The sequence below is a fragment of the Chionomys nivalis genome, chromosome 10, assembly GCF_950005125.1.
Source record: "Chionomys nivalis chromosome 10, mChiNiv1.1, whole genome shotgun sequence".
Taxonomy (NCBI): Eukaryota; Metazoa; Chordata; class Mammalia; order Rodentia; family Cricetidae; genus Chionomys; species Chionomys nivalis.
In genome coordinates, this window is record NC_080095.1 from 69977295 (window position 1) to 70049383 (window position 72089).

The 72089-nt window shown below is 40.4% G+C and overlaps 1 protein-coding gene and 1 long non-coding RNA gene across 5 annotated transcripts; both read right to left on the minus strand.

Annotated features, from left to right (window-relative positions):
• Positions 1–8448: 8448 nt before the first annotated feature.
• Positions 8449–26693, minus strand: LOC130883022 (uncharacterized). The gene is made up of 3 exons (XR_009057853.1): positions 25080–26693; positions 24548–24622; positions 8449–8703 (listed from the first exon to the last, which is right to left on the minus strand). It is a non-coding gene; the product is annotated as an uncharacterized LOC130883022 (long non-coding RNA).
• Positions 26694–28190: 1497 nt separating this feature from the next.
• On the minus strand, positions 28191–37320 carry Foxg1 (forkhead box G1). 4 transcript variants are annotated; one of them, XM_057783359.1, is made up of 5 exons: positions 37254–37320; positions 36322–36374; positions 33203–33299; positions 31708–31974; positions 28191–30741 (listed from the first exon to the last, which is right to left on the minus strand). In XM_057783359.1, exon 5 carries the CDS (start codon positions 30557–30559, stop codon positions 29120–29122), a length of 1440 nt encoding a protein of 479 aa, XP_057639342.1. In that variant the 5' UTR covers positions 30560–30741; positions 31708–31974; positions 33203–33299; positions 36322–36374; positions 37254–37320; the 3' UTR covers positions 28191–29119. The 4 variants fall into 4 exon arrangements, with proteins under 4 accessions (XP_057639342.1, XP_057639339.1, XP_057639341.1 ...); XM_057783356.1 differs by lacking the exon at positions 37254–37320 and adding an exon at positions 37103–37216; XM_057783358.1 differs by lacking the exon at positions 37254–37320 and adding an exon at positions 37024–37064.
• Positions 37321–72089: the final 34769 nt, after the last annotated feature.

The following is a 72089-nucleotide window of genomic DNA, read 5'->3' on the forward strand; positions in this document are numbered from 1 at the left end:
TAGTTATTATAGAATTTTGCCTTAATCTTCAAGGGTCATATTTTGTAAACTGTAAGGTATCATATCTCTTAACAATGAAAATATACCTTTTCTTCAGGATGACAGTTCTCTGTTTACCTCTTTATGGTGGAAGGAATCTCAGTCAACTTGAGATGTTTACTATGTAAGTCCTCCTATCTTTTGAACTGGTAATTCTGAAATACTGTGTGTTAAATAAATGGCGTGTTCAAGTAAACAACTCCTTCACTTTAACTAAGAAAAAATATGATTGTCAACTTAATAGCAAACCATATGACTATCGTGAATAAAGTACATTTTAGCTCATCAAGAAAATATGATTATACTAATTTTAAACAGAGACACAGAATTAGAAGGAAAACAAAATATTTAAATTATTGATTTTGAATTATCAATAATAGTTTTCTTTTAAGGTTTAAAAATAATATAATGCTATTTTTAATATATTAGCTTAAATTAAAACTTTTTTCTTTAAACAACTAATCTACAAATAAAGCTCAGTTTAAAAATCAATGAACACTGATTGGAGTGATGGCTCAGTGGGTAAATGTGTTTTTCTGCCATATAAGCCTGACCTGAGTTCAAATCGCCCAAGCCCACACAAAAGTCAGACAGGATATACACACACACCACAAGCATTCCTAATCTCAGGACACCTGTGGGGAAACGGTAAGCCAGAGGGAAATCACCAGAAGCTCCTTCTCCAGCCAGGGTAAACCACCATGAACCAGAAAAGGACCCTGTTTCAAAAAAGGTGGAATGTGAGAACCACTTACCAAGTGTTGTCCTGTGACCTCCACATAACTACGGTAGCATGACCATACCCACACTCACATTCTTCAGTGAGCACATGTGTGTACATAGTATGCACACACATGCATGCATAATCAGCACCTTACTGTGATAATAAAAGCTTATCTTAAATATAAACCATTGTAAGCTAACTAGGAGAATCACTTATACTTTTAAATTAACAATTCTAAAGGACGATTGCTCAGATCTAAGAAGAAACTGTGGTGATGGAGTTGAATAATTAAACATGCTATAATGTTACAAGCTTGTATGTCTAATATAGGTATATTCAACTAGGTAACATACATGACTGTTTGAAAGCCAAGAATTTATTTTATCTTTAAACTTTAAAACACAGAATAATAGGTTTGTTATGATCATTCAAAAGCATTATCCCGAAGGTCAACTCATTTGTAGCTATACAAAAAAAAAAAAAAAAAAAAAAAAATCCACAAAAGTTAGAGTGTGACCTAAGAAAAACCATATGCTGTTTGCGAAAATATGAATTGTTATCCTAATTATCACTATTTGTGTTTGTTTAGTTAGATAAACAGATGAAGCATTTCTCATCCAGATGTGACAATCTCAGTGCTGTCATTTACCTTTCAAGGATCATAGAGTTTTGCTTTTAACACATTCCCCGGAGTACCTACATGTTTTCATTATGAGCCAGTAGTTGAGAAAACATGTCAGATATTAAACTCAAAATCCACCATGCAGGAAACATGCGGAAATTTAACAACTGTTTTTGGAAGAAATGACTTCAAGTCAGTTTACATAAAATCTTAAATGACTTGCCAAAAAACTTTAATTAGCATTTACATTGCATCAAACTTCAAATACTAAATGGCTTCTGCTAAACAACTTATTGTCAAATATGCGTAAAACCTGAGGCTAAAACAGTTATGTCCTATAATATAAAGAAGTTTAGGCATGAAAATGTAGATTTTGTAATGGCAATTAGGATATAAAACCATTTGTCTTTAGCACTTCAATCCCATTGATACGCACTGCCTTACAGGAAACTGCAGGCAGAAGACGTGGTGCTTGATATAATAGCTTCTTACATGGTTGTGCAGTGATGTGCACAACCACGAAGACAGCAAACATTCATGCTATCAAAGTCACAGTGACTACTGCACGTGAATGATTAAAAACATAGGGGCTTAAAACACAAAGGTTAAAAGACTTCAAACTTTTATAAAATGATTCTACTTCGCGGATTATTATTTTTCATACCAAGAAAATCACTTATTTAATATTAAAAGATAAAAAGATATACATAGTGATTGATAATTTTTTTTATTTTTTTTATTGAAAAAAAATTTTCCGCCTCCTCCCCGCCTCCCATTTCCCTCCCCCTCCTCCCGGCCCTCTCCCCCTCCCCCCACTCCTCTCCTCCTCCCTCTCCAGTCCCAAGAGCAGTCAGGGTTCCCTGCCCTGTGGAAAGTCCAAGGTCCTCCCCCCTCCATTCAGGTCTAGGAAGGTGAGCATCCAAACTAGCTAGGCTCCCACAAAGCCAGAACATGAAGTAGGATCAAAACCCCCTGCCATTGTCCTTGGCCTCTCATCAGCTCTCATTGTCCGCCATGTTCAGAGTCCGGTTTTATCCCATGCTTTTTCAGTCACAGTCCAGCTGGCCTTGGTGAGCTCCCAATAGATCAGCCCCACTGTCTCAGTGGGTGGGTGCACCCCTCGTGGTCCTGACTTCCTTGCTCATGTTCTCCCTCCTTCTGCTCCTCATTGGGACCTTGGTGATTGATAATTTTAAAAAGGGATTTATAACATAAAATGCCAAAAATAGTTCACCTTACATCTTGTATGAGTTCCTACTTAATGTCCTTTGACATCATGAACATGACATAAAAATGTTTATTTCTACTTTTTGTTGCTTTGATTTTCTGACACAGTGTCTCACTGTGTAGACTTGGCTATCTTGCACCTCGCAATGCAGACCTCAAACTCAGAGATCCACCTGATTCTGTCACCAGAGTACACCACCCCTGGATCTATTTTGCATATTTACTTATTTGTTTACTCTGTGTCAATAAACAGGTTTTTACTATGTAATCTAGGCTAGTCTCAAAGTCATGATCCTCTGGCTTCAGTGACTAGAGTGCTAATCCTGTGTGTACCACTGTATTGGTTTTAATTTCTACCTTTTAAAATCTCCCTTTTTTGACACAATTGTTCAGTTTAGTATTATATGTCAACAATTATAGGGCTGATACATTCAAGATTATTTACTTTTTGATGTTTGTTTAATAAAGGTAGAGATTAAGCTGACACAAAAATCAAATTCACGGTGCTATTTGAACTCTAACTTTTAATTTGCAAACAGACAAATTCTAAAATATACAAATGTATTTAAAAGATGATACATATTTCATATACAAATAATTAATTAGTACAAAAATAAGTATGGACATAATGCATACTCATCTAAGAAAGTCAGTGTTAAACCAAGATAGTGGCACATACCTGTAATGCCAACTTTTGAGAGCTGTTTAAGGGTTCAAATCCACCCTAGACTACAAAAAGAGTAAGGCTAGACTAAGCTATATGAAACCTTGTCTTTAAAAAAATCAGCCTTTAACTTTACCTCGTAACTAAATAGAGACTTAAGAATGCATTGCAGTGACTATCAGAGATATTTTATTTGAGTAAGCATAGGAAGACAATCAATTCAGTCAGTTCTTCTGTGGGTTTCCTTGTCTCCTTTTCACCTCTGAAGCATGGCTTCATGTATGACTGTCTCTGATGATGTCATCAAGGTGTTCAATAACAGGAAAGTGAGCAAGTTGTCAGCTCCAAAGGAAGTGAAGAACTTGAGAAGGCAGTGCCTCTCTGCCTGAGTGAGGACAGAAACACCATCCTGAAGGAGGGCAATGAGATCCTGATAGGTGATGTTGAGCAAATTGATGACTGTTACCTATCATTGTCAAGATGCAGCCAGATAAGAACTATTGCTCTGATGTAACATGCTGACCCAGTAGAGGAAAAGGAGGACCCAGTGTTCACCTCTAGGCTTCTGGCAATAAATCCTTTGAGAACAAAATGATCTATACCAGCACCAATAATCCCATCCAAAAGAAGTAGATATGTATCAAACATGAAGTAAAAGCAACCTGCTATGAGGAGACTAAGGACCACTGCATTCTGACAGAAAAACTCAACAGTCCTGCTGTCATCTACCTGAGTGGCAAGACTTTAAGTAGATGCCTCTAATTCCTACCTGGAGCATCTAGCAGTTACCAGAGAGGCTCTTGAGTGTTGAAGATCATCACTTTCCTGACAAATTTACAATCGACTGGAGGGATCCCAGCAAGGAACAGGCAGCCCAGCTGGAACCGGAATTGTCAAATACCACCACCACCACCACCCCCACCACCCCCACCACCACCACCCCACCATCCCCACCACCACCACAATAACAACAACATGGATGGCCCTGCTCCCTCCATCCCAGGTAGTTCTGTTTTTCCCAAATTTTGATCTTCTGATTCCTTTTGGGTTTAGGCAGACAAAATCTTCTATCCCAGGCATCTAGTTGAGAAGGCGTCATATTTTTATGTCATCCCGATTCCCCATTTATCCCTCCCCACCTATCCCTTTCAATCCCATGTTGTAACGTTCCAGGCCAAATAGTGATTCTGCTTGCTTTTTAGCTTTGTGTATAAGTGGAATGTTGTGACCTCCTTGCACCAGCTGGTTATCTTCCCCTTTCCCTGATTTTGGCTACAAAACAATGAAAAAAAAAATCACCAAGGGAACTTTGGTTTTAAAAATTAAGGTAAACTAAAAAGGATAATTCATAAAATGAGATACAAAACATAAACGATAATTCATTTTCACATGTTCATATGAGAAGGCCATAAGTATAATAATTAGTTCTCACAAAATAATATCAGCATAATTGAAATACACTGAGCGGAGAGAAGCTGAGTAAATGCAGTCAGTCTCCGGAACACTGTTATTACTAAAATACGTAGTGTGAGCATCACAAGCAATTTGTTCTGTAAAAGAATACAATAAGCAAGGTATTTGACTCTGTGTGCTTGCCCATGATGAACAAAGCCTGTCATGGAAACTTTAAGAGAAGTTCTTAATTTGGATAGAACGTTCAAATATATTGCCCAGTGGATTTTAATGCTAGCAACTCTCTCACCAGGAAAGTGGAACCTGTTTTTTTAAAAAAAAAATCATATTTTGGAATATCATAGCAAAGCTAACACTGGTTGTAAAGTTTATCATCACAACAATTTTTCATAAAAAAATCTCAAATCTAAAGTTGTCAATCCACTTCTTTTTGAGTTTTTCAGTCACTTATAAATAGCAGCTAAGTATGAAGAAAAAAAATCTCTTAAAAGCATTGACTTTTACAGTTCATCCCAACAAGAAAATTGGCTATTTACTTGTTTTACATTTAATCTCCATGCTAAATCTGAAAGTGCATTCTCAATAACGACTAGAATAAAAGAACATTGGGATAATGACATGAGATGATAAAAGCAGGGGAAAAGCTCATTTGAGGATATAATCTCTTCTACATATATAAGTTTTAAGTTAAAATGACATAGGTTAAAGGCTTCAGAAAATGTTATCAAGAGGATTTGTATGAAACAAGAACTTACCAAAGAGAAAGGACGCCTTTCTAGACTACAATCACTATAGGCAAGTGCTTTCTAAGAAAGATTAATTTTTTAGCTTAGTATTTGGTATGATTTTAGCTGATTATAAAAAAGAAGACTATTCAAATGGATTGAGTTAGTGGCCACCTTCAATTTACTGGCACAACAGAAATACTAGGCATTTATTTTCCCTCTTAAATACATAACTAAAAAGCATACTGATGCCTTCCCAACAGTTAAATTTGACAAAGTGAACTTCACTGATGAAGACTTACGGAATTAAATAAGTATTTCAAAGAATTCTGAGCATGCATTCTATACATTATCCAGTGTTGATTATAAATATTTTCATGGTCCTCAAGATGGTAGAGTCATTTCTAGGTCCCTAAAGGACTGAATAGGGCTAATATGCAGTTGTTACCTGCCAATGTCTTGAGTCTGCAATCATATCCTGAATTTCTACTATCTCATTGTGACTCTGTCTTTACTTAAGCACTTAAACTATTTTTTCCACTCATTTATTTTGTGGTTTTTTTGACTTATAGTTGTTCAGCTCATAGTGCATTATACACTAGATGACGTTACTATACACGTATAACGAGTGGTAATCAGATCATAGCAATTGACATTCCATCACTTCTACCGTTATTTGTATGAATAGCATCCCAAACCCTTCTACTAGGTCTTTCAAAGCATTTGATTAATTAATTACTGTCAACCGCAGTTACACTTTGGTGTTACAGAATATTAGAGATTGTTCTCCAGTCCAACAGTCTCCATGAACATATTCCCTTCCCATTTCCTTTCCACACTCTTCCCAGCCTCTGCCAACCAATAATCTGATTATCTATCTTATCCACTCTTTGACCAATGAATTCTTAGTCTGGTACCATATCCTTGGTGTTATTGACAACCTTGCCATGAGCATGTGGGTGCAGACACTTCTTTAACTCACCACTGACCTCAGCTCCTTTAGCTATTTACCAGGAATAAGATTTGGGGATGATGTGAAAGCTCTATGACTATTTTGCCCTGCAAACCCCCTGCCATACTGGTTTTCATTCCCACCAACAGCCTGCAGTTCTCCTTTCTTTGACTCCTTATTAGAATTTTATGTTACTCTTTTTAATAAAAGACTGTTTAACTGAGGTGAAACAATATCTCATTGTTGGTTTAACTTGTATATCCTACATACACTAGGATAGGCATACTGCTACGCAGTTTGTGCAATTTGCATAATTTTATTTCCTATATGCTAATTTTAATATAATATCCTATTCTAGAGATGACGTCGGTGTGGATACTTGTTAAGGTAGTCTCATAGTAAGCTACTAAGCAGCAAATCCAGCATTTAAACGACCTTCCCCTTACAGCCATATTTTAAATGCACAATATTGCATTACAGGAAATATTTGGTCCCATCAAATTGTTATTTTCGCACTGCTAATTTACTTCAAGTACTCTCCTTCATACATAGAAGCATGTGGTTATGAATGTTTTCTATCAAAAGTGGACAGAAGTGGCTGGACCTGACAGACACAATTCTGCATCAGTCTGTAACACTGGAAACTTTACAATGACTTCTATTAATATACCAAAATGTTATCCTTTGCCCCCCTCAAATATCGATACATAGTGGAAAATATTTTACTATAGTCAAGAAATGTTTTGACTTGAAATGAAATTGTTCATTTATGACGAGCAACTTCAATGAAGAAACTTCGCTGGAAGCAGGGAACATTACTCACTTCATGGTAGCTATCACTGTATTAATTTCTGTGGTTAATGCATTTTCTGAGTGGAACTCTATTGAAATCAAGAATATTGCTTGGAAGACATGGGTTCTGAATATATTTATCATTTATGATTTTAGTGGATATTAGCAGCAAATTTAAGTCAATGAATATGAATACCCTCCTCCATCTTTGAGCCATTCTCGAATAGGTTTTTCTATGTGGCTTCTGATTTTCATTTATCTATTTCTGTGGATACTATTTCCTCAGTGTGTATGCTAATGCCTCCAATTAACTTAATTCAAATCTTGTAGCTGAAGGATTAATCTGTTATCCAAAGATTTCTTGGGATGTTTGTGCCAGTCTCTTTTGTGTTGACATTGAATTTCAGCACTCAAAAAAAAAAAAAGTCTCATCTTGGGTGTTTTTATTTAGATTTCTTGCTAATATCTCTCTGTATAAAGCTGTAAGAACTGAAAAAAATCAGCAAGTGTGGTGCTACATGCCTTTAATTCCGGCACCGGGGAGGCAGAGACTCATAGATCTCTGTGACTATTTAGTGAGTTCCAGGCCAGCCATAAATATATACACTGAGTCTCAAAAATTTAAAAACTAACTTCAGGGTAATGTAAAGCACACTGAAACATCTCACATGTTTGTGAGAAATAAAGATAAACAATGTCAACTATTTCCTCTCAGTTAAGATAGAAACAGTGTACCCTTGATTTAATCATAGGTACTGAGGCCTGAACCTTAAGGCCTTATCCACTCTAGGGACACAGTCTAGCGCTCCAGCCCTGGTCAATCATTTAATCACACACATCTTGATTGCTGGAATAAAGCTATATAAATCCCTCCTAAGAAAGGAGTTATTTCATAACTACACTAAGCCCTATCCCAAGCAAGAGCTGTTGGTTTGGAAAGAAAAGACACCCAGAAAAATATATATGCTTGCAAGCAGCATAAGGAAAAGATGGTGCTGAAGCCTGTGCTCCTGTGAGTGAAGAGCTATGTCTTCAGGTGTGTGAGCTGCGAGAGCAAAGCCCAGCTCTGCTCTATTCTCCAGCTCTATTCTCTTTTCCGCCTAGGCAAATGCCAAGAGGAGCATTGGCCCACACACGAAACAGGCACTGTCAGGAGGCACCAAGTGTAATCAGGTGAGTTCATCCACTGCAGTTCTCCAGGACTGGATTGACTTAGCCAAACCTCAATTGATTCACTGAGACCCAAGCAACTTTATTCACTTATTATTGTTATATCTTTATTTACGGAACTAGAAGACAGGAAGATGACCAAGAATTCAGGCATGGAAGCGATCTGAATGAACATAAAGTTCTATCTAGTCGTAATAAAACTGGAGGATACTGAAGGGAATCAATTTTTTTTTGTCTGAAGAATGATGAAGTAGCTCTCTCCAGGGACATGTCATGAGTCCAGGGAGTGTTGCTTTAAACTTGAAAATTTCTGCTTGGTGTCAGCACCCTGGCAGTTCGACACCCTCTGATGTGCCAGCCTTCCTGTTCCAAGCTCTGAAAATAATAGCATAAGAACAAGAGAATAGACAATCAGTACAGAAAAGGAAACGGTTATTAATAAAAACAAGGTTGCATAAGCAAAAATTATTTTTAAAGTATAGTAATGAGACATATTTATTTCTTATGAAACTTTGTTGTTATGTTTTAACAATCATCAGGAACATTAGATATAAGGGGTAAGATTTCTTATGTTTAATTACACACAAGGGGTTGGCCATATTTGTTCTGGGGTTTTATTTATTTTTGTATGTTTTAACGGATTATCCTTATTTCTTATTAATTAAATGATTTCTATGAATGGAACAGTATTTGTCAAACATAATTTAGCAAATTACCATAAAGAAAGAATGAGAGAATGATTCTTGGGGAGATGTGTTACAGGTCCTAAAAATTCAGCTGTTCTACTGTAAATGATTGAGTGATAGCAAACCAAACTCATTCGCTGGCATATGGTATCATATGACTCCCCACACACACCATTTGTGATCATTAGAAACAAACTGAACCATATTAATAGAGAGAAATCAGAAGAAATAAAAATGAAAAAATATATTCCAAAAGAAAAAAACTTAAGAAATATTCTAAGTGAGAAGTAATTACTATCTGGTAGAAAAATAAGGGAAAGTCAAGAAATAAAAACTTATTTGCACATCCACTACTACCTACAGATTGGAATGCCAGTCCAAATGATACACTTTAAGACAATTAGTGGGTTAAAAAAAAACACCAAAATTTAGTAGTGTCTGAATAAAAAGACAAACAATAAACCATTAATAGTTTTGTAGAACTTATAAAATAACAATAAACTTCCAGAAATAATTTCAAGCTTGACTATAATCATGCAAGAAGTGTTCATCTCAAAGATCATCTAATGAGCCTATGTAGTCAAATTCTGAGAGAAAGGATTTGACCTCTCAGTCCTAACAAAGTATTACAAGAAGATTCTATTTCAGTTATGTAACTAAAATTATGACTGTGGCTTTCTAAAACCAGAAAATCAAAGAGGAAACTGACATACCCACCAAACTTATAGTCTTTCTTGAAGTTACTGACAAATGCTGCATTTATAGATCATTATTTCAATGTAGCATTTGGCTTGTTTTTCTATAATAATTATATGAATTAATAAACAAAGATGAAGATGCATCCCAGTTCTTTTTCATTTTTCAATATGCAGGAAAATAGCTGAGACCCTCAACGTGACCTGTCTTGTCTTATAGGCCGTACCTGTCCTCCGGCTACACATCTGTGGAGCACAGTATCAGCCAACTGTTAATCAAGGATCACTTCCTTTCAAAGTGACTGATGAGCCACTGCTACAGCAATTTACAAAAATAACTTTTAGAAAAGGTGATGCAAGAGTTTCAGACACATCTCTCCAGTCCTGAACGTTCCATGCTTGAAAGTTCGGGTTTCATTAATCAGTAAATAGAATTTTTTTAATGGCCCGTTAAATTTTAGATATAAAATACCATTGGCGATATTTTCATTTTGATTACAAACAATGATAATGTCCGAGATTGGCTTTTGAAACTGCTAACGAGTCCTGGCAATGTGGAAAAGATATAGTTTAGGTAGAGGCAATGAGGTATGATTAAAGAGGGCCAGCACTGAAGGATGCCGGAGAAACTCTTTTCAGAAAGAGTGTAATTAGTGCCTGACAAAAACACTTGGCAGATAAGATTTCTGAAGAAGAAAGGTTAAGACAGACAAATATTTTATGACAAAGATGTTTAATTTTTCCCCTTTGGTTTTTTTTTTTTTAATATCCTCAACATTACACTGAAACTCCATACATACATAATGTTTGTGGGATACTTGATGCAAACCTACCAGACAATTGGGTGTTTGAATTGCCAGGCACAGTGTGCAGAAAATGTGCTAAAGCATCGTCTTCCATTTTTGCTGTATATTCTCTTTGTTGATTTATGTAATGTAGCTAATAATATGCAACCTACCCTGATTTTAAACAAACAAGTAAACTTTTTCAAAAGCTTCCCATAAGTTGCTAAGCAACTCCAAAGACACATTTTATTAATTTAACAAATAGCATTCAGATGACAAGTCCCTAAAGATGGCTTCTACTTCTGCTGCTACAAAAAGTAGAAAATCCAAGCAGATACTCTTCTGATTTCCCTCCTCTAAGGCCTCGGGGCAAGTCAAAGATGTTGCCTTCTTCAAATATATTTTTCTTAGGATGCAAAATAATATTTTTAGTTGAAAATGTTATTATAAAAAAAAAGTTAGACCCAAGGACTCATAGTGGAGCTGTCCAAAATATTCCCAGCCCTGAAGATTGGTTAACCCAGGTTCCACTGACAGGTTGGATAGGAGAATTTAAGAGTGTAGAGGACTAAACTATGAATCGTCGGGTGCTTCATAGTATCCTACAAATCTACCTACAAGGCCAATAGTGCCCCCCAGTAGTTGCTATAATTAAAACTTTCTGTAGCTGAAAGCAAGATTAGAGAAGGTGGATACAGTAGAAGGACAACTTGTTCATAGGTGAAAATCACTTCCAATGAAAATGGGCATGAGTGCTAACTATAAAACACATCTTGAGCTTCCCTGGTGATGGCGAAGTCTCAGGATTTATCACCACTCGTCAGTACCTACCATCTCCATCACCAATGGTAACGAAAAACGTGGGTGTGCAAGGGGGATTCTAGGGCACTGCTGCTCTCTGTGTGTTTACGACTTATGCTGGAGTCTAATATTTCAGCGTAATTTCCACTGTTCACAAACTGGAGTAAGAGGCTCAGTGGTTATTGTAATGATAATCCTTTTCCAGAAACACCATGTTCCAGAATTTCAGCAAAATCTTTTCTTACTCTCAAATTTTCTCTGCATTCAGTATTTAGCAAGAATGATTTAAAAGTACATAGTAAGGGGCAGAAGAGATGGCTCAGGAGTAAAGAGCAGATGATGCTCATTCAGAGAACCCATGTTTGATTCTCAGCACCCTTGTTTGCAGCTAGCTCACAGATGCCTGTAATCCCAACTTCAGAGGGACTGATGCACACACCCACACACATACACAGAATTATTGAAGGTTTATGAAAATAGTATTGTAACAGTCTTTGATAGGGCATTTTTGATAACCTCCATTTAATAACTAACATCTTTGTCCCTCACACACAAACAGCTTTTATGCTTCCAATTTCACATGTGTATGAAAGACAAATTAGGAAAGTTTTCCTAATTAATCCTTCCTTTACTTACAATATTGTATTTCTGTGGAAAGAACGGCACGACTACAGATTAATGTGCGGGAATCATTTTCTGACTGTCTTCGATATGTCAGGCACTGAACATTGCTTCATAGCTGTTTCTATCCATTTACATTTCATTATTTATGCCCAACTAGATTGTAAGTTCCCAGAGGATAGGAACAGGTTTTATCTGTATCCCTCTGGCACCTTTTAATAATGATGCTAATAAATATGCTTTACATTTGATTAGCAATTATAACCTTTCAAATTAGTTTCGTGGTTATTAGCTTACTGGTTATATAATTTCACTATTTTACAATCAATGAAAGTGGGACATAAAATTCTCTAGGGAATAGTTCATGGATTACACAAATGGTACTTAGTAGACTGTGTATTCAATATGCAGAGACTCCCTAAATCCAGTCTTACAAGCCTAAAATGGCTCGCCTGATTGCAAAGTCTGTTTACGACGTTAAGGAATAAACGTTGTTGTAAAGAATAAGGATTGTTGAATGTTGCAGAAGACACCACAAAGAAGTGAATCAGTTTTTAAAAAATGTTCAATTATACTAAAGCAGCAGGAGAATGTAAGAAATCGTGTAGTTTCTACAAGAGATTAACTTCATTTTGTAAGGTCTTCGCCTCTTATTAAAGAGGTAAAGTTGTTTTTAAAAGACAATACGTAAAGGAAAAGCCTCAAGATTAACTTTTACATTCTAAAAGTCACAGCATTTTACCTCATATGTATGAATAAGACCACAAAAATATTTTCTACAACTTTCCCCCACCCCAATTGGGGGGTGCATAGTCGTATAAATAACACCAATGCAAAACATACGTTGTTTATCTTCCTTTCGGCAGAGCCGAAAGAGAAAAAAAAAATACCCTATACCAAAGTCAGCTGATCCGAGGGCATCCAAGCCTAAGGAAATCATCCCTTATCCAGCCGCAGTGCCATTTACTGCGCGCGACTGTTAGGTGCAGACTCTGGTCTAGGCCCTGAAGGGAAAGGTCCAAACCTCGGCTGCTTGTGTGAATCTGGGCCAGCGGGGCAAAAGGGGGCAAGTGAAAAGATCTGAAAAGCCAGAAATGATTTCCTTGTCATTGGGCCTTTTCTTTCAGCCTTTAGCTCCTTCCGCTCTCAAATTTAAGAAATGAAGGCATTTAAATAGAAATGAAAATAAGAGGAAAGGTTAAGTAAGACGTCACCAGCCAGGAGAAAAACCACCCGGCGTCCGAACCATCCTTCAACCACGTGACTGGCATGAGATGGAGCCCGGAGCGACACCCCTCCCCCCTCCCGGTCTGGGAGGACGGTCAGCGAGTGTCGAGTGCGGGCCTCGGAGCAAGTGGGGAGCGACTAGGTTGTCCGGGAAGAGGGCGGGAGGTCTCCAGGCCCGGGGCGCCCCGGCGGGCTTGCGCCCGGCCACCTCCATCAGCTTTTCCAGCCTCTACAGTGTGCCGAGCCCCGGGCGAGCGGCCGGAGCCTCTCCCGGCACTTCCTCTGCAGACAGCGCTGGCGAGCTGCGTCCGAGCTCGGGGAGCCGGGACTGAAGGTTGGTTGGTCCCGGCCGGAGGGACCTGGGACAGCCCAGCGCCAGCGGGCCTGGGAGACCACCCGGCGATGGAGAGGCAAGCGCAGAGGACCGACCGGGCAGTGAAGTCCGCGCTCCCCGTCCTGGAGCTGCACAGGGCACAACAGCGCGCGGGCTCGAGCCGCACTACGCTTTTAAATCTCACCCGGGAAGAATAAGATTGCTTCCAATGTTTTGTTTAGTCAGAGAGTGAAAACGGAGAAACTCAAGTCTGTTGGCATCTTCCCTCGCCCCTCCCTACCCCTACCTTCTTACTTCTGAAAAGCCTGCCCCATAGCAGGAGGGGATGGATGAAGCACCCCTACTATCCTCTCTTTCCTGCCCGCGATCTCCATACACCCTTCACTAGCCCAGCTCAGGAGTTTAGGACAAAGTCTGCCAGGGACACCTCAAGAGCCCCTACATTAAGCACCATTAGAACACTGGCTTGTAAAAGATGGAAGTAGAAAGTAAATACATACACCCACACACATACATATATTATAAACTGTATATATACATATACTTTATAAGTATACTGCTAGCCGCAGTATGATGAAAAATCACCAGTCAGTCCTTGTTTGTTCCCAAAGGCTGGGGAGGGGTGGTTTGATGCTGTTGGTCAGGACATCTCTACCTCATTGTTTATAAGATCTTTTAAGCTCCGGTAGGTCTAAAGCAAGCAGGGATTCCAGACGAAGTCGTTCCTTCTTACCCTTTACTTCCATGCCATAGAAACTTTACTTTCATCCCCAAAGGCCTAATGACCCAGAGGAACTCTACACCAGGGGCCTGACTATGGACCTGCTCCTTCCCATCCTGGACTTGGAAAGCAGTCCTGGATCAGAGGCTGAACTGAGTACCCGAACTACGCTTGGTTGTTGACAAAGGGAGGGGGGAATGGAGGAGGCAAATGGAAAGGAAAAACGGAGGGGGGGGGAGAATGTGTTCATTTACACATTTCCTGTGCAGAACAAAAAAGTCCCACCATCAGCAAAAGAAGTCTTTTCCTCCAAAATAGCAGCCAAAGAGAGAGAATTAGAATATGCATAAAATTCCTTCATTTTCATTTGCACAGAGCATGATTTCCGGCACATTCGTATGTAAGCTGCACGGTTAATACCCACGCCTAAACAGTATTTCACTTAGCATCTTTCCAAAACTCACCTAAAGAAAATTACTGTCTTCCACTACCTTACTTTGGGAGCCACCCTTTTCCCAGTCTGTCTGCCAATGAGAATTCCACTGATAGGGTTCAAAGTTGGGCTTTCCTGGCCATCCTTTTGTCTTTAACTGCACTGATACACCGAACAAAACTTCACTGAAAGCTAGCCGGCTGTGAAGCCACGACTGCAAGTCACAGCTTAATAGAAACATGTGAGGATAGATAGATGTTTCCACATACTCTCGTGTCACGAAAATCTTCCCTATTCTACTCTAATTAGCAGTAACTAAGATGTTTGCACATAGACACCCCTGAGAATCAGTCATCTTCAAGAGTGAAGGAGAATTGTACAACCTTACTCAGTGTTCTTCACAAATATTCAGCCTATGAGTCCACTAAATCCCCACAGCATATTTCCTTTTGCCACTAGTTCAAGCGATCTGGTCGCAATCTTCCTTGAAAAATTCTATGTTAGAAAAAAATGTTAGCATCATTTGAAATAATCCATTCCTTTTGAAGTGACTTTACTTCTCCTTGTGAAAACATACATTTCTTTCATTTAATAGACTGCGGTTAATGGATGAGATTTGTGTGTATTGGCTTAAAGAGTTCCCAGAAAGCTCAACTCTAATTTCTTACTCCTCCATATCCCAAGATGGAAAGAAAATCTATATTTGCTCACAATATAAAGAGGCATCTTCAATGATTTTCTCCAGTATCTGCAGATTTCAAGTAAATTTCAATTACTGGTACTGAAAAGCAATGCTAATATTTGTTTGACTTTTAGTTTTTGTAGAATAAGCAATTTTGATACATTTGATTTGACATATATGTTGTGCATGAATAAGCATATAAATATATGGTTTCTGTTGGCTAAGAGTTATTCAAATATTAGGCTATAGAAAATTATTAATTTAGTGAAATGGGTTTTTAAACTTTACAGCCACAAGAGTTTCTTGCACAGCTGTTACCACTGTGAAATAATTGCTCTCAGTTTTTATTTACATCAAATATCATCACTCCAAAATCACTAAATGTAGTTTCCCTTGGTTGTTCATGTCTGTGTTGGTTTCAGAGGTCTCAGTCGTTTAAAATAAAATACAAAGTATTAGAAAATAAGTTCCCCCTAAGCCATATTTAGGGAATGCGTGTAACAGAATTGTGAGTCATGTTTTCTAGTGATGCTGACTTCCCTTAATTTTCTTACTGAAGCAAATGGTAGTGTGTTTCTTAATAAAACAAACAATTCAAACAAGCATCGAGATGACAGAGTATCATCCTTAAAACATTATTTTGCTTATAATTAAGTTAAATTATGAGATATTCTTGTTTTGAGTTTGTCTTGCAGGAGGACATTTACAGAAGAATTGGGGCAAATTTAGTGGGAGATCTTAAAGTCCAAGCATGGTGAAATTCTGGGGTGGGGTGCCATAGAAGTACAGATCGATACCTACTTACAACCAGAGCTGCCTCCCACTGCAAACTTACCAAGGTGGGTGAGAAGTGAGCACCACTTCAGTGAATACAGTCTCTGGAAGCTTCTCTGTCCTTGCTGATCTTTAATGAAACAATGTTCTCAGAAACTGGAAGTGTTTCCATTACAAGGAAAAGACTAAAAGGAAATTTAAATTAAAAAAGTACAGCTTCCTTCCCATAAAAAGCAAAGATTACAAAGAACTAAAGCAATGCAAGTTTTGCCTTCCCTCCCCCCCAACACACACCTTGCTTCCTTCTCTTAATGTTTCTGTTGTGGATTGGGTTGACTTTGAGTTTGAAGGAAGTAGCTCACCAAAAAAGTTTCCATAGCACAAACCAGCTACTTATATTTATGTCTTTGATTTTGACCTTTTCAAAAGTCCAGGTTCTGCTTTCTCACACATCTCCAAGGGCCACATCAGTGCAGTACGGTTACACTCCCCTTACCCCCGCCCCCAACCAACCTGCTAGTCTCTGTTCTTCTCTCACACAACTGCCCTTCCTTTCCTAACCAGCTTCTCTGTCTTCCTCACAAAAGGAGGCGATTATAAACTACCTGCTTCAGGGCTCACATCCGCCTGATAAGCAACAAACCCAACTCCATGCCCTTCCAGTCTTCTCATTTTATTTCATTTCCCTTATGGTGGGGGTGAAACTGGGACCAAGTGTTCAGGAGACAAGGACTGAGAAGATGGTAGACCATGACAGATGGAGATCGACTTCCCATCTAGGCCCAGGACCTACTAACCTTTTCTCACCTAGCACGTATACACCTCATAGAAGCATCTCTTGTGCCTGAAGAAATGGGCTTTGCTTTCCTAGCTAGATGGCCACCACTGAAGACTACCACCACTAAATCTACTCCCTCAGCACATCTGCCTGTTCGTAGATTCACTGGAAACTCAAAACCCTGCCATTCTCAACTTCCTTGGCTTAAAAAAAAATGGCGACTTGCCTTCTAACCAGAAGCAATCTAGGCAGCAGGTCCTCCAGCTCTCTACTTAAGAACCCTTCACGTGTCTACTTCTGTTCTCATTTCCCTCCTGAGCCGACTGCTTTAAGAATGATGTCCTCAGGGGGACATGATGAAGGATGAATACAAAAGTGCTCGATGACTTTTGCAAGGGTCTACTGCTGTAGACCAAGGGAGTCTTCCTTGAGAAAGCTGACAGGAATCATTCAATTAACCAGTAAAACATGAAATTGGAGGAACGTCCAACTGAAGCCATGAAACACAAACCGTAGGCTAAAATAGGTTCTGTTTTCTTCCTGTTGGCCTTAAACTTATTTTGAAGTTAATTCTGCGACTGTTACTTCCATTGTTCTTATTAATAGTTTATTTAGCATTATTGTTGCAGGTTTTGTTGTTGTTCTAGCTATTAGATTATTCACCAGAAGTTTTAGGAAGAATAGTTAAATTAATTAGTTTATTGGTAATTTAAAGCTGAAAACTAGTAATTAAGCCAAAAACTATAAATGATCAAAGATGATTCATACCGATGTAGGATTTGGAAGGAAGACAATCTAAATTTTGGGCACTAGATTTTGCAGCTGTGAAATAAGTAGAACTGGGGAATCAAGACCACGATAACTGACTGATACTTTTTAGTCACTCAACCACTCTCCCCAGATTCATCTCTGATCTGTTTGTTAAGATTAAAAAATAAATTCGAGCAAAAAAAAAAAAATCCCATGAGTGATCCTCAGGTCATCAGACTTTTTACATTTATTCTCTGTACCCAGGACCATCTCTCCCCTCCAAATCAGCCCTTTGCATCTCTTTGCTCTTACTTTGAATCTCTATGTCAAGACAGAAGACAAGGAGATAACTTCATCCTTCTCAGGCACACTCTAGAACACAAGTTTAGCATGGCAATTCTCTCTATAACAAGCTCCTGCTCTTTCAAATAGAATCAATGTTTTGATAGTATAGTTCTTTATCCACATATATACACATAAAAACAGACGCACCCTCCAGCCTTGCTGCTTGTTCAACCCAAACAAAAATGGGTGCATTCTTTCAGTGGCTCCTAAAATTCTTTCAGTCAATCAGCACAGAAAGAAGATAACTACAGTACAAATATTGTCAATTTTTGTTAAATTTGACTTAAAACCAAAGGATATTCTGGATTGGTAGTCTGGTACAGAACTTTACTACGTACTAGGCAAAATCGTCAAACCCTTGTTTATCTTTTGAAAAATTAATAAAGGGGTTAGAATTTCAATATCTTTATTTTATACAGGTGAGGCTAAATTGACACATATGTGTAAAAACTAGTAACTATGACAACTAAAGTATAGTGACTTAGCTAAGCATTGCTTACTTTGTCAAATACCTCAGCTCTGTGTTTTGGGTCAATTAGTTCACACAGTTGCTATTAGTTATAAATAAACATATGTGACATAGATGGTCAGAAAAACAGGCATGTAGATATGTGTCTAACAACATAGGGGTTAAGTGAACAAATCTGAGCTTCCATATTTATGTGTTCTTAGTACTATATTCTTAACATTTCATCAATTGAAATGTTAAGAACTGATAGCTATACAGACCGTGGGCTATGACATGCTTGCCATCTTCAATAAAGAAATGCATAACACTGAATCCAATACACATATCAAACTTCGTTTCCCTATAACATTATGGAACAGAGAAATTAGCTATGATATCTGAATATATCTCAAGCCCAGGCAAGGCAAAGAGATATCGTCTACATTTCTCTCCTCCGCTAACTTTTTAGAAGGAATGTGCCAAAGATTCTGCTTTTCATAAACATCCTGAAGCTTACTTTCTTTTCTTATTTAATATTACAAATTACGAAAGAAGATAGGAGGAACAAAGGAGTCCATGAAGGTGATTTTAAGTGGATCTTTTCAAGAACAGCAGACACAAAACTGCTTTTGACTGGAGTGTGATTCCTGAGAAGCCCTGATCTTTGTCCTTGTTTTAGAGAGGACCCATTGGCATTCTTTTATTACTTTCCCTTGAACAGAGATGTGGAATTGACCCTCCTTCCCTCTGATTAACATGCAGACATTACATATTAGTTAATTTTCCAACAGAAAAGCCCTCACAGGTGTACAGACTCCGTATTAGGTTGGGAATAAACTCCCATCTCAGTCATTTGGGCATAAGCAACTGAAGGAAAAGTTTCTACACTAGTGATCACCAAGGGTATGTGAAATATGACGCACAAGTTCTCCACCAAAATTCCTGATGTGTCCTTATTTCTCTCCCTGTATCTCCTTATTTTGTTTTGTTTTGTTTTGTTTTATTTTTCAGTTCGAAATGACTATGAGTCTCCAATGAGGTTTTGTTTGGGTCTAGTTAATATTAAAGATCACACACGGTTTAAAAATATTGTTATTTTTCTTTAATGGGGAAAATTGGACTCCTGCGTGTCAGATCTGTGGATTTCCGAAAGGCAGTGGGAATGGTACTGACATCACTTTGCACTTTAACAATCCGATTTGGTCAGAGTACAAGTTGTTTGTTTAACCCGACAACTCGGTGCACCCCGTCGCACACTTTGCACACTCATTAAAACGATTATTCACGACCTGTCGAGTGTTTTCGGGTTCATTCACAGGAAAGGCTTGCATCCAGAGAGCAATTCAAGTCAACACTGTCCACTACACCACGCACGTGAGGACTAGCTGGTGCATGCGTGAAAGGCTAGGGGAGGGGTTGGAGAGTGAGTGTCTTGGCTGGGAAGTCCCGTCAACGCGAGATACCAAGGAATCTCAACCGCCTTAGAATGCTTAGAGCTAGCTCTTGGTTCCACAACACAGCCACGTCACTACCTAGTTTCAAAGATTTCACAAGGAAAAGGAAAAAAGAAACAAATGAAACAAATAAAGGTAGACCTCCCTGCCTCCTTTTCTTTTTCAACCTTGTGCATACTTCAGATCCTAGGGTTGCTGTGGCCTCTCTTCTCACCACGAACAACTACTGAGAAAAGGAGGATCCCTTTCCACCTCCCCAGGTCCCTTCGACCTCAGGGGGAAAAAAATGCAATATATTTGTTTTCTGTGTACCTTGCATTCAGTAGAAGGAATGAATAAGATAATAAGATCCTTTTGGTAGTTGTAGTCCCAATTGTTAAAGAGGAAGGACTAGTCCTACATATTGAGATTTTTTTTTTCAAATTAAATACTAAATACTACTCAACAAAGTAGGCAGGCCACTTTTGTTTTTGTTTTTCAATTTTCAAGTAAGGTTTCAATCTTTTAGAACGACATCAAAGGACCAAGACCGATGTATCTCAAGCCCTACGCTTGCCTTGTACTTAGAAGGAGCACCCTGACTCAGGCTTTTCCATTTTGTTCTGTGATGAATCCTGGTACCTACTACCCATGTGCTGTATTATTGCAAGAGGCATGACTATCTCCAAAACCTGTAATAACACATGCACACCAATAGGATATGTGTGTACAAGTATGTAATATATAAAAAGCCACGATGATTTCTTCTGCATAAGGACCCCTGCCATATATAAGACCTTGCACTTGCTTTACAATAAGTGTCCAATATCTACATATAAATGATTCCTCCTTGGTTTTTCATACAAAGCACTACCAACACCTCATGTCTAGTTTATTTTCATGAGGCTATTCTAGCCATGCCAATTGAAAATCATATCTTATTCAGGAGTTTCACTCTATTAAACCTAAGATCATGAAACCATGTATCTACCATATCGAAACACATCGATACAATGTATGAGGAAAGGAATGGAGCTTTCAAACAGCATGAGGTTTTAAGCAGAAGCCGGCTTCTAATTGCTAACAGGCAAGTATGAATGAACACTTTTATAAACTGGTCTCACTCCCAGAATTTAAGTGCATCTATAAGGTGTACTTAAAATGAACCGGCTATGTGTGTTTCACTTCCTATGATTAAAGCTTTCGTTAAAAGCAATGTGTGATAAAAAATAAAGTAGGGCACTCTGAAATATGGAAGCAAATAGCTGAAGCCTCTGCATAAATAAACACAAATCAATGTAGTAATACATAACACTATTGATACAGAAACGATCGATTTTAGCCTTCCAACCTGCAGTCAGAGTTTGCCATGTTTAATTAACAGTATTTATTTTCAGAAAAATATAGATAATAAAGAAACAAGCAATACTGGCTATCAATTATATCTGGTTATACTTAATTGTTCCCAGAACATTTTTGATGAGGTCGGCAGAATACTCTTTTTTTTCTTAAGAAAGCTTTGCCAACCTTTAAAAGCACATTATTAATTATAGAAATTATCAAAGTATTAAATAATAAAATTACCACCTTATTCTTGCTCTGAATTTCTCAACCTTCATCCCAGTCTCTAATTATTCATTCAGAACATTTTAATAGGACAAACACAATAGTACTTCTTATTTTCAAAGTTTTCTCAAATGCTTGAATACTATTGGATTTAAAGATTCCTTAGCTACCTCTTATAGTAAACAAGAAAGCTGTTGATCTCTCAATATGCCATGAAAATCTTCTCTCCTGACCATACATAAGCTTTATCAAAGAAAAAAAGGGGGGGGGGGTATCTGCACTATTTCAAGATTGTTTCTTACCATGAATTAAAATGAACATATGTCAGACTCAAAGAAAAAGCAATATTTTAGATTCCTAGAATTTACATCTAAAACAATGTTGCAGGTTTTCCTACAGTCAATTTTCTTTTGTGAGACATTATTAGCTGCCAGGGTGTGTGATCTCTTTCAGACTTGGCCTCTGGACAGTCATGGGAATTGTGTTTGTATTTTTCATCTACAGAAATGCTCATTCACATTCATGCTTGAGTCTAAGTTTCTCAAGCACCAGTTCTAAAAAAAAAAATCCAATTTATAAAGCCCAATTATTTTGGAAAAAAATTTTCATCCCTAACATCGCTGCACATAAGCCTCGAGTCTGACTGTCTTTACAATAGTGTATATTCAAGAATTTTCCTTGACTCCTGTCAAACCCACGTAGGGCCAAGAATTCAGGGGCAACCAGACCCAAAAGGAAAATATCATCAGTTATTGTTTAAGGCTAATTTAACAGATAATTTAACTTCAAACAACAATGATTAGGTCATTAAATTTCAGAGTCATGAGAAAATGAAAGAACCCACCGAGACACAATTCTCTCTAACCCTATTACAGTTTCCAGTCTTCCTCTTCAATCAAAGGAATTAAAGTAAACAAACAAATAAACAAAATCCACCTATGCGGGGAGATACCATGCTTCTTAATGCGCACAAAGAGAGAAGGAATAAGAGGAGGTGAAGAGGAAGAAAGAAAACAGAAGGTGGTTATTTCAACTCCGGGATGCTAACAATACAGGAAAACTCAACGAAAGCCGAAAACGAATATCCAAACGTGTAGTTATTGATCAGGCTCTTTCATACCCACCCGAAGCGACAAATCTCGCCTAGAGCTATTTGTTCTTTCCTCCTGTGCAGCTTTTCCGCAATACCAAATTCAGTTAAATGCTGAGGGGACCGTGAGAGAAAGGTGTGGGGCATCTCTGCTGACAGCAGCACATACAGAATTCTGAATTATTTCTTATGATCTTAAGTAATTCCTCTGATCTCGGTCTTTGGATTTCTGCCTATTTTAAGTTTTGCTATAGGGCTAGGATGTAGCGGTGTGCAGGCTTAACCAGGAAGCCTGACTGTTGGAAGAGGGAGGTGGGAGGTGCAGGTGGAAGCGCCCCTCTGCCTCTCTCCTCATCTTTTCTGTCTAGTTCTTCCGAAAGGAAGATTAATTCCTAGCAAACCTCCGTGTTTCTGCGGCAATCTGCTCCCCAGCCCGCTTTCTCTCCCCAACTCCAGGCTGTTCCTCTCGTTCAGGAAATTCCTATCCGGAGGCCTTTTCCAAAACATCCGAGGAGTGAGCAGAAACGGGGAACCAGACAGAAGGGACAGGGGCTATTGTAAAATCAGTTTTACCACCCACCGGGTGAGTCCTGAGATCTGAAACTGCACCTGGCAAACAAAGACTAACAACATCTAGGGAGAGGTGAAGTGGAGCGATCAAAAAAGTCTAAGAAGAAAGGGAAAGGTTTGGATCGCACACTCCGGAGGCCGGTTCCCCACGCGGCGACCGTTTCCTGGGCTAGAGCGCCCTCGCGTTGAGGCTTGCCGGGAGCGCGGCTCGGCTCCCTAGGCAGGGAGGCAGGCGGCGGTGACCTGAGCGGGTGTCCACACCCATAAGCCCATCGCCGTGCGGCCCAAATAGCTCTGCGGTACCGGTCCACGCTCTGCTGTTAGTCCCAAACCCGAGACCACAACGCCGGCAGACCCCGGCCTCTCTGCTCAGAGTCCAGCCCGGGCTCCCCCTCCAAAGTCACCCCCAAGCCGGGAGACGCAGGGCAGGACATCCCGGCACAGCAAGGCGGGCCTCTCGGGAGTTTCGGAAGAAACCAGCCAGAGGCTGGCGTGCTCACAGGCACCCTGGGACAGCCAGGCTCTGGAGCATACAGCGCCGGCTCCTAAGTGTGTATTAAAAATCAATTATTTGCTTGAGATTTCCAAAGCCGGGAACTGAGGTATTCCCAGCAGGGACGAAGTCAAACCCAGAACGGTGCTCATTTCCCTAGTCTTTCCCTAGTCTTTCCAAGACACCAAGAAGGCTCCTCCGCTTAACCGGCAGGCACTGAACTCGACCTGGAGCAGATCCTCTTAATCTTGCAGAGACCCTGGCTTGACCCAGGCCAAGGAGCTGGTGAGAGAGCCCGCGTGATGTTGGCAATGGCAGTGTGAAAGTAGAACCGAGGACAGCATCACACACACACACACACGCACACACACACACACACGCACACACGCACGCGCACACACGCACACACACGCACACACACACACGCACACACACACACACACACGCACACACGCATACACGCAGAGGGGAGAGAGAGGGAGAGAGAGAGAGAGAGAGAGAGAGAGAAGGAGGAGGAGGAGAAGGAGGAGGAGGAGGAGGAGGAGGAGAGGTTTTTGATTATAAAGGAAGTTTCATCTTGTTGCCGAGGGTAAAATATCCAGGGTTTGAATATTAAATTCCCTCATTCTCTGAAACAACCATGAAATTCAAGAATTCCTATTTCCATTAAAAGACTACTCTTCTTTTTCTGTTACATTCTCCCATTGTCCAGTCCATATAAATTTGCCATCCTTTCTTCCTCCTTCGAAATATCTAAATCCTTTTTACTTAGGCATCCACCATGATTTCTGCCCACGTGGACAAATCATGCATTCTTCTACCTATGACTGTGGGAATCCACTCACTAGGAACAATTTCAAAAAAAAAAAAAAAAGGAGTAACACTTAAGCCTACAAGAGTCTGGATCTAAGGGTCCATCGACAGCAGCCTGTGGGACACACTAATCACCCACCACCACCATGTGAGGCAAAGAGGACTTTCACTTACCGATCCCCGGGGCGAGAATGTTCACAGTTCTCCAGTCTTTTGCCTTGGCAGCTTCCCGACAACATCAAGCAGAACCTTGGGTTGGGGGTGGGGGCACCAATTCGGGAGAGAGGAAGACAAAACATAACACTACGTCACATATATTAGCAGCCCAGAACCCCTGGGCCTACCTTCCCAAGACAAGGTCTTCAAGAACCAAGGGATGGAGTGAGGAAAGGGGTCAATTTAGGAGTTGAACACTAAAAGATGGCTATTTTTAACTGTTTGTGGTTGGGGGAGGAGTTCGTGAAGGAAAGGTAGAGCAGGACAATTGGTTGGAGAAAAAAGCGGGAAATGGGAAGCAAAAGAAAACTGAAAATGAAGTTCTCAACTAACTGAAAGATCACTAACACCTTTAAACTCTTACAGGTAGGAAGAATAAGGGGCGTTTTTTTGAATCAGAATCTAGAGGGCCCTTTTTCCTTCTGTAACTCCAGGATCTGGCCTTCAGTAGAAGCATAGTGAAAGGGAAACGTAAAACGTGTTCACCTACCCTGCTTCTTGGAAGGACTGCGCAGATTCTCGTTTGGAGACTTCCATCAGTCTGGCAGAAACTGGAGTGGTGCTGGGGGCCGGTTATCTGCTGAAGTAGGAATGTACAGGAACCCCGCCCTCTAGGCACGGCTACACAACCTCAGCAGCCCGGTCTCAACCAGCACTGAAACCTCCAAGCTCTTCACCTTTACCCTTTGTTAACCTAATTTTCCAGCAGGCTTTATCTAAAAGCAACCAACTACATTAGCTGTTCACAAAATGAGCGTATTGAAGTTATTTCAATGCATGCAAATTTTTCAGTGAGAGAGTAGAAAGTACACGTCGTAAAAAATCATATTTTTATATAGAATTCTAATATATTTGATTTACCCATCTATTGGGATAAAATATGTGCCAACTTGCATACATATTTTAATAAATACACTTCAAGACAGATTTTTTTTTTCTTCCTCTCTGCCCTTCCTATGATTCCAGTCATACAGACCACTGGAAGAGTACTCGCGTTGAACAGTTTCAGATTTACTTGATTTCCAATTTTGCAACTAGATGGAAAAACTCCCTCACTGCTGCATCTTATATCACTCCTCTGTTTATGTGTTAACAATCGTGCTAACTTTCAATTATGTCAATTAAAGTAAAATACTCAACCTGTATTATTATCATTTGGCATTTCTATTATTAAGTTGGGATCATTTTCTTTTCCAAAATTTAAAAAAGAGGGCAGCCTCCCTTTCATTTTAAGCAATTATAAGTTTGAAAGAAAATAATCTTCAAAAAGTTTTGAAATGTTGGTCTGGAATGAACTAACTATAACCAGTAAAAGTTGGTGACAGCACACAGGAAAACATTGTATCCACCAGTCTGAAGCAAAATTAAATGTACCAATGCCATACCAGATTGTTATTTTTCAAACAGGATATCAAGGGGGAGAGTAGGTTAGATCAAGATAAATGAAATAAGAAATGTGCACACATCGGGCTTCAGAGAGCCGTTACCAGTTTCTCTTTCTATATACTTTCTCATGTCTAGGAAGCCTAACAAACAAACTTGCAGTCACATCACTACATTTATAAGTCAGATATGTGCTATAGCACACTTCTGCTCCAATACCTAGGTCTATGGACACAAAAAGTCACCTTCATCGTGGACCTGAAAGCACAAAAAGTTGCCACTGAAATTATCTATCTTCTAAACATTTTATAAAATCACAGCTAAGAATGAATTTACTTTGGCCAGAGGGAAAGCACACGTAAAAATGTTTCTTCTTATCTTTATCTTTTCGCTCTACTGTGTGAATTCAGTTTTCAACTTTTGCAATCCTGTCTTTCCCTGTGGTAGTATATACCCATGCCATAAACAAACCCCATAGCAGAAGCAAGCAATAAATCATGCTCTTTTCCCCCCAGCCTAAATGCAGGCCTTTCTCTGAGCTAGTTTGCTTCCCAACTGTGCAATGAATCTCTCCTTTCCCTAAGCCCACCCTGGCCTTCTAGTTCTTTAAAACAGTAATTTGGGGTTCTTTCGTTTGTGGTTCACTATAATCAACTGTTAGATTTCAGGAAACTTCTATCTATTCTCTCATTAACGAATCTTGTCTCCCTAAAGGAGACAATCAAACTAGCCATCGCAGTCTTTTTTTTTTTTTTTTTTTTTTGTCTTTCCCTCTCTTTTCCATTTGATTCCAGCATTTCAAAATTCCTGGGATCTCTCCCCTTCTCCTCCCCCTTGCTCCCCGCTCCCCCCAGCCACCCCCATTTCCCAACACCAATTATTCTGAATCAATTTTAGCCAAGATGCTTCTTCACTAGTCACCCCCCATACACACTTCCCTGAGCAAGTCTCTAAGTGTTCGCTGATAACATCTTAGGGACAGATTATTTTTCACTGGGCCCATTGTAAGAAGTAGCCAGCTTATTGCATTACTGAAGAACACATTTCAGACTACACAAATGAAACAAATGAACAACTTGTCTTCCACAGAATCACACAGGATCCAATTAATTACTAAACCTTTAACTCAGGTTCTCTAATTATTTTCTGGAAATATAGCAAGTGGGCTGTCTGAAACAATCTGAAAAAGTTTTCATTTTGTTTCTCATATATGCATATATATACACACATGCACTATATCTCATATATGCATATATATACACACATGCACTATATCTCATATATGCATATATATACTCACATGCACTATATCTCATATATATGCATATATATACACACATGCACTATATCTCATATATATGCATGTTGCGTCTAAAGCAAGAAAGGATTCAATGTAAGCAAAAGAAACACATCTGTAAATTAAATCACACACATATATTGAAAAGAGAATCAAACAAATACTTCTATGTTGTAAAAATGGAGAGGGAAGATAGGGGTCTTACTCTGAATAACTAGTCGTTTAAGCTGTTGTGATTAAAATTTAAATCTCAACATTTGTCTGTGAGTCATTACAACAGGTGATCACTGCAGCAAGCTCTCCATTGCAACTCAGAACATCTTTATTAGAATTCGTTCAGTGTGGGTCAACAGCCACAAAAATAAATGCTGACTGAGAAAGGATAAATACAAATATTTAAACAAAAATGTTTGCAGCATTCATAGCGCAAATTGTACCTGAACTGAAGGGATATATATATGCATATATACATATGTATATATGTATATACACACATATATAATGTGTTCATTATTCACTTCAAACTAACTATATACACATATTTATAATTTTCCAAGTTCTATAAACAAGATACCTGCAACAATATATATAAAGGGCATTCTATCAACTGAATTTAATATAAGCACAGAGTAAACAGCTATACACATAAAATTGAATATCTTTTTTTGCTGTATATCTACAAAAACAAAGATATCAGCTGAAAAGCCTGTGTTTCACTTAAAGCTAGTATTTATAAAGTAGCCTGCTCCTGGCAAAATCTGTCCACAAAGGGAAAAAGGATACTATTCTCAGTTTTCGTCTCAGTTGAAATTAGAGGAGCATTTTAAACTCCAACTTGGCTAAAAAAAAAGCCTTCGAATTCTCTATAAATCGAATGGTATCTTTGCAAATTAGCTCTACTTAATAAAAGAGACAAAAATATCAAGATATATATGAATTTAGCCTATTTTTTATTTCTGTGTGTTCATAGTAAACATTTTTGTAAGTGACAAACACGGGCATATGACCACAGTATCACAATCAAGAAATTTTAAGACAACATTAACAATCACTCAAATTGATGCGGCATTTGCGCAACACAGGTTACATATTTGCAAGGTTTACCTATAAGTACAATAGGTATTAACATTTCACTACATTTAGAAAAAATAAAAGTGACCTGTTAGTGACCACATACATCGAAATATACACAACACAAACTGAAGGCAATCCTTAATTTGTCCCCTTCCGATTCAATTCAATGGGCAGTGTTGCCAACTAAACAACTTTCCTTTTTCGCTTGTTTGTTTGTTTTAATACTTAGTATACCAAGTGCATTTGCTAGAATCCAATCTTTGGTCTAAAAGTAAACAAAAGGTAAAAACAGTTCTTTAAAGAAAAGGACAAAACAATAAATGGCCAATATAATTTCTTGGGCACCTTTACTACAAATTCTTAAATACAAATTACAGTGTAACATTTTTAAACTCTCTCCATAATTTAGGTTGTTCTCAAGGCCTGCGTCCACCAGATAGTTCCATGATAACTTATAATACTGCACACATGGAAATCTGGCAGCCCTGTGAGATAGGCTTGTCAGGTTTGAATGAAATGGCAAAGCAGTCACTATTTAGATACACATTCTACTATAATTTGACGTCCAAACCTTATATTCTACAATGTATTCTCCCACATTGCACCTCGCTGACACTCCACACCTTGTTAGAATAGTAAACAATCCTAAAGACTGAACAAACGTACAGAAATGGGGGGGGAGGGCTTAATAAAAAATACCTGGACTTATTTTTTTAATTATCATTTACAATGCAAATGTGTGTAAAACGTTCACTTACAGTCTGGTCCCCGGGATGTTAATGTATTAAAGGGTTGGAAGAAGACCCCTGATTTTGATGTGTGAAATAATCAGACAGTCCCCCGGACAGTCCTGTCGTAAAACTTGGCAAAGAGGGTCTTAAGGACTCACAGGGCAGGGTCGAGGGGGCCTGCGGCGACGTAGAGGAGGACGCGGCCCGGGCGCTCATGGACGTGCTGGTCTGCGAAGTCATTGACGGGTGCGGGACGTGGGGGAAAAAGTAACTTGTCTGGCCCGCGAGCAGGTTGACGGAGCAGGGGTTGAGGGAGTAGGTCCCGGAGCAGGGCACCGACAGGCCGCAGGGCACGGAGGCGGCGAGCGCAGCGGCCGTGAGGTGGTGTGTGGCGTACGGGATCTCCCCGTTGACCAGCCGGTCCACGCTCAGCCCGTTGGCGGTCGAGAAGGAGTGGTTGTTGCCCAGCGAGTTCTGAGTCAACACGGAGCTGTAGGGCATGGGGTGGCTGGGGTAGGCCGACGTGGTGCCGTTGTAACTCAAAGTGCTGCTGGCGCGGGGGTGGTGCAGGGACAAGAAGGGCGACATGGGCCAGTAGAGGGAGCCGGCGCGGTCCATGAAGGTGAGGCCGGTGGAGGTGAGGCGCGCCCCGCGCTTGAAGGCCAGCTTGGCCCGAGACGTGGTGGAGCGGCGTCGCAGCTTGCCGGTCGTGCCGCCGATGAACACGTCGTCGCTGGACGGGTCCAGCATCCAGTAGTTGCCCTTGCCCGGGTCGTCGTAGTGGCGGGGTACCTTCACGAAGCACTTGTTGAGGGACAGGTTGTGGCGGATGGAGTTCTGCCAGCCCTGCTTGTTCTCGCGGTAGTAGGGGAAGTTCTTCATGATGAACTCGTAGATGCCGTTGAGCGTCAGGCGCTTCTCCGGGCTCTGCCGGATGGCCATCATGATGAGCGCGTTGTAGCTGAACGGCGGCTTCTCGTACTTGCCGTTCTTCTTGTCGCCCTCCTTGCCCCCCTCCCCGTCCTTGCCGCCCTCGCCCGCCCCCTTCTTCTCCTCCCCCCCGGCACCCGCGCCCTTCTCCTTCTCGTCCGGTCCGACGGGCGCCAGCTCGGCCGGCCCACCGCCCGGTTCGCCTTTGGCTCCCAACGCGTCGGCCTTGGCCCCGTCCAGGGCGGCGGGCGGCGGGAGCAGAAGCGGCTGTGGGCCCTTGTCGTCGTCGGCTGCTGGGGCGCCTCGTGCCTGCGGGGGCTGCGGGGCCGGGGGTGGCTGCTGCTGCTGCTGGGGAGGCGGCGGCGGCTGGGGCGCGGGCGGCGGCGGGTGGTGGTGGTGATGATGATGATGGTGATGCTGGGGGTGGTGGCTGTTGTGGTGGCCGTGGCTCGCGTGGTGGTTGTCGTTCTGGACGGCCTCGGGGACCAGGCTGTTGATGCTGAACGAGGACTTGGGAATCATTTTCACCTCTTTCCTATCTCCCATGTCCAGCATCACCCAGGCGTCGGGGGGCGGCGGCGGCGGCGCGGTAGCCGGGTAGCGGCGCGGCGGGCGGCCGGTGGGTTCGAAGCGGGGCGCGGGGGGAGCAGGCGGCGGCGGCGGCGGCGGCACTGAGCGCTCCGGCAGCAGCGCAGTTGGACCGCAGGCTCCGGCGCTGGCAAGGCATGTAGCAAAAGCTGCAACCACCCCTCAAGAATTAGAGAAAGCGAGAGAGAGTGGAAAGAGAGAGAGAGAGAGAGAGAGAGAGAGAGAGAGGAGAGAGCGCGGGGAGAAAGAGAGAGAGAGAGAGAGAGAGAGAGAGAGAGAGAGAGAGAGAGAGAGAGAGAGAGAGAGAGAGAGAGAGGAAAAAAAAAGCAAGAGGCAGAAGCAACCCGCCGCCCGGGGTGCAGCGCCCCGCTCCGTTCCGCGCCCGGCCTCCCCCTCCCCCGCTGCCTCCTCCTCCTCCTCCTCCTCCTCGCGCCGCAGCAGTCACAGCAGCAGCAGCGGCAGCCCGAAGGGGGGGAGAGCCGGGCGGCGGGCGGGCGCGTCCCGGAGCGGCCGCGGCGAGGCTGGGAGACAGCGATCGAGGCGGCTATAGCCACAATTAATTTTCCGAGCTACAGGCGCACACTAGGGCTGTAAAAAAATTTTTGGTTTAACCTTTCCTACCGCTGCACCAATCAGAACCGGCGGCGTGCGGGAGCGTCTGGCTGGCCGTCGACCAATCGGCGGTCCAGGGCCCGCCCACCCCCGCCCCGCCCCGGACCCGCCCCCTGCGCCTGCCCCCTCCGGGTGGCGGGGCCGGGGCCCAGGAGCCGCGCGGGGATCGGCGGGAGCTCGCCCACCCGGCCAGGATTAGCGCGGGGCGTGCGACCCGGGCCCCGGCCGCTTGCCTGCGGCCTCCTCCCTGTATGGGATTATTTTCCTTTGCGCGTCAATATTTATCCTTATTGATTAAAGTTTGTATCCAATTTTGTCTCTAAAAGCGGGGGCGCGGCGGAGAGGCGAGCTGTGAGGGTGCGGGAGAGGGCGTGAACCTTGAGACCCAGCAGCCCTGGAAGCGCCCTGGGAGCCGACGGGCCAGCGGCCCGGGAGAGCCGGGTTTTGGGGGAGCCTAGCCTGAGATCTGGGGCGGGGGCGGCCGCGGCCAGGCCGGTACTTACTGGTTTCTGAGGCCCTCGGCGAGCTCGGCTGCGAAGTGGGGCTGAGGGCGGCGTGCGGGGGCGGCCTTCCGTGCGGAGAGCTGCCCAGCGCGAACACAGTACCAAACAGTCCCGAAATAAAGCAGGTAACACGTGCGCGCTCCGTATGTCTCTCTCCACGCCAAGATCCGCGCTCACGCGCGGGTGACCGTGTGACGGTTTCTCCTCGGCATTCCACCTCTTCAGCTTCTAGGCAGTATTGGAAGCCGGTAGCCACGATCGATCACCCTGGAAATATTTTCATTTCGCTTGACATTGAAGAAAATATGAGAGTGGGCGTCTACTTCCTTTAAAAAAAATCCTATGTTTGCTCCTTTACCCCCATTTCACAAATGCTTTCTTTCTTTAAAACCGCAATCTTGAAGCATCAGTATGTCGAAAGCAGCTCTTGCCCTTCCTGGATGCTGCAGGAATGCTCCCGGGAGCCTGGGAAACGTGGATTTGACAGTCCCGGCTTCTGGAGTTTAGGGGTGGTGTGGTGGGGAGGTTGAAATGAGTGGATAGCTTGTGATTCAAGGGCTTTAAAAGGATCCCGTGGCTGAGGCCAGGACTAAGGCCCAGCATTTCCCAGGGACTGGAATTTAGAGCGGAGCAGGCAGACCAGAAGCGTCTCAGCCCTCAGGGCTCACACGCCACGTTATAAGAAGGACGTAGCCTAAGAGAAGAGGGAGGTGGAGACGCATAGGTCACGAGTACTTTCCCCCTCCTCTTTAAGGTAAAATACTCTAGTCATGCAAGCATTCTTCACTTTGATGAGCTCTTAGCTAAATGAACTGGCAGACTTGATGTTTTTAAAAAATGGAAGGAGAAAAAAAAACAGGGCCTATGTTTGACGTTAACATCTAGCATAAAAACGTAATAGGTGAATACTCAGAATAATAGGGAGTGATTCCACTGTTCCCATCCCCAACTTTGAAGTGGGGAGCGGGAAGAGGGAAAGGAAGGAAAGAGAAACTTTGGAGAGGAAAAATATACACAATTATAAATAGCGATTTTTAATGTTTCTGTTAGGAATGCTGTGAGGAATCATTGAATATTTGTCCCCGAATATCCTTCCACTGGTTGGATCTATTTCTCCATATCCGCTTACTTTAAAACAAGGTATGCATAAAGAACAATTCCAGAGTTCTAGCAATTAACTTTGCAAGCCACATCGGCCCCAACGGTTGATTTCTAAGCCTAGGGTTGATGTCTAAGCTTGGAGTTTCTCACAGAGCCCGGCAAGGAGGTGGGCTTTGCTAGCCCAGCTAGGGAGATCTGTGAGGTTCATTTCCCTTTCCACTCTTTCTCCTCCTCAGGCCTATTCTTCAGAGAAGTTCCTCAACTGGCTTGCTTTCCTTCCTCCTCCCCTCTTCCTTCTTCCCTTTTCACTAACCCATCCCTTCTCCCTCCCTTCTTTCCTCTCCCCTCCACTCCTCCACCTACTCCTCCCCATCCCCCCAGCCCCCCTTCTCACCACCGCTTATAATGGCTCACGGGGCTCCCTCTGAGGTGGACGGCCCGGTACGTTTTCGTAGTCGGTCTAGCGTGAAATGATTCGGTGTAACCGGATTCTTGGGAAAGGACAGGTTACGTAAACATTTACTGATGTGGAGTAACTATACTATTTGTACTCTGATATGCAGGAAGGAAAGTGTTGATTAACACAGAAGAAAAAAAAAGCGAAATTAGCTGATTGCATGCTCATAAGTGCAAGCTGTCATTGAACTGCTTTTAAAATAGACACAGCTGGGTGTTTGTGTTGAAGAATTTCTTGTGTTTTTGCTAATACTGAAATAAGCATGATTTTGTATACCAAACATTTTCAGATCATTAAAATTTGTAATCTGTGCTGGTTTTAAACACAAAGAAAAGAAACAGAATCATTTCGATGTAAAATTTGCTGATATTATATTAACTCAATCAGGTCTGTACAAATTGTGCATTGTGTCTCCTAAAATCTGTTTGATCAATTTAATACACAAAGTGCCAAACGTGGGTATTGTTTGTTAACATTGGACATTTTATTCCAATCTGAGCTCAGCAGTGAACTGGAGGAGTGTTCCTTGAATACAACACCAGCCCTGCCTGATGAATTTTTAATGTTTGGAGGTGCTTCTTAGGTTAAAGCTAAGTGTGTATTGTTCTGTTATCCTGCAGAAGAAATTAGCAGGGGAAGTAAGGTTTTCTTCTGTTTACTTTCCAAAAGCAAAAACTGAGGGTTGGAGAGTGAGAGGTGCAATAATCTGATTTTATATGTCAAGGCATATAGTGACCTGAAAAATGTTTTTTCATGCAAATTAAGGATGTGCTGTGTTATATTAAGGTTGCATGAATGCAAGTCTCTCAAGACAGGATGTTTTATAGTAAAAAAAAACATAGAATGTAGTTTGGTATAATATTAAAACTAGTTTCCTGATGCAAAGATTATTTGCAATTTCCAAAAAAGCAAGCTTGAATCCCCTTAAATAATTTGAATTGCTCTTTATGATGAGATGAGAATATATATCAGAATGCACACACATATGCATATCAGCCTTCTTCAACAAAACATGCAGTGTTTACTCAGCGGCTTATATTTGTATCAGCAATGGTTTCTTTTTAGATGAGCTGCTAGCTGAAACAGAAGGGGAACGGGCTTCTGGACAAAGTATTGTGAAGTTGAAAGTCTCTGGATGGGGCTTTGTATATCCTACCAACCAATTTGGGTGCAAATTGGATTTGAAGTCCTGCCCACGTCCACCATGGGCCTCTTCCCTCAGCACATAAAGCCCCTGTTTTCAGCCTCTGTGATTACCTTCAGAAGACAGAGGGCAGGCAGCCAGTGGTCTCAGACCGGAAACAAATTCCCGCCAGTACAAGTTCCCTCCTAATCAACTTAACCTCACACTTATGAATCTGCAAACTGGTAGTGTTAGTGAAGTAGTGGGCATAACAGCATAGCGGAGTAAATGTGATTTGTTGTTTTACATAGTGGTGAACTTGTAGGCCTCAACTCTCGCCTACCACCCACCCACCCTCAAAGGAGGACAAGAATTGTATGTGAAAAATTCCAACGGAAGAGGTTCTTGTGGGATGAAGTAGATTATGCCTTCTAGATTTTATATTAGCTCCCAAGACTCCACAGTGTACTTCATCTGAGCAGGAAGCAGCAGCTCCTTTTCATTTCATGTATGAGGGTAGATGTTACACGTTGTCTTCCTTGGATACAATTCTTTGCTTTGGGGCCTTCCTTACCTTCTAGTAACAAGGGTGGGCTATATTTATCTATCTCCACCTTTCCCTTGGGAGCAGGGAAAAACTCTAGCTAAAGTTCTCTTCTTACAAATGCACAGGACCGTTTGTGACCCCTTGACATGTGGGAGTCAGCAGATCCCATGCTGAGACATCCAGGTATTTTGAAGAGATTCTGTAACAAATGAAGTCTGCCCTCCCTAGAGCCAACTTGCCTGTAATGGCTTCCTAACAGCAGGTAATGGTGCTAACATTCAGTGATTAGAAGTTACTCTTTAGCGTGTTGTATCCTTGTTCTGTGGGTTTTGGTTACAGGTTATACGATTAGGTTTGCGAGAACAGTAGTGAACTAAACTTCTCAGTAAGAGGTCTTCACACCAGGGAAGTGTTACTTTTCCTCAGCAGCCCTGCCTCGTCACTCATTAGGGAGCTGCAGGTTGTCAGAGGCTGCTCTCAGCAGGCTCACGCGCGCACCCTTAATGTCCTCGAGGGCGCGCATATGTGCAGGGAGTTGGTACACACACACACACACACACACACACACAGCTCTAAAACTAAATTAAGAAGCCGATGATTAAGACAAGCGTCTACTAGGCCTGTCATTCCAGCATCCTTCCATCATAACATTGTGGCACTGGCAATTTTGCTTGAGAACCTTGAGAAAAAAATATCTATGGGAGAGCCTTATATTTGAGAGTCGAAATGTTTAACTTCTATAAGCTAGGGAACCACTTCAGAAACCAGAAAGTTCAAAGGAGGAAGAAGAGGAAGAAAGTGGTCTTCATGGAAAACCATGGTGGTCTCTGGACACATCTCTTTGATATAGCCATGTGTCCCCTATGTATAGTGAAGCTAGATCCACTGGCATCCCCAAACTCCTGTTCCCAACAACCCCAGAGAGACTCACAGCATAATGTCATCATCCAAGAGCCAAGACCCCTTGAGTTTCTCTGAACAACTTCTCTGCAGAATGCCCGAACATTTCCGGTGAACTGGAAGGCCTGCTGACCTTTTATATGTTTTCTGTTATTTGCCAGCAGCTTGGGACTTTTTGAGAGTGGATAGTTTAAGAAGTTGAGCCCCTGATCAGTAGGCAGGGAGGCTTTGCTCCACTTAAGGAGCAGATCCAATTGGGAGAATTTCTCACACACACCAGCTGGACAAGCCAGCCCTGAAAGGGCCTGTATTTTCCCCTAGCTGCCCAAGGAATCAGAGCAGTCTACTTCCCCCAAGAGGACAGGAAAGGATGGAGAGAGAAGAGTGGAAGTATGGTCCCAGAACTGGAAATGGAAGACAAGGTTTGGCTTCCAAGTTCTCCCGACCCCATCCCAGTCTTTCTGAAGAGGAAGCAAATAGACTTACAAAATCCAGCATGTATGACTATGCTGTCTTCCCTGGTTTGTCCATCAATTCATCTTGAAAGGAAAAGAAAGAAATTGGTTTTGTAAACACACACACTGTGAAACAAAAGCTTGCAGTCTGGAAAAGTGCAGAGCTCCTTTGGCCTGGAGACCCTAACTGTCCCATCAGTGATCTTTGGATTTCGGAGCATCAGTGTGATTTTCAGTGGGATCCTGAATTACCTTCCTGAGAACACAAACAACAAATCCCCTACGTTCTGAAGCACCCCTCCAGAAGGGCCCCCAAACTCCAGTTGTGAGAGAAAACTGAAAAAAAAACAAAAACAAAAGCAAAAAACAACGTGCAACTATTAGATGATTAACTCAGAAGTTAAATGCACACAGAATGCATAGAACAGCCAAGGGTTATGTGTGAGATGGATGAATATAATACAGGGAGCAACTCATGCTCATTCCAAGTCTGGAGAGGAATAAGGAGAGAGAAAACTGCTTGCTTGAGGGTACTCAGAGAACCCCAGTCCCAAAACCTCCCTTAGTCCAGGAAAGAAAGCAAGCAACCTGTGTACTGATAAAATGTGTGCTTCCTTACGGAAGATTAAAACTATGCCCCCCCCCCCCAAACAAAACAAACACAAACAAAAAATCCAACCAAGCAAAACACAAAAACTTCCAGGACAAACCAATGCGCACAATTCATACCCACCTGCCTCTTCGCTCTCTAGTGCTGGATCTTCTAGGTCCTCCCCAAGCCCCACCCTACCCAACCCAAAGCAGAACCAAACCTGTGGCGCCAGTGTTTGCCAAAGGTCCAGTCTGCCCACCCTCTAGGGGCGGCAATGGCTGTGGGGCTGAGGTTCCTGGCGGCTGAGCTTCGCAGCCGACGGACTCGCCAGTCAGCACGCCTCTGCTCTCCTCTCCTCCCTGCGCGCTCACCCTGAGCTCCTTTGTCGTCCACGCCTGCCAAGTGCAATCCAGCCGGAGAGAGGCCTTGCTTTTAGGTTTCATCTCCAGGTCCCCCCTCCCCTTCTGAAAAGGCAACTTTCAGCTTAGATGTCTGGTTTTTGCACATCAGACTGGAAGTATGCACCAACAGATCAATATTTTTGGGCTTTATAGGTCATCTGCCATGGTGATCGCGGGGGGCGGGAGGGGGGTGGCGCGGGGAGGAAATCAGTTAAAGGTGTGAGCTTGTATTGATATAGTGCACAAGTCTGAGCTGAAATACCGGTGCGTGGTGCTGAAGTTAATCCGAATATTCAATAACAACTAAGGAGTATTGAACCCAGTGGGGGAGAGCAGTTACACACCACTTCTCTCCGGATCTTCCCAAGAAGCCACACGCAGGAAGGAGACATCCGACAGAGTAAGCTAGATGCAGCAGGACACAGGCGCAAGCTGCAACCATCACCAAATGAGAATTAAAAGAGCCCAATTCCTTTTCAGAACTGACAGCAAAGGTGGTGGGACGTTTTTATATTAAATAATTCCGAGTGGATCTATTTAGCCAAATTCGGTGTCCCCCTTCTGGGTTTGTCCTAAGATTAGGAAAGAGAAAGCCGTGTCTGAGATGAAAGCTCAGTCGGGCAAGTTTTGGCTCTGAGCTTGTGACAAAACAGTCACAGCAAAGAGACTCCTTGTCTCTTTCTTTCTTTCTTTCTTTCTTTCTTTCTTTCTTTCTTTCTTTCTTTCTTTCTTCTTTCTGCCATCTCTCTCTTCCTCCCTCCTTTCACTTCTCCCTCCCCTTTCCTCCTCTCTCCTTCCTTCCTTCTTTCCATTTCTTTTCTTTTCTCCTAGAGCGTGAACTTGTTAGATAAGAAAGAAGAGACAACTAGGAAATGGAAACTCAGAGGAAGTCCAGCTCTTGCCAGAGCAGGCGGTACGGATCGCTGATGGCGGCCGCGTGGTCTCCGAGCGCGGGTAGAGAGGTTCACCCCCGTGCTTTCTCAGTTAAGGCTTCCCGGCCGCCTGCAGGGCCAGGCTCTCTGCTTGCTCGGATTTCTGCCCAAGCAAACCACCCTTTGGCCTTAGAATAAATAACCCCAAAGAGGAGAGAAAGGCCCCCAATTAAGCTAAGTATACGCTGCTGTCTCCCATCACAAAACTGGGCCTGAAGGTTTTCATAGAAGGAGTTTTAGGTCCAGATCACAAAATAACTCGTGAGAGAATCTGGGTGTTGCGGAGGTCTGGAATTGTGCATGAAACATTATTTCCTAATTAATTAAAGTAATTCTTTTTCTCTATTTATATTCATGTACATGCTATTGATTACACGCCCCCATTTGCTTGAAAAAAAGTGCACAGAGTATCTTTAGAGCACACTGCTCTTTCTTTGTCCCTTCGAACATTTACAGCTGATCTTGCGGCTGGTTGAGATCAATTAGCACTGGATTTTGCCCCGGGATTGCTCCCCAGGGCAGACAAATGGAGCCAACTGGTCTCCAGAGACTTTATTCGCCCGTGAGTATCAGCCAGGGCTTCATAGGCAGTTCAAACTCCCAAGCCTTGGTTTCACTTGATTTTGTTGTTGTTGTTATTGATAAATATTGGGTCATACACAAGCCACTTGTCAGAGCCTTTGGCTCCATCTCACAGCGGCAGCTCCTAGCGGGGCGTTGGAGTCGTGTCCTAGAAGCTGAAAAGATGTCCTGGGAAGAGAGCTGCATATTCTCTGCTCCTACAGTTTCGGAGATGGCCCTATAAGATTACAGTCCTGCCCAGCTGCTGTCAGGTTCGTTCCTTAATTTGTTCCAATATAGGGACACTGAGTAGATATTTCACCCATTTTTTTAAAAAAAATGTAATGATTTAAAGCAGGGTGTAAATTGATGCTAGTTCTTTAAGTATATTTGAAGCCCCAAGAAAAGCCCAAATACATTATGGTTGTAATTTTGGGGAGGTGGAGGACGAGTTGTTAGGTAGGGCACTTGAGGGTTGTGTAATTACACTGGTGTATACAGTTTATCTTTCAGCTGTGTCCTATATATCCCATCCCCTTGATACATACTGCATAAGAGCAGAATCCTTGGTCGGCTTGCCTCGGCATGTTTGAAGCCCCAGACACCCAACAGTGTCATTACCGGAAAGAGATAAAGCCCCATAGACTCCATCAAGCAGGGAGGTGACTACCTTCGGGGCGAATGGGGAGTTTCCTTGGCATTGAACTTGTCAGGGAACCACAGCCACTGCCCGGACTCCCTTGATACTTAGAGTTCAAGTCTTCCCGTTGCTGAAATAGGTGTGTGTGTGTGTGTGTGTGTGTGTGTGTGTGTAGCCAACTGATTTTTCGACATTTCAAAGAGATTCTTTCTATTTCTCGGCATTACCGAAATGTACGTTACCGGAAAAGCAGTAAAACAAGCATAGAACTGCAATTTTCAAGAAAATAGGATCTCCAAATATAAAAATAAAAAAAGTAGCAGATAAGATGTATAATTCAATCAAATTACACAAAATTGCTTGAAAATCCAGAACAGTAGCGATCCATTATGCCTCTGTTTTATTAGTGACAAGTACAATTACTCTAAAATAAAGAACACTGGTGAATATATAATTGGCTGTAATCATGTTAGTGTTTGAATAAAAATGACGGGAACATTTAACACTTTGACAACAAAATGTTCAGAAATAACTTATTTATTCAAACAGTTTTTTATTTTCCACCAAGCGAAGGAGAAACACAGTTTGCTTAGGAAAATCAATGACTTTTCCCTGCAATAAATAAATGCCCCAAAGGGGAAAAACAGCCCCACACCAATATATTATTACTACTATTATTTTTAACCACCAAGAAGCTTAATCCTATTTGAAGTCAACACTTAGCCTAGTGGTTGTTTGGTACTAAAGTCCGCCACCTAGAGGAACAACTGTGTAGTGCACCGCCAACCCTTTTACCCCTGCGGTGACCCGGGGAATCAAAGTTAATATTCCTTTGCAAATTGCTGTCCAAACTAACTCCCCCACTCCACTCCCTCATATCCCCTTACGCCCTCCAACATCGTCACAATATTTTCTTAGTAATTGTTATGCGCGGTTGACAAAAGCATTGACTTTCTCGGTTAGTACAGGAACTCCCCGGAAAGTGCGAGGGAGCGCGCTGGGGAAGCGGGTCGGTGCTCGGGAGATTCTGGAGAGACAGATGAGCCACTTTTACCCAGGGTTCATCTAGCGCAGCCAGGTTTTAAGTCCCTTAAAGGAATGGCTTAAGAAGGAATCACGACCTGCCCTCTTTCTCCGGTTTGTATAGAGGAAACAGCCAGAGCCACAGTCCTTTCCGCACCCTGCTCCGCCGCTGGCACACAAAGATCTGCACTCCTGCCTTTATCTAACTAGTCCAGTGAGTCCTTTATCGACCCAGCTAGGTTGTTGGAAATATCCATAATGCAGAGTTTATTTGTTTGTGCCCCTGAAGCCAGATCCACCCAAGAGAAAAAGCTCGATTTCTGTACAGTCCTGGAGTTTCAAGAAACGTCTGCAGTGCGCGGGAGAATTTGGGGCTCAGTTTGGTGAAACTATGAATCTGTTGCCTTTTAGTCTTGTTGGATCTCCTGGATCTCCAAGGAACAAAAGCCACCCTTCCCTCCCATCTATTTTAGTTTAAGCGTTGGACAGGGATACCCTAAATCAGGGCGAGGGAGGCTAAGCGGAGAATTCCCTGCTGTGCGCTGCATTTTCCGCTAGCGGCTGCTGGCTGCCGCGACTGCTGCCCCTGTGGTGATCCAGACCAGTCATTCTGCTGTCGCCGCTTCACTCCAAAGTTTGATTTTCTCTGCCCCAAGTAACCTACAGTATTCTTCAAGTTCTGCAGTTCTTCTACAGTTCACTAGCAGGCCGAGAAAGGAGCAGTTTTTCAGTTTGAAAAATAAGTGTAGTAAACATCTCCTCTGGGTTTCATCCCTCCTGTGTCCCTCGTGCTTTCTTTCCAATTCTCTCTTAGATTTCTCACCTTTCAATTCCTCTTCCCCTTTCTCTTTCCTAGTATCTACCGAAATTTCCCCGAGAGTAAGATGAAAAAGCAGAGCGAAGGTGATGCAGGGACTTTTTTTTAAAAAAAAATTATTTTATTTTATTTTAAACTGGGTGTCTCAGGCGCTCCACTCTGGAGTTCAGATACCTCTGTGAGACTATTCTTTCTTTTCTTCTGGCCCAATAGAACCTCGGAGTCATGAAACAAGAAACTAATTTCATGGTGTATATATAACTTGTTTTTAAGGTAGCTGAATGTGTATTTTTAAAACCACATAGTCTAAACGGATGTTCCATTGGCCGGCTTCCCTGTGACCTAAGGCCCGAGTGTTCTAAACTCATTTCACCCAACAGCCCTAAAAACTCAAGTCATCAGAAATGGTTCGTTTTTTTTTTTTTGTTTTATGCAAAACTAGCTCTTCCACTCTTCTCTCCCAGGTCTATCATCCCTCTCTGCATTATATTATCAGCGTGCTAGCCTGCCTCTACGTGTGCTGGATGCTAATGGGAGCTACTTAATGCTCGTCTGTGGAGATTTTCCCAAGGCTAGCTGCAATTTTGGCTCTTTCCCCCCTTGTTTTCTTTTCAGAGCACGTTCACTCTTCCCTCCCTTCTCCTTTTTTCTTGAGATGGGGTCTGGAAAGGAGGTCCAACAACTTTTAGCGAGTGTGTGAAGCTCCCTTCCCTTTCTGTCCCTTGTCAATCACCCTGGGAGGAGCTGGACAGTTTCGGTTCTCTCCAGAAAGCAGGAGTATACTAAGGTCTAGCTCGTGGTTGCCTCTTACAGCAAAGCTGACTTCATCCTTTCTTCAGTACTGTCTTTCCTTTCTCCTTGCCCAAATCTGTCACTAAAGATCAGGATGATTGAAACGGTATACTGTTCTACCCTTCAATGCTCCGAAGAAAATGTCACTACAAATCGCCACAGGGATGCTCTGTCCCCTTTCATGGCCTCATGTGTAGGGGGTGTTTCTCTAGTTTAAAGAACTTTTGGGGTACTTGCAAGTATCTACCTCCATGAAGGACTGCACCCTAGAGATGGGAATTACCCTGTTATACTTTATTTTCTCGTGGAATTCTGGCTAAAGTCATGAGTCCCCATGACTCACGTATCTAGTTTCCAAGGAGAAGATCATCAGTAAAAAGCCTAGTAAAATTAGATGTGTAATAAATGTTATACAGTGGGTTTGGTGATGGGTTTATGATTCACAGATGAAATGTTCTTGCCACTTAGAAGTTGGTGATATGCAGATTTAAGAACTGTTTCCCAATCCCTACTTTAAGGTTCTTTCCCCAAGAATCCTTAGGAAGTTATGTCGTCTTTGTAGGGTTTCTTCTTCATTTGAAAAAAAAATTCTGTAGTTGCTAATATACAAAGTGGCAGGTATCGTCTGTTTGTACAAACTCCCAAGAAAGGACACCCCAAATCATTCCCAAACCACATTTTTTTTAAAAGTTGGAAATGAAATTCCATTCAAATAGCAGCAGTGCCATCTAGTGGCCATTAGGCTAAATTGTAACGAGGAAACAGAGTTTTAAGGGCCCAGTGGGGTTTTCTAATATTCTTTGTCTTACAAAGAAAAATCTGTAATATCAAAACTTACATTATAACATAAACACAGAAAAACAAAACTATGTTTTATCATGTCAAGTTTTCATCCAAGGAAGTTTATGCTTTACTAAATTAACTTTACCAATTATCAGCAAGAATTGATAGCAAGAGATATAAACATATAAATAATTAAAATCGAAACAAGTAGACGTGTCTGATATTTATTTATGAGGCAGGCATTGATTGTTGATTTAATATGACTACTTAGTCAGTGTCAGGGACACACTAAATTTTACCACCTCTGTGCTATCTCCTTACCATCATTGCTCAAGTGTTTTGAAATTCAAAGTAACAGAATTCTTATGCCTGGATGAACTCCACTTTCTTTTTTGTAGAAAAGATTCTAAATGGACTGGGTGGGCACAGGTGCAGTCTTAGAGATGGCAAACTATACAGTCCAAGAATTTTCAGAATAACAACTTTAGCATTTGCTTGACATTTAACACTTTAGACTGAGGTAGTAGAATTCATCTCAATCCTGTGACTTTGCATGCTGGCCATATGTGTGGGTGTGGTTTGTGCATATACTTACTGAAGTGTGTTTCCTGTCAGCAAGACAACTGATGGTTTCTGGAGAAAAAAGACCCAAGCTTTAGGGTTATTAGTTGTGTTTTTCCCATTTTGCTTTTATGATTTCCCTGTAGAACTTGACTACCAAGTGGCTTAAAAACTAAGTGGACAGTCTTAAACATAACAGCTGGAATTCTTGATAGCATATGGAGGAATGTGAGGTAGCCATGCTGCTTTTCGAACCTTTGTTTCTTTATACACAAAATGAAAACACACACACAAAACACACACACATGTTCATTTTTTTCTATATATGAAGGTCTAATAATATATTAGCCATTAACTCTCATTTCAAGATAGTTTTCTGGTGCCAGCACTGTAACCTTTTTTTTTGAGATGGTGTTATGGAAATTCAGTCAGTATCACTTCTGAATTCTTCCAATAGGCATTTTATCATGAGTAAGACTTGGGAGGCAGAGGCAGGTGGATCTCTGTGAGTTCGAGACCAGCCTGGTCTACAAGAGCTAGTTCCAGGACAGGCTCCAAAACCACAGAGAAACCCTGTCTCGAAAATCCAAAAAAAAAAAAAAAAAAAAAAAAAAAAAAAAAAAAAGACTTGGTAAGTCCTTTTCTTCTTGTTTCTACATATCATCCCTTCCTTCCTTCCTTCCTTTTTTTCCTTCCTTCCTTCCTTCCTTTCTTTCTTTCTTTCTTTCTTTCTTTCTTTCTTTCTTTCTTTCTTTCTTCCTTCCTTCCTTCCTTCCTTCCTTCCTTCCTTCCTTCCTTCCTTCCTTTCTTTTAGTAATTCATGGGCAGGCTCTTGGCTCTATCTCACTGTCCATCATAAATCTCATGTGAGAATTCTGATTAGACCGAACAGAAAGCTGAGGCAGCTGTATCTGACTTCCTCTAACAAGTTCCCATATCCTCATGGCAATGATAAATTAATATTAATATTTCTAGGTACCAGATCCAAAGTAGTCTGACTGCAAACAGCTTACATCTCTCCTGGCTTCTATGGTCCTTTGAATAAATTCCTTCAGGAGCTGACGGTCAAATGTTCCCAGCTTCCATCTGACTAGGAAGGATGGTGAACAAATCTAACAAGGAGAGGATTATTCACTGAAAGCACACAACACTCAGGATATACATCTCTTCCACCTCACGGAGGTTGCACACAGACACAAGGAGTGTCATTTCCACACTGTCGGGTTGATAGGAGGCACAGGGTTCATTACTAGGAAAATTCGGATCTTTCAAAGGTTTCTTTCTCAGGTGCTATTCTGTTCCCTAGATATCCTTCTGCTCCTCTTAGTCCTGGGAATGGCAACTAAAATACCTTTTGCCCTTGTGTTTGTGTAGGTGTCTCTTTCCCCAAATGATTGGGACATGAAGCATTACATATTTTTGGAATATTTACATAGACCTTTGTTATAGGAGGCCATTTGCTTGTTTTCCAGGTGCCCAGCAGCTGAGACATCAAATAATCACACAGAAACAATACTTTTGGCAATACGGTTCGGAAAATAGCTTAAGTATATTTCTGGCTAATTCATATCTTAAATTAACTCATCTCAATTAATCTATATATCACCACAAGACTGTGACTTACTGGGTAACGTTCTGATGTCTATCTCTGGCTGGGCTACATTGCTTCTCTTGACTCCATCTTTTATCTCCCAGCATTCAGTTTAGTTTTCCCAGCCTAGCTCTGTTCTGCCCTGCTCTGCTATAGGTCAAAGCAGTTTCTTTATTAACCATTGGTATTCACAGCATACAGGGGCGAATACCACATCAGACGTTGCTGGTTGAATATCCTGAATCTGAAAAACCAAAAATCCCAAAGGCTCTAAAGTCAAAAACTTATTAAATGGCATGTCAACATTGAAAAGTTTTGGATTTGAGAGCACTTCTGATGTACGATTTGAAGTTTGGAGGTGTTGGCACTGTATAAGATTCACAAAGCATGTTTTCTCCCAGGAACTTTCAGGGAAACCAGATCAAAAGGCTGAGCCTCTTTCCTTAGGCCATTCAGTTTGAGATTATAATACAATCACATCTTTTCCTCTTCCCTTTCCTCCCTCCCAACACCCCTCAACTTTGTTGTCTTTCAAATAAATGACCTCTTTCTTTTTTAGTTTTGTTATTGTGTGGATGCATATTTCTTATATGTAAATACACCCAGCCCTGTCTGTATCATGTTGCTTGTATGCAGATTTTCTCACCTTCATGCTAATGATTTAATTCTATGCCTACAGGAGGTATCACTGTTGCAGAAAGACTGTCCCCACGAGGTCTGTTAGTCAACCTGGGAGGCTAAACTTCAGAGATGTAAGGAATCTTAGACATCATTCAACTCAGCAGCTCAGGAGACAGATGGCTGAACCAAGGACTTCTGGAAACTGTGCTGAATTGAGTCCAGAATATTCTGAGTTTTCTTTCATTGTTTCTTGTCTGTCTCCATGGATGTTTATGCCATTTATTAATGCATTTGGGTATTCTTTTCTTGCTGGCTGTATTGTTGACTTGTTTTACAAATGGGCGCGTCTTTCACTGCAGAGTTGTGACTGACATCTTGGATTTTCTTCCAAATTGCTCTCTGCTGCCCTCAACTGGCAGTCAGCCACCTATGCAGATAAGCTATCTGCATTCATGTTAACTCACAGCATTTTTTTTACTTCAAAGAAGATATGGGGAGATTATTGACCATATACAGAAGATTTTTATTGCACAGGAAAAAATGGAACCCAGAATTTTGTGTCCACCTATTATTTTCCATTTCCTCACTCTGTACACATTTGCTTAAGATACATGAAGAAAAGTATTTTGTTTTTTCTACCCTCAAGTATTTGTACCAGACTACTTGGAATGACTACTTAACTATTAAATCAAGGTGCATTTCAACTGATGTAATATCCAGCAAATATTTTTGTAATTACTCATAAGTGAGATTAAGTATTTTATATATAATGTTATATAGAGACAGAGAATTATATAAGGACCAGAAATAGTGCGTAAGTGTTCTCTTTGTTTTGACAAATTTATATTGTGCGTATGCTATATGTCAGACAGCATTGTAAGTGCTGAGACTATAATACTGGTAACAGGACACAAGAAACCCATATGCTTTTATTCTTCCAGAAAACGTCTCCTTAAACTATATTCTCCAAGCCCTTGGACACGTAGTGAGTACTGAATTCAGAGATGTATCTCTCCATTCTACATCAAGTCCACTGATATGAAAATAGGCACCCTTGCTCTGTATTTCCACAAGTAAACTTGTGACTATATGTAGTGATTACTTGAGGAATGAGCAAGCACACACCCATGATACCAAGTCTGGAGAGAATCTTTAATTCTCTGCATAGCATTAGATAAACTTTTACATGAGTGCAAATTTGTGCAGTCACTATGGAAGTCAGTGTGGCAGTCACTCAGAAAGATGGGAATTGATCTACTGCAAGATCCAGCTATACCACTTTTGGGCATGTACCAAAAGGATGCTTCATCCCACCACAGGGATACTTGCTCAACCATGCTCATTGCTGCTTCCTTCATAATAGCCAGAAATTGGAAACAATCTAGATGTCTCCCAACAAAAAATGGATAAGAAAAATATGATGCATCTAAATAGTGGAGTATTACTCAACCATTAAAAAATGAAATCAGGCCAGGTGGTAGTGGGTTATGCCTTTAATCTCAGCACTTGGGAGGTAGAGGTAGGTAGATCTCTGTGAGTTCAAAGCCAGCTTGGTCTACAAAAGCTAGTTCCAGAACAGGCTCCAAAGCTACAAAGAAACCCTGTCTCAAAAAACCAACCAACCAAACAAACAAACAAAAAATGAAATCACAAAATTTTCAGGTAAATGGATGGAACTAGAAAAATTCACCCCAAGTGAGGTAATCGAGACACAGAAAGCTAAAAATGGTATATATTTGCTTATATGTGAATAATAGCCATTAAGTAAATGAAAAGAAAGCTACCATTCTTAGACCCAAAAAGTTCAGTTACAGGGGAGGAAGACACATGGATCTTCCTGGGAGAGGAAATAGAATAGATAGATCTTACTGATGGACTGAAGGCTGGGGGATCTTATGTATGTTTGATGTGGCAAGACACAGCCTAAAACTGGTTAGCCCCATTCCAGTGGGTTTGGATTCTGAAGAGTAGAGAGAGCTGGTAGGTAGACACAGCTTCATTTTCTCTCTGCTCTGGACTACGGATATAATGTAACTGTTTTAAATTCTTGCTGTCTTGGCTTCCCCAGGATGACCAACTCTAATCTGAAATTGTGAAGGAAAATATAATTCTTTTCCCACAAGCTGTTTTTTTTGTCAGTTTTTTAAAATCAAAGCAACAGAGGCAAAGCGAGGAAGCTAATACGGTTGTTTTCCAATAGGCAGACATGTTACACCTTTTGCACAACATGGGTGTGAATGTCAGATCAGATTCACATATCACATGGCTTAAGATGTGCAAATAAAGAATTTTATTATTCATTTTTAATTTATATGTGCAGGTGGTTTGCCTACATATAAGTCTATGCATCATGTGTGTTCATACCCAGCATCTGTGGAGGTCAGGAGAGGGTGCCAGGTGTATTAGAACTGATTATAGATGATTGTGAGCCACCCTATGGGTGATAGGGATCAAACATATCTTATGGAAGAGCAGACAATGTTTTTAACCACTGGACCATCTCTCTAGTCTAAGAAATACATATTCTTTTTTTCAAACTATTTGAATTAGCTTTCATTTTCCTTATGTCAGACCTTAGTTATTTATTTACCTATTTATTTTATAATGTAAAATGAATTACTATAAATTACTTATAAATTATTATAAAGTAATATAAAATTATATATATATTTAATTGGCTTATGGCTTCAGAATGTTAGAATTCATGATAACAGAGCTAAGGAAAACCTGAGAGCTTCCTTCTTGATGCACAACCAGTAGGAAGAGAGAGACTCACCCCTAGGAATCTTTTCAAACCAAAGCACGGTTCCAGTGACATGCATCATACAACAAACCACACATCCCAACCTTTGCCAAATAGTTCCACCAACTGGGGACCAACTGTCCCAACATGAATCAGTAGGAGCCACCCAAACATTCAAAAAGAGAAAGTAAAGAAATAATCAACTTTTGATTATTTTGTATGGAAATATCAACAAATCTATTAATTCTTTTTTTTTTTTTTTTGGATTTTCGAGACAGGGTTTCTGGTTCCTGTACTGGAACTAGCTCTTGTAGACCAGGCTGGCCTCGAACTCACAGAGATCCGCCTGCCTCTGCCTCCTGAGTGCTGGGATTAAAGGCGTGCACCATCCACCGCCCGGCTATTATAAGCTTTATGTTACAATAATTATGTGCTTTCTATTATGCATCTCCAATTACTATTGCCTGACAGATAAAAAAAGTCATATTTAATAGGAAGAATTTCAAAATAGTGAACTCATTTGAAACAATTCATTCTTTCCTAAAGAGGCGATTCTGTAGTGAGTATAAACACCCTTTGTCCCATCCACCAGCTCCTGCAGGAACTCACTGGAAACCTACTGGCCACCCAAGACTGGGAATCAGTGAGGCCATCTTTGTCCTATCCCTGCTCCTCCAATGTCAGTCTCCCATTCTATCCTGAGCTCAGTAGCAGATCCCCTACTATAGGGAGGGGTTCTATGCAAATCCGGGTGGTACCCAGAATCCTCCCATCACTGGACACTCTCCACCACTTCCTTCTAGCTCATCCCTGCCCTGGTATCTTTCTTTCTTTCTTTCTTTCTTTCTTTCTTTCTTTCTTTCTTTCTTTCTTTCTTTCTTTCTTTCTTTCTTTTTTATTGAAGATAGGTTTTCTTTTCTCAACAGTCTATCTCTATTACAAGTTCCTCTTCCTCTCTGCCTCCCAACTACTTCTAATCTCCTCTCCCATCTGTATCCACTCCCTTTCTGTCTCTCACTAAAAAAATTAGCAAACAGATTTCTAAGGGAGAATAATAAAATAGTATAAAAATATAATAAGTTTATCAGAATTAGACAAAACAGCTAGAAAGAAAAGAGCCCAAGAAAAGAGAGAATCACAGAATTCACACACTCAAGGATCTCGTATAAACACTAAACTGAAAGTCACAATATATATGTATGTATGTGTGTGTGTATATATATGCAAATGACCTGGCTCAGACCAGTGCAGGTCCTGTATATGTTGCCCCAGTTCATATGTGGTCTTGCTCATTGTAGAGGGAATAGCGGGCTGCATTCCTGCCACCAGGCTCCCAGCTGCCTGGCTAGCTTATGCCCTGAAATAACAACACACAAACTGTGTTCATTTAAACACTGCTTGGCCCATTAGCTCTAGCCTTTTACTGGCTAATTCTCACATCTTGATTAACCCATTTCTAATAATCTGTATAGCACCACGAGGTGGTGGCTTACCGGGAAGGATCTTAACCTGCATCCATCTTGGAGAGGAGAGCTATAGCATCTGCCTTACTTCCCTTCTTCCCAGCATTCTGTTGGTCTACTCAGCCTATCTAAATTCTGTCCTATCAAAGAGTCAAGGCAGGTTTGGTACTTCCTTCCTTTGTAATTTGTGTTCTCATGCTAGCCTCTAGGCAGCTGGCTTTGGGGTAATTGTAGGTCTAGGTGCTGATTTCTGAGTTTGTTTTTGTTGGATAGGTGTTTTGTTTCTTGGTTTATGTTTATTCTCTAGTATTCTGGTCTGTGTGACTGGTGATTGGGCATGGGTACTCTATCCAAGTTGGGGGCTGCTCTTCTGTGTTCTGGCCCTCCACTCTGGCAGAGACACTCTACATGAACAGAGGCTACACAGGCTGCCAGAACCCCAGGTACGCTGCCCACATTCCCTACCCTAACTCTTGGTTCCCTCCAACCTATCCCTAATCCCACTACCCCTCCTCCTCAGCTTGAAAATACATTTTGGTAATGAAAACAAAAAGGAAAAAAAAAGAACAAAAAGATGCAGCTATTAAGTGTTACTTCATCAAGGACTGCATATTTTTGAATTGCTCCATAAAATCCATGAAAATAATTGCAGTAATTGCTACTTTATGAGTAAATGTCTCAACATACTATTTAAAAATGACATAAACTAAAAGGGAATCAAACCATCTTTTGAAAGTAGGTGATGAAAACAAGTAAAAAAGTAGTATTTGTAAATTTTAATTTCATATTATTGTATGTCAAATTTACAGTAAGAAAAAAGAACAGTCAAATCTTTATGGGTCAGTTTTTAAAATTTTGATTAAATTTTTCTACATTGAAATGCATAGATCTTAATTGTGACAGTGTCATGTCTAGCTCCTGGTTCACTTATATTGTGTCAGGGATGATAAATAATACAAACTGTGATCAATCTATAAATCTTACTCTCAGACTTGCATGTACATATACACACATTCACTCACATGCACACAGGCATGTGCGTGCGCACACATACACACACACAAACTCAATCATCAAATTGGAAAATATACTGGCTAATAGTATCTGAGAGAAAAGAGAACACAGTGATGAGAAAGTAATGGGCAACTGGAGTCAGGGTGGTGGGGCACTGACAGTGTGTGTGCACGTGAGGGGCCTGAAGGCTTGTAGACTAGAATTTTAGAAGTCTGTGTGGCCTCTGGTTGAACAGGGTGCTTCCTCTGGAGTAGGGGGCTAAAAGAAGTCTTTCATACTATGGTGGTTTGAAGGAAAATGGTCCTCAAAGGTAGTGACAACATTGCTAAGTGTGGCCTTGTTGGACTAGGTCTGGTCTTGTTGGCGGAAGTATGTCACCGAGGAGGCATTCAGGTCTCATATATGCTCAAGCCATGCCCAGTGTTTTCGTTCACTTCCTAGTGCCTTTGGGTCTCAGCTCCAGCACCATGTCGGCCCACATGCTGCCTTGCTCCCACCATGACGATAATGGACTAAACCTCTGAACTGTAAGTTAGCCATGTCAATTAAATGGTTTCCTTTTTAAGAGTTACCATGGTCATAGTGTCTCTTCACAGTATAGAAACCCTAATTAGGATACATACCACATTTTTACTCTACATTTTAAATGTATAAGTATGTTTAGATTGAAGTATATTTACAACCACTATAGTTAATCAGTAAAGTAGCATGTTCTACAAGCTTACAGCCTAAGAGCAATAAGTAATACTGTATATCTTAGCTGCTTAATAGGCCATAACAGTTAGATTCATGTAGTATACCAACCACATGGCTTAATAGCTTCATGAAGATACACCCTCATCAAGTCCTAATTCACGTCTGCAAGCTCTTTTATAGGGTTCTAGGGCATATACCTATGAGTAAGTGAAACAATCCACATAGTGACATCTCCTTGCTAATTTTTAAAATAAGCTCTAGTTGTAATTTTTCTATCAAACTATTCAAAAGGACCTTTTAAAACCTATTGATCCTGTAGTCCCTCTTCCATGTTCAGTTTAGGATTAGAGTCTTCTATTACTGTTAGCACTTGTGTCATTGCATCCTTGGTCCTGGCAGAAGCTTGCTGCAGGTTTCTGCAGCACACAACACCTGTCTGTGCTCTATACGCTAACAAACAGTTCGCGAAGGGGCTGGAGGTTGAAACATACAAAGACACACAGAGGCAGAGAGACAGACACACACAGACAGAGAGACAGAGACATGGACCTCTAGTCACCGGTAAGAAACCTTTTATTCAATAGCACCCTGGAGGCTTATATACCCAACAGTCAAGTGGGCAAACAGGTGAAAACCTTATCCTCTGATCCTCAAGGCCAAGGCAATACATGCTTGTGAAGCAGAACTGGTAAACAACTTTGACACAGCTTTTAGTAAATCAAATCAGAAGGAAAGTAAAGATCTCTAGCAGGGAAGAGCAGCTAGAGGCCAGGACTCCAAATGGTCCCAACAGGTTTCACCTGAGGGTTCTCCAATTTCCCTGCTCCTCTTCTGGGAGTTCTTTCTTCAGACAGATGAATCTGACAGATTTTAGAAATTGCCTGGTTTTCATACAGCTCTTCACAGATTTAACTGATTTACAAAAGTCACTCCTGATTTAGACCTGACAGCGTGAGTCTATTTCTGTAGCTAAAGAGACCTAGAGACCAGCATATAGTCAAAATCCCTGGAGCATCAGAAGGTCTCAATATCATACTTCATTTTATTACTTAAAAGTTGCTTGATACTGAGCTTAATTTTTAAAACATATTTGTGTACACCTTCTAGCTAAAATTCAGGTTCAGCTGGACTTGGTACTGGTTGCTTGTGATTCCAGTTACTTTGGAGGCTGAGGGAAAGGATCCTTTGGAGACCCGGACTTGGCAGCCAGTCTAAGCAGCATAGTGAGAATCCAGCTAAAAACCATGAAGCATGAAATATCTTCCAGTCTAATTCAAATTTATTCTCAAGAGCGGATGGAATGTAAGTGATGGAAGTTTATAGATAGAAAATGTAAGATTCTAATTTTCTTTCTGAATTTGGTTTTTGCTTGGACTCACACAAACCTTGTAAAAGATTTGAATGTTGTTTGTCATTGACTCTTTACCATGTTTTTTTTTAATTCCTCCTGTATTCTTCAAATGTACTGCCTTGTGTGATTCTATTATTCTTTAAGTATTCAAAATGAAATTTGCCAGATAATTTTATTTATTTAAAAGGTTGTATTTATTAGGTAAAGTGTTCAAATCATTTTAGTGGAAATGTGTAGGGTTTTTTTATTGCTTTATTAGTTTGATAAGCTCAAAAAGCACAGTTATAATGCAGTTGCTCTGTGTTTGCTTCACACAATTTTCATCATGTCATTAGTTACTATGAGATAGATTAGTCAGAAGTTTCATATCTACATGGAGACTTACTTGTTATTTTAGTAATTATTTTTAATTTTTTAAAAAGGTGAAATGGTTTTTTTACTTTTTAATTATTTTTTTAAAAAGAAAACAAACTGTCTTTTTTCATTTTACACATCAATCCCAGCTCCCACTCCCTCTCCTCTCATTCTCTCCACCTATTCCCAACTCCACCCCACATTCACTCCTAAGAGAGGTAAGGTACATTGCCTAAGTAGCCTGTGGGAGTAGTCCTGACCCTCTCAGGGGAGGGGTTAGTGTTTGGCAGGCTTTTTTAGAGGTGGTGTCCTGCCCAAGGCAATTCCCAGGGGGAGGGGGCCTAAGATGGAGATTTCTGCTTCATTGGCCCTCCATTCGTGCCCCAAGGATGATGCCCTTAACTTAATATTACATTCTAGACTCTTTGGATATAGGGATGTTAGAGGGCTGGGTTCTCACTTTCAAACAAACAGGGAAAACTAAATACTATTGTTCTGCTAGAGTAACAAAGCAATAAGATGACACTTAACAATTCTTGGCTATACCCATAGATCAGTGCCTCTCACAGCCATCATTAGGGAACGCTCTTCTTGCAACAGATGGGGACCAATACAGAGATCTACAACTGGACAAAATGGAGAGAGTGAGATACTTTGGAACACTTAGTCGTAAATGGGATGTCTTCACCAAATACCCCTCCCCCTTCAGGGATCAAGGAGCTATGAAGAGTAGGCAGAAAGGTTTTATAATATAGAAGGTGTGAAAGGCTCTAAGGAAACAGTGACCTCTCGCCACCATAGGACTGATGTACACACGCACTCACACAAACTGTGGCAGCATGTTCAGGGATGTAGATTTGTATTTTAAAAAACAAAGCTCGAAGATCAAAAGAGTAAAACCACCAGCCATAGGCTCTTACCTTGACCTCAGTCTGAAAATGGTGATCCCGCCTCCAGGAAACCTCAGAATGAGACTGAGAGCTGTTTCCTTCCATCTTAAAATTCTCTCTAGTTCTGGGATAAAGGGTATGCATCACTACCCCTGGTTTCTATGACAAGTTAGTGTGGCTACTGGGAATAATGGTGGGTGTCATTTTGAATACTGGAATTAAATGTGTGTGTTATTGTTGCCTAGTCTCTAAGGCTGGCAAATGTGACTTTTTTGCTTTTCTGATCTTCATACAAATGCAATGCCACTATTACAAGGACCACACATATTCAAGCAATATGTGGTCCCAGTGATGAGAGGGGGAGAAGTGAACAGGGCTTCCACCCCTAACAAAGAGGCTATCTGCAATAGATCTTGCAAAATAAAAATTAGTTTTCCAATGGAATACCACTGGGTATATTAACCACACCTCAGAATAGGACCCATCCCTAGCAGTATCTCTGATGATGGACACACAATGAACTCAATGCTATTTTTGTAGACTTTTTGTCTTATATTACTTTGTTTGGGAACTTTTTGTCTTATTAATTTCTTGCTAGTATATTGATGTGGGAGTCCACTCTGTGTGCTGTCATTACCATTAATAAATAAACTGCCTTGGCCTGTTGATAGGGCAGAACTTAGGTAGACAGGGAAGACAGAACTGAATGCTGGGAGAAAGAAGGGCAGGGCCAGAGCTGTGGAGCCGCAGCCAGAATCAGATATGCTGAATCTTTGCTGGTAAGCCACTGCCATGTGGCAATATACAGATTAATAGAAATGTGTTAAATTAATATGAGTTAGCCAATAAGAAGCTAGAGCTAATGGGCCAAGCATTGATTTAATTAATACAGTTTCTGTGTGGTTATTTCAGGGCTCAGCTAGCTGGGTGGCCAGGATGAACAAGTGGGCCCTCCCCCTGCAACAGTATATTATGTTTTTTAATTTAGTGGGGTTTTTTTTGTTCTTTTTTTTTTTAACCTACTTGTTTTCTAAAGAGAGAGTGAGATAAGGAGCATGTAGTTGGGTGTGTGAGGAGGTAGGGAGAAACTAGTATAAGCTAGGAGAGGAGAAATATATTCAAAATATGTAAATATAATTTAGTTGTTGGCCAAAGGGATCCCATAGGAACCAAGAAACAACCCAGGCTATTGCCAAAGCTCTTGGTTTCTCTCGACAAATTGACAATAAGGTCCTATTGCTGAAGACAACACCTCCATAGCTCACTAGTCAGAAGTCAAGCTGGTGCCTCTCTAGAACCTTCATCTTTACTAACAAGTGCCCATGGTACTTGAAAACTACTCTGCATTCTAGCAAAGGAGAAACACAAACCCCAACCCAGTTACAAAGTCAACAATGATGTAAGATATGCTAAGACAATGGTGGCACAAACCTTGTGGGAATAACAAACCCATGTATGTTTTATATAAGGCCTACTCCCTGAGATAGAAACCATCCCCCACATTGCTTGAAGGGTGGTCAAGAATCAGAGGCCAGATAGTTCAGGGACCTAAGGGAAAATCACATGATAAATTCTGCTAAAGGGGTGTAGCAATAAAATGACTTCTAACAAAATTCTGCTATACTCAAAGAGATGTTTTGCTCAACTATCATCACAGAAGCTTCCTGCTGCATTAGACGAGTGGACAAATGTAGAGATTCACGGCTGGAAAGCATTGGGGAGTGAGAAATCTTGAAACATTTGTACATGTGGTGTCTTCAAATACCAGCACTCTGTGAAACAGGAAGGTGAGAGATGATAAGAGCCAGAGGGAGCCGAGGACACTTAGGAAACAAGGCTGTCTAAACATAACAGGACTTAGACGAACTTACAGAGACTGAAACAGTATGAACAGGGCTTATATGGGTCTGCACCAGATGGGGTCTCAATGCTGAGAGAAGTGTTCACACACCTCCATCCCTAACCTGGAAACTTTGTCCAACTGATGACCACTTACGAATGAAAAATCAGTTGTTTCCAAGGGAGTCTCACTGGGGCTACAAAACACTCTTAAGAGTAGCCCCCATGACTAAACTAAGCCTTCTGAATGTGGGTGATAGTCATATGGCTTGATCTATTGAGGGGTGGGGTCCCTGGCAGTGGAGCCAGGACTTTTCCTGGGTACATGAACTGGCTTCTTGGAGGCCATTCCCTATGGTGGTATACCTTGCTCAGCCTTGATCTGTGTGTGTGTGTGGGGGGGGGGAGGGTTGGCCCTGCCTCAACTTGGTATACCAGACTTTATTGACTCTCTAAGGGAGGCCCTACCTCCTCTAAGGAGTGAATGGGGGTGAGATGAGGAGAGGTAGGGGGGAAGATGGGGAGGAAGGGGTAACGTGGGTTAGTATGTAAAATAAAACAATAGAGTAGATCCCATGCTCAGAAGTAGATGGCCAAAATAAAAGGCACTCAATGGCATCTTTGTAGGTTCTATGTCTTATTAGGTTTTGGCAGAATATTTTTTTAACCTTATAGGTCCTTTGCAATATCTCTGGTTTTGTGTTCTCAGGAGGTTTATGTGCATATGAAAGTATGGGTCTCTGTGTTTACATGATTTCCTTTTTCTTTTTAAACTTTCTTTTAATTTATTCTTTGTATCTGTCACATCTTGCCTCCTGAGCCCACCTGTTTCCTGTCCCCTCTTCTTCTTGCATGTGCTTTCTGCCGCTGTGCCCTCCCCAATAAATCAAAATAAATTTAAGAGAAAAGCATTTAAAAGGAAAGAAAGGGAAAAATCTCATTATGGAAGCTGCAGTGTGGCATAGTGAGTCATGCAGTAAACCCCTTTGTCCGTTTGTCCACACATATCCCTTTATCATTACTTGAAGGTATTCATTGCAAAGAATTATTGCTCTAGTTTGAGGCTCCTGGTCTCTGCCACATCCCATGGCTGCCCCATGCTGTGGATATCCTGTAGCCCCGAGTTTATAGGACTACTCCTACTCCCGTGCTCCAGCAGATTAATCACAGATGGGCTGGATGTTGTGGGGACCTAATACAGAACCCTGGTTTTGGGCCTCGGTGCTTAAAGGGTTGGTCATGCCATTATGGTTCCCCTCTCACCCGACATCCATCTTCACCACTAGAGTGAGCTCTCCAGCTTTTTTCTGGCTAGTTCACTCCTTTAAGCAAGGGGCGGGACCAGTTTTCCTGCTTTCATGCCTTCAAGGTCCCTTTCTACAATACCTACTTCTTCAGGGCCAGGTGAAGAGTAGGAATCTCTCACCCGTTTGCTGCAGGTGACAGAAAGCAGGGACCGCTCTCCAGTTCTCTCAACTGACTCAGGCATTGGTTTGGGGAGGGCCTCTCTCCTGTCGCCATGCAGAGATATGGCACATGAGGTGTAGGGCTAGGTCTCCCACACTCAAATTCTGTTCTCCCGGATGGCTCACCTGCGCCCCATCAACAGGTTTACCTGTGCTGCCCAAGCGAGGTACAGCTGGTAAAGGTGTCTGCTCCCTCTCGGGCAGGAGGCGGTAACGGCAAGGAGAGAGCGTCTACATGTTTTATCTCATGCTTCTTTGGTTCTTTTTCTTCTGTTTGGTGGTTTTGTCCTATTCCAGTGTGTTGGTTTTTATTTTTACCTAATTTATTTTATTATTATTCTTTAGATGCCGATCTGTTTTCTAAATAACCCTAATAGGGTGTTGATTTCAATGGGAGGGAAGGTGCGGGATATCTCTGAGAAGTTGGGGAAGGGCAAACTGTGATCATAAGATATTGTATGAAAACATCTATTTTAAATAAATGAAAAATAAAACGAACACATTGTATAAAATACCTTTTCCAATTAAAAATGCAAAAAGAAAATTAAAAACTTGAAATAGCATTTCACAGGCTGTTAAAGGATTCACATCAATGGTGAGATTTTTTCTTTAAAGAAGAAAGATCTGAGAGATGATTTAGAGGAAGATATTATACAAATGTTTGTAAATGCAATTAAAAGTTCCAAATTAAGAGGTGATAAATTCTAAAATCCAGAGACAAATCAAACACACTAATGAGAGAAAATAGTTGATGTTTGTCTTTTGGGTCTGGGTTGCTTCCCACAAAATGATTTTTTCCAGTTCATCCATTTACTTGTAAATTTCTTATTTTTTTTTTACAACTGAATAGGGTAAGTCTGGGAGAAGTTACAAGAGGAGAGAAGGAGTGAAAATGATCAATATATAATGCATGAAATTCTAAAATAAATGGAAACCTTAACATCAGTCAACTAAAGAAGAAAACTTGAAACTATGTTATTCTGAAATGAGAAAACAAAGACAGAATGAGATGCTAATTGTTTTTTCAAAGTGAACAAAAGACATTAAAGGGGTAACCTTAAAAATGTTTAGGGCTGCCGGGCGGTGGTGGCGCACGCCTTTAATCCCAGCACTTGGGAGGCAGAGGCAGGTGAATCTCTGTGAGTTCGAGACCAGCCTGGTCTACAAGAACTAGTTCCAGGACAGGCTCCAAAGCCGCAGAGAAACCCTGTCTCGAAAAAAAAAATGTTTAGGGCTGGAGAGATGGCTCAGAGGTTAAGAGCACTGGCTGCTCTTCCAGAGGTCCTGAGTTCAATTCCCAGCAACCACATGGTGGCTCACAGCCATCTGTAATGAGATCTGGTGCCTACTTCTGGACTGCAAGCATACAGACAGACAGAACACTGTATAGATAATAAATAAATAAATCTAAAAATAAAATTAAAAAATGCTTAGATAAGATGGGCGTGGTGGTGCACACCTTTAATCCAGCCTTTGGGAGGTAGAGGCAAGCATATCTCTGTGAACTTGAGGCTATCTTGGTCTTCAGAGAAAATTCCAGGACAATATAAAACAAACAAACAAACAAACAAGCAAAAACAAACAAAAACTAAAATTCTCAGACAAAGAGGTAACCCAACTTTTATAGTGTTTAGGATCTCTCACCTAAAAATTAAACTCATGAAGTTGACTTATATAAACTATGCAAATATTTGATGACTTTGCAAAGGCCAATAGTACAAGGAAATGAGAAGGATGCTGCATAGAAGGTCATTTATGTTATGAGATTATAAAGATGTTGGTGAGAAAGCTCAGCAGCTACATGCATTTACTGCTAAGTCTGAAAACCTGCATTCCATCCCTGGGAACCACGCACATGGTGGAAGGAGCAATCCAACGTGTGCAAGTTGACCTCTGGCCTGCACATGTGCACATTAAGCACTTTTATCCACCGAGCCGTATATCCATTCCCAAGAATGTCAAAATTATGTAAAAGATAAGTTATAATACTTGAATATAGGGGCCAAGATGTTTCATTAATCTATCTCTTCCTAGTGTTTTGTCTAGAGTAGAGAATTGGTGAACACTGAATTCCTTAATAGGTTCACAATTTCTTAATAGGTGCACACACCATATTATGTTAAAGGGAACATTTTTTCTGTACTCTGTGCTAAGGAAAAGCAACAGGAAATAAGACAAATGGTTTTGTGAGGAGAATAGAAATGGAAAAAATACAAACATAAGTGGAAACAGTTTTTAGGAGAGGTAGAAAGGGGGAAGCTGGTGTCATTCCGAAGGTTGGAAATATTTTCTGAAGGGTGCTGTATGTGAAACTTTGAAAAGTGCTTACATAGCTACCCTTTGGATAGGGAGGTAGTCATGGCAAAATACACCTTCCTTGAGATCAGTGTAATCCAGAGCACTTCCCACCTCTATCTGAAACAACAAAGCCATGCTACAGCACTTGATTTGTCATCAGGGTTAGTGACTTTGTTCTTAGGTCTTACACCTCAGTGCCTCCACAAAAATGTAAGCTTCTTGATAAGTGTGTTATCTTATAAATCTTAGGTCTTCTGCTACAGGCATGTATATTCTTTAACAAATTTGATATACATATCAATATAAATATATATTATATAAACAATTTTAGTGATTATTTTAATTCAAAAATTTATACTGTAGTATGTAATCATTACATGCATGAATACAGACTGGGTTTAGGTGACCAAATAAGGGTGGTTAACATACACAATCTTAAACTTCAAAAGAATGTGATTCGCATGACAATTATACATATCTATGGAGTACAGTGTAGAACTTTAAAATATAAATACAATGTACTGATTCAATAAGTGCAGTTAAGGTTCCTACCTGCTTACGGTTCTGTGTTTACAATAAGTTATTCTGAGTTATAGTCACTCTCTTGTGTTGATGAACAGTAAAACTTAAAACCTCTAACCATTCCTTAACTGGCCCAGCTTCCTTCTATCCTATCTTTCTTCTCTTTTTTTTTTATTTTATTTTTTGATCTTTATTTTTCAGTGATAGAAGATAGTACTGAAGTATTAAAGGGACTATTTTTAAACAAATGACTCATGATATATTTAAAGAAAACCAAAGAGCTAAATACTCTAAAATAGTTTTTACTATAGCCATATAGTAAATATAGACATATCCAGAAGAACTGAAGACTTCCAAGACCACACATCTCCTTTGGTCAAGTTCTGAAAGGCTTTCCTTGTTCTACTAACAATTTTGTGAAGAGAAGGAAAAGACCACAGTAAAGACATCTCCTTTAGGATTGCCTTACCTGTTGGAAGTCATAAGTCAGGGTCAACACAGCACCAACTACAGCACTGTGATGATCTGAACTATTGGAACAAGCAGAGACCAGTGAAGTCTCCTTTTCTTCTACTGCCAAAGGGTCACGAAAAGAAATATTTGCATATAGAATGAAGACAATGCCTGGCACATCAGTATCTTTCAGTATGAACACTCTGATTGTATTTCCAATATCAGTTCAAAAGACTACTTTTAAGTGACCATGTTTCTTCTTTCCAACATTTTTAATTATATTATTTGTATGCTGTTCTTAGCACTGGTAACTTACTCAGTATAATGGAAATAAGATACAATCTTGTGCCCTCTTAACTACTGAGCCATCTCCTCAGTCCCAAAGTTTGGTAATCACATTACACATTCCCCTGGAGTTTTCCTTAAACATCCACACATGGCGAACAATATACTTTATTTGCCTTCCCTGCAAGCAATATTTTAAAAATTTTTATAATTTTAAATAATAAAAACTTATAATTTTAGTAATTATTTTAGAGCTTCTGATTAAAGTAGAGTTTCCCATACATGACATACAATCAAAAATAGTAATTAAGGGTTAAGGAATTCTAGTTAGGACTGTTGTGTTTAAATACTGGCTTAGTTACTTTCTAGCAGTGGGGCCTTGTAAATTTTTTAAACATGAAAGGATTTTGCTTCACCATCTACAAATACTAATGCTAATAATGCTAATCACATTATATTATAGAACTCTGTGGATTAAAGATAATTATACATACTCTATTATAGTCTACTTTTCATCCCTTTGGATATGCATTGGTCTTTGTTATACTTAACTAATAAGTTACAACAGAAATGAGTGTCTGGGTCTTTTGAGGCTATATTATCTGGAACTCTACAGATTTTGTATATCCTGTTCTGAATATTTCTCTTAAAACATGCTGTTGGACTGCTGAGATACTTTCTAACAAGTTTGACAAGGAAGGACGAGATTCTTTGCTGGAATCAGGCATCTACCACTCTTCTTCACTCAGCATCAGTGGGCGCTGTTCTCCTGTATTTCATCTAATGCAGCTGACGTGCCATTCAACCTCTTGCAGCTTTCCTAAGTCATCTACTAGCTAAATGTGCTCTAGGGAGCTTAGCAGATTTCATGTACAGCACTAGTACTGTCCACCTAAGCTCACCTAATTTTTTAAAATTCAATTTTATTAATCATGAGATATAATAAATGATTGTTCTGTTAGGAAACAAAATTATGGGGTAGTTTATTACTCGGCTGGATAATACACATTATGCTGTTATGAAGACTGAAAACCATGTGTGGTGGGTTTACCATGTCATCCTAGAACTTGACTGAGATAAGAGGATCATTATTTTAAGGTAAACTTGGGTTACATAATACATTTGGGGCTAGCCTTGACTGTATAGCAAGATTATGTTTCAAAACCCAGATGATTAAAGGAGTAAATGTTCTTAGCACAGGGCTTGGCGCATGGAAAGTATTTTATATACCATGAGAGCAGTTATGAAATTAGCACCTGTGTGTGTGGATATGTGTTTGTGTATGTCTGCAATTTGCAAGAACTGAGAAAACCAAGGGCAAGCAAAGGTATATGTTATGATTCAATTCAATATGAAGTGAGTTTTAAGTCATTGCTGTAGAAAATTCCTGTCTGAGAATGCAATGGTACGTCACTCTGTTTTGTTTACCCTGACATCCCAGCTGAGTGATGTTCACTACTTCCTTCATTTCTGTTACCATCATTTGTTTACAAGACTTCCAAATCTTTATCTTCAATTCACCTCACTTTTGAATTTCAGATGTTACAACTCATCTGCTCACTGAAAACATTCTGCCCAAACCTCTTATTTTAGTTACTTTCCCACTGCTGTGTCAGAGCATCATGATCAAGGAAACTTATTAAATAAACATCTGATTTGGGGACTCATGGTTCTGAGGGTCTATTATCATCATGAAGGAGAGTATGGTAGCAGACAAGCAAGTGTTTTGATGAAACAGTAGCTGAGCGGTTTTATCTGATTCAAAAGTAGGGATTAGGGAGAGCACTAACAACGAACTTCATCACAAAAGTCCACCAAGTGACATACCTCCTCCAACAAGGCCACGCCTCCTAATTCTTCCCAAACAGTTTCATCAACTCGGGATCAAATATTCAGATATATGACCGTATAGGGACCACTTTCCAAACACCACATCTCTGAATCAATAGGGCACAGCATGGACCTTATTGATTTTCTTTTTCTTTTCCCTCTTTCTTTCTTGCTTATTATCTATAACAGCTTAAGTAAAAACTTGTGTTCTTAGCAAACAAAATCAGGATCACGTCAATATGTTTACTAAAATAAGACTTATCTATAAGTAGATTAAAAGACTAAAGTCTTCACAATGCAGGTTTACTAAACACTATGACACTGAAATTTTGCGTTATACGAAGCAATACTAAATATTGTATAAGTAGTGAAAGACATGTAAAAAGTGCTTTATATTTAGGATATGTTATATAATAACATAGCATCTCCTGCCCTGTAGGTCTTTTTTAAAAGTTATTTTTATTATCATAGCTTAATTACACATAATGATGGGTTTCATAATGACATTTTATGCATGGATATAATACAGTTTGATTACTTTCACCCCATTGCTCCTTCTTGTTCCCTCCATATTCCAATTAATTTTACTCCTTTCTCTTACCAATTACTTATACTTTTGCCAGTTTTTTCTCTGCATATGTCACTTAATGAATTTCATTAGGGTTATTCACTGAAACATGGATGAGAGTTTGCTTACTTTAACAAAGATGCCTTACTAGTAGCTATACCATGGAAGTAAATGTTTCTAACTTTAGCATTATCCATTAACTATGTATATCCACTTATGAGTGAATACACATCATGTTTGTTTTGCTAGGTCTGGGTACCTTACTCAGGATGATTTTTTTAGGTCTTTCCATTTGTCTGCAAATTTCAAGATGTCATTGTTTTTTTTATTTATTTTATTTATTATGTATACAATATTCTGTCTGTGTGTATGCCTGCAGGCCAGGAGAGGGCACCAGACCCCATTACAGATGGTTGTGAGCCACCATGTGGTTGCTGGGAATTGAACTCAGGACCTTTGGAAGAACAGGCAATGCTCTTAACCTCTGAGCCATCTCTCCAGCCCCTGTCATTGTTTTTTTAATACTGAGTAATATTCCACTGTGTAAATGCATCACATTTCCTTTATCTGTTCTTCAGTTAACAGGCATCTCGATTGTTTTTAGGTTCTGGCTATTATGAATAATGCTGCGATTAGTATAATTGAGCAACTGTCCTTGTGGTATGTTTGAACATCCTTTGGGTATATGCCCAAGATTGGTATAGCTGAGTATCAAGGTAGATTGATTACCAGTTTTCTGAGAAACTGCCATACTAATTTCCAAAGTGACTGTACAAGTTTGTACTCCTATAAGCAGTGGAGGATTGTTCCCCCTACTCCACATCCTCTCCAACATAGGCTGTTCTTAACATTTTTGATCTTAGCCATTCTGACAGGTGTAAGATGGTCAGTCTTTTTGATTTGCATTTCTTTGATAGCTAAGGATGTTGAACAGTTCTTTAAGTGTTTCTTAGCTATTGAAAATTCTTCCATTGAGAATTCTCTGTTTAAATCTGTACAACATATTTTAATGGGGTTATTTGCGTGTCATTTTCTTGAGTTCTTTATATATTTTGGAGATCAGTCCTCTGCTATGGGGTTGGTGAAGATTTTTTTCCATTCTGTAGGCTGCTAATTTGTCTTATTACAGTGTCCTTTGCCTTACAGAAGCTTTTCAATTTCAAGATGTCCCAGTTATTTTTTCTCTTTTCTTTTTTTTTATTAAAAATTTCCACCTCCTCCCCTCCTCCCATGTCTCTCCCCCTCCCCCTCCCCGTCCTCTCCAGTCCAAAGAGCAGTCAGGGTTTCCTGCTCTGTGGGAAGTTCAAGGTCCTCCCCCCTCCATCCAGGTCTAGGAAGCTGAGCATCCAAACAGACTAGGCTCCCACAAAGCCAGTACATGCAGTAGAATCAAAACTCAGTGCCATTGTCCTTGGCTTCTCAGTCAGCCCTCATTGTCTGCCACCTTTAGAGAATCTAGTTTGATCACATGCTCCATCAGTCCCAGTCCAGCTAGCCTTGGTGAGCTCCCATTAGATCAGCCCCACCGTCTCAGTGGATGGGCGCACCCCTTGCAGTCCTGACTTCCTTGCTCATGTTCTCTCTCCTTCTGCTCCTCATTTGGACCTTGGGAGCTCAGTCCAGTGCTCCAATGTGGGTCTCTGTCTCTATCTCCATCCATTACCAGAAGAAGGTTCTATGGTGATAGGCAAGATATTCTTCAGTGTGGCTATAGGATAGGGCCATTTCAGGTGCCTTCTCCTCAGCTGCCCAAGGAACAAGTTAGGGACAAGATGTCCCAGTTATTAATTATCACTCTCAGCATCTTTGTTACTGGTGTTAAATTCAAGAAGTTGTGTCCTGTACCAATGTGTTCAAGGTAATTTCCCACTTCCTTTTGTATTAGTTTTAGTGTGCCTGGATTTAAGTTGAGGTTTTATATTCACTTGGACTTGAGTTTTGTGCAAGGTGATAGATATGGATCTATTTTTATTCTTCTATGTATGAACATCCTGTTATGCCAGCACCATTTGTTGAAGATGCTTTCTTTTTTCCATTGTAAAATTTTCGCTTCTTTGTCAAAAGTCAGATGTTCATAAGTTTGTAGATTTACACCACTTCTTCAGTTTGATTCCATTGATCCACCTTTCTGTTTTTATGCCAATACCAAGTTCTTTTTTATTACTATAGCTCTATAATAAAACTTGAAATCAGGGATGGTGATACCTCTAGAAGTTCCTTTATTATACAGGATTGTTTTAGCTGTCCTGGGTCATTTGTTTTTCCATATGAAGTTGAGTATTGCTCTCTTGAGATCTGTGAAGAATTGTGTTGGATTTTTATAGAGATTGCATTAAATCTGTAGATTGGTTTTGGTAGGATGGCCAATTTTACTCTGTCAATCCAACTTATCCATGAGCCTGGGAGATATTTCCATTTTTTGATATCTTCTTCAATGGCTCAAAGTTCCTGTAATACAGGTCTTTCACTTGTTTGGTTAGAGTTACCCCTAAGATATTTTATGTTGTTTGTGGCTATTATAAAAGATGTTGTTCATCTGATTTCTTTCTTAGCCCATTTATCATTTGTATATAGGAGTGCTACTGAGTTTTTTGAGTTAATATTGTATTCCTCCACATTACTAAAAGTGTTTATCAGCTGTAGAAGTTCCCTGTTAGACTTTTTTAGGCCATTTATATATGCTATCATATCATCTACTAATGACAAGAGGTCAACTTCTTCCTTTACAAATTGTTTCTCTTGATCTCCCATTGTTTTCTTATTGCTGTAGCTAGAACTTTGAGTACTATATTGAATAGATATGGAGAGAGTGAATAATCTTATCTTGTTAATGATTTTAGTGGAATTGCTTTAAGTTCATCTTGATGTAATTTGATGTTGACTGTTGTCTTGCTGTGTATTCCCTTTATTATGTTTAGGTATGCTCTGATGTCTCCAGAACTCTTATGATGAAAAGATTTTTTTTGTCAAAGGCCTTTTCAGCATATAATGAGATGATTATGTGATTTTTTATTTCAATGTTTATGTTGTGGATTATATTGACAGACAGATTTTCATATGTTGAACCATCCTTGTACTCTGGGATGAAGCCTACTTAATCATGGTAGATGATTTTTTTAAATGTGATCTTAGATTTGGTTTGCGAGTATTTTATTGAGTATTTTTGCGTCAATGTTCATGAGGGAGATTGGTCTGCAATTGCATCTTTGTGTGGTTTGGGTATCAGGGTAACTGTGGCACGATAAAAAGAATTTGGAAATGTTTCTTCTGTTTCTATTATTTGGAACAATTTGAGGAATATTGGTATTATTAGTTCTTCTTTGAAATTCTGATAGAATTCCATGCTGAAACAAATGCCCCTGAAATTTGTGACAGGTGGATCCAAGCCTTATGATTTTGGTTCCTTAAACTTATATGATGAATTTTAGTTCGTCAAAGGAGTTAAAAGTTTTAGAAATATTAGCATTATCATTGTATTGAAGTCCATTTTGTAGAAAAATCAGCTAATAGGTGTCTGTAAAACAGCTGTAACAGATTTACACCTTGGAGTCAAAAAAAGTCATGACATTGGGTTAAAAAGTGTGAACTTTTCTTTTGATCCACAAAATTTACTTAAGTTTTTACATCATCAGACCTTTATATACCTTAGAACATTTTAGCACATCAGAACTGTGACCTTGTATGGACTTCGATCATTCACCAGAGACATAAGTAGTTATTTGAGAAGTTCTCTTAGTGAAATGTTACACATGAAACCTCTTTATCTTTTACCATAATGCTAGTCTACAAAACAAGCCTGTCCTTTTAAAACAAAAAAAAAATTACTAATGTTAACTAACTAATTAACTGACTAATGAGCTAATAAGGTGGCTGTACACTGGGAGAAGGAACTGTTAAACTGGCCATTCTATCACCAGTCTAGTTGACAAACATTATCAGAGATCTGAAAAGGACCAACCCAGATGACAGAGACCTACTGAATAGCTATCCCAGGTTCGTCTATGGTCATTGGGCCGGGGTCTGAGGGGAGCATCAGCTTTGACTGCCAGGCCCAGAAGATCTGACAGGCTTTCCTTGGAGCAAGAACTTGTGGGGAGGAGGATTGGACTACCTTCTATAGGCAAGGTTGTACAATCAATACCTCCACTGTTCTGCTTAACCATGTCTGGACAGAATCCTGATAGCAGTTGGAGTGAAGGGCAATTTTTTTCCCAACCAGTGGCCAGCCTTGCCGTATTTAAAGCAAGCTCCAGGTGGAGTCTTCTTATGTGCCTATCATCTTCTTTGGAGGAGATAGGGATGCTTCCAGGAGCCAGCATGTCTTTCTATCATGAGAAGCTTTATTTTTTTTTAAATTAAACATTTAAAATGCTGTATTCTCAGATCTCTGAATTGTTTGAGAACCATTATCTAGTAACCATAGTTCTGAGCGCACCAAGTTTTAACTTTCAAAATGTGTATAAGAAGTTAATCTGAATGTATCAAAGAACTTGATCCTTTATGAGGTGACTGACTGTTAGTGTCAAGATAAAATTCTTAACTCATAAAAATAGACTATAAGGAGACCGGGAACTTTCCTGATCTTATCTTAGTATACCATTTTAGACTACAACGGTTCCCTCTATGACTCAGTTTGCCAAAGTAGTGACAGCTTACAATGTTAACAAAAACAAGTGGGTTAGACATAAACCTTTAAGCCAATGCTTTTCAAATTTTTGGGGGTTCAATGTTATGAATTGTGATACAAACAGCCAACATGCAGACAACCCTAGGGTATTCCTGTAAAAAGGTCTTTTGATGCCAAAAGGTCAGAGCCCATAGGTTAAAAAATTGCTCTGCATTGTCTCACCAGATGGTTTAAGGTCATCATCTTACTGCATCATAAGATAGGAATGTTCCAGTTTCTGTTGCTTAATAGTTGGGGCCCTAATTTTAGTTGACTAGTGCCTGAACTGGGTGTTCCTGATTCCAGTGCAGTCTTGAGCCTTTCTTGGAGTGATGCTTTAAGCTTTAAAAGCATGTTTTTAGTTGACTTATTTCAATTAACAAAATGTTAATCAGAAGAAGAACTAAAGATGAAAAGAAAACCAAAAAACAAATGTTAGCACATTTGAATATTTACCTATAACTATGAACACTAATAGAACAGGTCTTTGTTTTAAGATTGCCTATTTAACTCCTTGATTATTAACACTTTGTTAAAGTTTTTTTAAAAAACTTTTTTTAAAAGATTTATTTATTGGTTATATATACAGCATGTTTTTCTGCACACCAGAAGAGGGCATCAGATTTCATTACAGATGGTTGTGAGCCACCATGTGGTTGCTGGGAATTAAACTCAGGACCTCTTGAAAAGCAGTCAGTGCTCTTAACCTCTGAGCCATCTCTCCAGTCCCTTGTTAAAGTTTTAACATTTTGTTGCAAAATTTATAGATTTACAATATTATAAATTTACACTTTGCTTTTGGCCACCAGGCTATAAGGACAAAGGGAACAGAAGCAAGAGCAGGACTTGTATCACTGAATGACAAAAAAAAAACTTCGGGAGTAAGCTTCAATGAGACAGTTCAATTTTATTCAGGGAGTAAGGAGTATATATAGGACAGGGACAGCAGTTGTGACATCACCTAATAGGTGCTCATAGTATACTTTATTTGTTTTTGGCAGCATAGCCAGTCCCATCATACAGATGGGAGCACAACACCTAATTATCATATGGATGGCAGGAGGGAGAACATTTGCAGGGAACTGTGTCACAGGTCACACTTAAGATAAGTCAGGCATCCAAGCTCAGAGAAAGCATCCAGAAAGATCAGACAAAGAGTGGGAAGACCTACTGGGGCAAGGAGTCTTCTATTTTGCACTAAAATTAGAGAACTGTCTGGACAAGGTAGTTTGCAACCTTAAACAGCAGGGCCTTCTAACAGAACTGCATACTTTTCTCAATAGGCACCAGTTACCAAATTCAATCAAGATAAGGTAAGCAATTTAATTAGATCTATAACCCATAGTGAAATAGTAGCAGTCATTAAAAGAATCCTAATCTGCTGGCCAAAGGGGCTCCACATGAATCTCTAAATAACCCAGGCTGTTGCAAAGACTATAGGTTTCTTTCTGCAAACTGTCAGCAAGGCCTCATGGCTGAAGACAATACCCACAGAAGTCATTGAAGATGGAGATATTGAGTAGGTGCATAATACAACATTTACTCCTATATTCTATAGTCTTAGATACAGCAAGTTACTCTGTAGGCTCAATTGGAGAAGTGTAATCACAATGCCAGTCACAAACCCTTAATCTACCACAGGGTACATCCTAAGGATATGGTAGGATAGTGGTGACACAATGCTTGTGGGAGTAACCAACCAATAACTGATTTGACTTAAGGCTCACTCCATGAGATGGAACACGTACCTGGCATTGCTTGGGTGACCAAGTTCCTGAGAGTAGACAGCCCAGGGTCCTCCACCGAAACAAAACAGTGTTGATATAAAAAAAAAGGTAGTGACATAATGACTTCTAATGATAGTTCACTATAGTCATAGGTCAGTGGCTTGTTTAGCTATCATCAGAGAAACTTCCTTCTGCAATAGATGGGAATAAATATAGAGACCCATATCCCGACATCACTTAGAGAGTAAGAGACCTTGGAACATTCAACAGTAAATGGAACAGCTCCATCAAATCCCTCCCCTTAGAGCTCAGGGAAACTTGTGGAAGAAGAGGAAGAATGTAGGAGCCAGAGGGCAGAGAGTACATCAAGAAAACAAGATCATATGCACTCATAGAGACTGCGGCAGCAGGTACAGGGTCGGCAAAGGCCTGTACCAGTTCCTCTGAGCTTAGATTATGGCTTCCAGATTAGTGTTTTTATGGGATTCTTGTGTGTATGAGGGAGTGGACCTCTGATTTTTGTGCCCTCTCTTGGACTCTTTTTCTTCTGTTGTTCTGTATTGTGCAACTTCAATGTGACAGTTTTTGATTTATCTTACCATATTTCATTTTGTTATTTTTTTAAATGAATGAATGAAAACCTGCCCTCTAGGATAAAGTTTAACAACTGAACTCTGACTTTTACTTGCTGGAAGAGGGAAAATTAGTTTTCTCTAATGGAGTGACATGGGTATATCAAAATACTCCAGGACAGGTCTCATGTTCAGAAGTAGTTGACCAATATATAGAAGACTCCATGGTGTCTTTGAGTTCTTTTATTTAGTTACAGTTTGGAGGTTTATGGTTTATTTATTCTGGAATAAGGTTTTATCTTGTTTTCTGGTTTTGGAGAGATTTGTTGTTGTATTTGATTTTTGTTTTCTTTCAAAGAAAGAATTTAACTTAGGTAGGTAGGGACTGGGAGAGAATTTGGAATGTACTTAAATTTAAAAATTGCATAAAATAATGAAAATGTAATAAACACCAAATGTATAAGATTGCCAATACTATGTATCTAGAGATATTTGAAGTTTTAAAATTGGTAGTCGCTTTAATAACACATTTAGTATTCACAGGTTAAATGGGTGATGAAATATTTCATAGCCACATCTCCACTTGGGTGGAATACCATTCATTGACAGCTTTCATACTTGCTCACTGTGGCTTCAGATGTTTTTAAATTTTTTTGAAAATCTGATCACTTTGCTGTCTTACACTGTGATCTTTGTCTTAGCATTGGCCTCTGAAGCCTAATAAAATATTGTTACTTTTGTATTTCCTCAACGACACAGAAAAATACATAATCACTTTCTAAGAAGCATAAACATTAGGGGATAGCTGTTTACTTCAAGAGGCCATTGAAAAAATATTTTGTGTAGTTACCTTTAACCTGAAATCTGTATCAGATTGGTTTCAAATATTTCTGACTTTTAGAAACACATTTATTCCACAAGACACAGTATATCTATAATGTACATATGACATACTGCACACTGATATGATGGCACGAAAGAAAATGATATTTTGACAGAAACATTTTTAATTAGTTGTCTTAATAAAAACAGTTATAATTTTAAGTCCTTCTCAACAGTCTCTAGTTCAGCACCCAGAAGGCAACCTACAGGAAAGTCAGGGATCCTTGCCATCTGGACACCATGATATCTAATGTTGGCTGAGTAAACTTCCCTAATGAGCTTCAGAGATTTAATGACAAAATTTTCTATTTTTGTGCTTTATGATAGAAAGTTTTTTTTTCTAAAGGGAATGTACAGCAAAGAGTTCAAATAAATAATTAAGAGGAAGTTAAAGAGTGGTTAATCCTTCATTGTCAAAGGGAGGTTAACTAAGGACAGCCAATTGATTCTACCATCATAGATGAACTCCTCAATGATCTTTTTTGACTTAAAATAAGGCAAAAGTATATTTCCAAATTGTCAGAGATTTAGTTATTTATAAAGCAAAGACTGGCTGCTTAATTATATGATATTGTAAACTTATAGTGTTCTGAGGTGCTATTATAATTTATAATGTTTTGATTATAAATTGTTTCTTCAATAAAAGTAGCCATTGTAAATGATTTATGATTTATTCAAATTAGACTGATTCCTCTCTCTCTTTGTATGTGTGTGTGCGCATGTGTGTGCACACAGTCATGCACCCATACATCATGTATGCATTCTCATTTAGAAAACTTGTAGGCTTTAAAAAGAATTGTAGGAACTACAAGAAAAATGATAGCCTAAAGATGTCACAAGTAATAAAAAAATATGAAGCTATGAGA

What these genes read in the sequence shown, in the direction of transcription:
- Foxg1 (XM_057783359.1), bottom strand. Translation starts at nt 30,559, where the DNA reads ATGCTGGACATGGGAGATAGGAAAGAGGTGAAAATGATTCCCAAGTCC.